General features: G+C 45.9%; 2 protein-coding genes across 8 annotated transcripts; both read left to right on the top strand.

Moving 5' to 3' along the window:
• Positions 1-24,845: 24,845 nt before the first annotated feature.
• NMUR1 (neuromedin U receptor 1) lies at positions 24,846-33,934 on the top strand. The gene is given in 6 exon segments (XM_061191338.1): positions 24,846-24,912; positions 27,545-27,614; positions 27,616-27,702; positions 27,870-27,996; positions 29,963-30,848; positions 33,494-33,934. Coding segments are annotated over 6 exon segments (1,620 nt in total). The 3' UTR covers positions 33,877-33,934.
• Positions 33,935-42,107: 8,173 nt separating this feature from the next.
• LOC133101143 (nucleolin-like) lies at positions 42,108-69,446 on the top strand. Of its 7 annotated transcripts, XM_061205829.1 has the most exons (8): positions 42,108-42,679; positions 42,902-43,010; positions 45,835-46,042; positions 47,435-47,521; positions 51,618-51,741; positions 59,655-59,812; positions 61,557-61,744; positions 69,318-69,446. In XM_061205829.1, exons 1-8 carry the CDS (start codon positions 42,609-42,611, stop codon positions 69,375-69,377), a joined length of 1,005 nt encoding a protein of 334 aa, XP_061061812.1. In that variant the 5' UTR covers positions 42,108-42,608; the 3' UTR covers positions 69,378-69,446. The 7 variants fall into 7 exon arrangements, 5 of the variants coding, with proteins under 5 accessions (XP_061061812.1, XP_061061803.1, XP_061061783.1 ...); XM_061205820.1 differs by lacking the exon at positions 69,318-69,446 and having other exon boundaries at positions 42,108-42,476; positions 42,905-43,010; positions 61,557-62,733; XM_061205800.1 differs by lacking the exon at positions 69,318-69,446 and having other exon boundaries at positions 42,108-42,476; positions 61,557-62,733.
• Positions 69,447-71,580: the final 2,134 nt, after the last annotated feature.

The following is a 71,580-nucleotide window of genomic DNA, read 5'->3' as shown; positions in this document are numbered from 1 at the left end:
GAGAGAGTGATGTACCTAGCGTATCCCCTGGAGGGGAGGGACTGCCAGCTTGCAGGTACCTAGACGGGTCCCACTCGCCCCGACTCCATGTCCACACTCAGCCAGCTACCTTGGGTGTCCCTTAGCTTCTGTAGTGGATTGAACTGTGGCCCCCAAAAGACATGTCCACTTGCAACCTCAGAATGTTACCTTATTTAGAATTTGCAGATATAATTAAGTTAAGGATCTCTTGATGAGATCCTCCTGGATTTAGGGTGGGCCCTAAATCCAAAGACTGGGTCCTTATAAGAGCAAGTGGAAGATGTTAAGAACAAGACACAGAGGGGGAGGCCATGTGAAGATGGAGCGGAGATGGGAGACAAAGAACACTAAGGGTCCCCGGCAGCGAGCAGAGGCTAGGAGAGAGGCATGGAACAGATTCTCCCTCAGGGCCTCTAGAAGGAACCCATTCCTGCTGACATCTTGATTTCTAACTTTAGGTTTCTAGAACTGTGAGAGAATAAGTTCATCAAGTTTGTGGTAGTTTGTTATGACAATCCTAGAAATAAATGCAGCTTCCCATGGTGATCATAGGTGTTGGGAAAAGATCTCATGTTTAAATAAATTTGGGAAACACTGTGTTAAACTAGAAGTTTCTTTGCTGAGGAACTTCTCAGAGCCTTTAATAGGCTACAGAGCCCTCTGAATTTTCAAGGAGGGGCATCAGTATTGAACACACATTTCCCAAACGTATTTAACCAAGGAACACTTGTGTATTAGTCAGCTTGGGCTGTCATAACAGAATACCACAGACTGAGTGGCTTAAACGACAGACATTTGTTTTCTACAGTCTGGAGGCTCCAAGTCCAAGATCAAGGTGTCAGCAAGGTTGGCTCTGGTGAGGTCTCTTTTCCTGGCTTGCAGATGGCTGCCTTCTCACTGTGTCCTCACATGGCCTCCTCTCTGTGCATACACGCAGAGAGAGAGAGAGAGAGAGAGGGAGAGAGTGCTGTAGTGTCTCTTCCTTTTCTTGTAAGGACATGAGTCCTAATGGACTAGGATCCTGTGCTTTTGACCTCATTTAACCTTGATTACCTCTTTAAAGGTGTCTCTAAGTACAGTCACATTAGAGCTTCAATATATGAATTTCCGAGAGTGGAGGGGACACAATTTAGTCCAAACATCTTACCTCGTGAGACTGGTTTTCCCCCAGATCTGGGGAGATGCGGATTTAATTGCCTTGAACTTGATCCCAGGGATATAGGGTGGCAGGGGGCACTGTTACTTGGCAGGTGGCTGTCATTCATCCCTGCCTGTATAAGGATGTCCTTAGTATGACAGGAGAGGAGAAAGAAGATGTGGTAGATATTTTCTGAAGGTCACAACATTTTGCAGCTCCTCCTGTCAAAAGAAGGAGTCTATTTTCTCTAGCCCCTTAATCAGGGCTTGGCCATGTGACTTGCATTAGTCAAGGGGACAGTAGGAAACATGACACAAGCAGAAGCTTTAACAGTGCTTGTGCATTGGGGCTTGGCTTCTCTTACTCCTTTTGGAGCCCAGCTGCCAAGCGAAGAAGTCTGGCCGGCTCGATAATGAGATTCATGTGGCCCAGTTGCCTTCATCACCCCAGCCAAATGCCAGACATGTGAGTGGGGCTGTCTGGGATCTGGACCCTTCAGCTCCCAGCCCACCTGCCTACTGACTGCAGCCACGTAGTGTACCCAGGTGAGACCAGCAGAAGAACTACCCAGGGGACTTCCCTGGTGGCACAGTGGTTAAGAATCCGCCTGCCAATGCAGGGGACACGGGTTCGAGCCCTGGTCCGGGAAGATCCCACATGCCGCGGAGCAACTAAGCCCGTGCACCACAACTACTGAGCCCACGTGTGACAACTACTAAAGGCCGTGCGCCTAGAGCCCGTGCTCCGCAACAAGAGAAGCCACCGCAATGAGAAGCCCACGCACCGCAACGAAGAGTAGCCCCTGCTCACCGCAACTAGAGAAAGCCCACGCGCAGCAACGAAGACCCAACACAGCCAAAGACATATAAATAAATAAATAAACCAAAACCCCCCCCCAAAGAACTACCCAGCTGAGCCCAGCCCAAATAATAATAATAATAAATAACAACAACAACAACAACAATAACATTTTCTTTAAACTTCTTGGTTTTGAGGTGTTTTCTTTCATAGCAGTAAAGCCACCTTAGAAAAAACATATGACTGTCACTGCTTTATATGGAAGTCTTCTCAGGGTACTGCTCTCTGTAGAGAGATGGAAACATCTCTCCAAAGATGGAAACATCTTTGCCACCAGTCTTGCTATTAAAGTTTTCTAGTCTTTTAAAGATCAGCATGATGAATATCAGGTGAAAAATCTTAAACTGATACACCACAAAAACAGGATGCGAGTTTCATTAGTTCAGTCCCTGAAATTAGCCATAGACTGGCTACAAAGAAATCGGAAACATGTTTCAAATGATGGAATGCATCAAACACGTAGAAACTGACCTATCTTGAATATTCTTGAATATCCCACTGGAAGGAGCTGGTGAAAAGCATAGGTTTGCTTGCAAAGCAATTTCCTCTTGAGAAATGGCACCATCTTCTGAAAATCAAGCTGAAACGACTGTCTTGGTGTCTTGGGAGAGTCAGGGGCAGGGGAATGGGGGGGAGAAAGCAGTGGATGTGGGCCCCCCCCCGCCCCCCGTGCCATCTCTTCTTGACCTGGCTCTCTGCTGCCACCCAGTGCTGGTTCTCTGGCATTGCAGGAGGCTGCCCATCCCTTATTCAGGACCCTGGCTCTGCAGGTGACACCCCACCCAGCCATGTGACAGCATGAGGAAGAGGTTTGTGGTCCACACCTCACTCCTACCCCCACTCTAAAAGCTACACATTCACTGTTACTCCACAAGGTGTCCAGTGACAGGAGAATATGGATCATTACCAACCACTGCCTCTTCTGGGGCAATTTTATTTTGGGGTCCCACTCACGTTATATTAGATACACTGAAGGCCATCCAAATTCCACATCAAATGTGAGTTCCATATAATCACAGAAGACTTGACTTTCATTGAAGTTGAGGGTTTCTTTCCCCCCAGTGGTCAAATACACATAACATAAAATTTACCATTTTAACCATTTGAAAGTGTACAATTTAGTGGCATTAAGTACATTCACAACATAATATGACTATCACCACAATCCAGTTCCAGAACTTTTTCATCACCTCAAATGGCAACTTGTACCCATTAAGCAGTCACTGCATTGAACTTTTTGATGTGTGGTTACAATTTTTAGACATTTAAACATTTATTAACTTTTATTATTAACATCTACTAACCCAGAAATCACACTTTTATTTTTATATTTGGAGCCAATTTATCTTTTTTTAAAAAGTTGCACATATTCTCATAGGACATTAAAAGTTGCTAGGTTTAAGCCTGTGCATGGGGTGCCTGGGTATAAGGAGACCATGAGAAGTCTCCCTCCACTCCCACCTCTGTGCCCCTCCAGGACCTACTGGGACCCTGGGCCCTGCTGCCTTCCCAGGGCTCCCTGCCCTCCATACTGCCGTTGGCTATGGATTCTTTTAAACATACCTGTACTATTTATCTAAATTATAAAAGCGTGATACGTCATTATGGATGAGTTGGAAAATGCAGATGAGCATAAAGGAGAATACCCACCCTTTCTAATTCTACCACCTTGAGATAACCACTGTTAACATTTAGGTGTCTTTTTCTGTCCCAATCCTTTTGTTTCTAAGCAAAATTACCACCCAACTTACCTCAAGCAATATATACAACATATACTTTTATTTACAAAATTGGGATCCTGTACTTTCAGTTTGAAACTTTGCCTTTGTTCCCTTATTAAAAATGATATTTTGAGGGCTTCCCTGGTGGTGCAGTGGTTGAGAGTCCGCCTGCCAATGCAGGGGGCACGGGTTCGAGCCCTGGTCTGGGAAGATCCCACATGCCGTGGAGCAACTGGGCCCGTGAGCCACAACTACTGAGCCTGCGCGTCTGGAGCCTGTGCTCCGCAACAAGAGAGGCCGCGATAGTGAGAGGCCCGCGCACCGCGATGAAGAGTGGCCCCCGCTTGCCGCAACTAGAGAAAACCCTCGCACAGAAACGAAGACCCAACACAGCCAGGAATAAATAAATAAATAAATAAATTTAAAGCACTGTAATTATTAAAAAAAAAAAAAAGATACTTTGAGAAATTTCCTATATTCTTAAATTTAATATTAATAGCTGAATATATTTAAATATAAATTTTAATTGAAAATATGACTACATTTAATAGCTGCATTCCCATCATTTAGACACACCATACTTTATTTAGCCAGGCACCTCTTTTTTTTTTTTTTTAATTTATTTTTATTTATTTATTTTTGGCTGCGTTGGGTCTTCATTGCTGCGCGCAGGCTTTCTCTAGTTGTGGCAAGTGGGGACTACTCTTTATTGCGGTGCGCGGGCCTCTCACTTGTGGTGGCTTCTCTTGTTGTGGAGCACAGGCTCTAGGGTGCAGGCTTCAGTAGTTGTGGCTCGCGGGCTCTAGAGCGCACGCTCAGTAGTTGTGGCGCACAGGTTTAGTTGCTCCGTGGCATGTGGGATCTTCCTGGAGCAGGGATCGAACCCGTGTCCCCTGCATTGGCAGGCTGATTCTTAACCACTGTGCCACCAGGGAAGTCCCTAGCCAGGCACCCCTTGTAGGATGGTTTTAGTCAGTTTTCAATAGGTATAGCTGCAGTAACAACGTATCCCCACATCTCAGTAGCTCATGGCCATCAAGGCTCATTTCTTGACCCTCTTACATATCCTTCACAGCTTGGCTGTGGCTTGGCACCTTTTGGCTGTGGGTCAGCTGTGGCTGTAATTCTCCTTTGTTCAAGCCGAAGGAACAGCTCCCAGGGGGGACATGTCAACCTTGTGGCAGAGGACAAGAGCAAGCGAGCGGGTGGAAAAAAGCAACGGCTCTTAAAGTCTCTGCTCTGATGTGCCACAGGTCCTGTCTACACACAGGCCGTTTGCAAACGCAGTCATGGGGTCAAGGCCAAAGTCAGTGGGGCTGGGCGAATAGTTCTTCTCCAGGAGGCACCACAGGTCACACGGCAGTGGGTGGGGTTGTATAATACTCTTTCAAGAAGGAAGAGTGAATAATTGGAAATAATAATACAATTGTCTACAGATGTTTCCATTTTTAAACTATTAAAGTGTTTTGGGCTCTCTTTTTTAATGATATTAAAAAAGATATGCAATTTTAAAAATTAAATTATCATTTTAACCAAGGTTGCACAGGTACATGTTTTTAAAAGTCAAATAATTCTTTAAGGCTTACAAAAAAACAACCCCCCCAAAATAGCAGCTTCCTTCCAGCCAAATTCCCACACCTCAACAAATTGAAAGAGAACTTTTCCCTAGTCTTATTATGTGCCAGGAATTGTGCTAAATAATAATTTACCCAGGTTATCTCAACTTGATCCATACAACCACCTCAGGAGGTAAATATTATATTTATTTATCTCTCTAGTAGAGAAGAAATTTAGGCTGAAGAAGCAATTTCTTTGGCCTAAGGGGCCGCTTGCCAGCAGGGGGCAGATCTGCGATTGGAACCCAGGTTGCCCGAGAAGCCAGAACCCGGGGAGCCAGACTTCCGCATTAGCGGTTCTCAACGCGCGGTCCTCACCCGCAGCATCCGCCTCTCCTGGGACTTTGTTAGAAATGCACATTTCTTGGGCCCCACCGCACTCCTGCTGGCTCAGAAACTCTGGGGTTACAATCAACAGTTCGGTGACCCTGATGGACACAGAAGACTGCCAGCTGGGCTCCACCCGGATCCTCCCCACGCCGGCTTCAGTCATTTGGGGCTATTAAAAACGTTACTTTGCAGGCAGACTTAGGAGCCCCTGGCCGTCCGTGGTCCTCCCCACTGCAACCCCTTCCCCTACCCCCCACCCACACCTCCACCTCCAGCCAGACGCAGAGCCGAGTGACGAGGCTGCTCCGCTTTCCCCTTTGAGGGGCGAAGGTGTGCATGTGTGGCTTGGGGGCCCGGCTGGTTGCTTGGGGAGGTCTCTGCAGCCCTAACCCGGACTCAGAGCTGCCTGATGTGTGGTCTGGAACCGGACAGAGGCGTCTTTGCACTTTTCACCTAGGAAATAAGTGGAAAAAAACCCCAAAAAACCAAGCCTACAAATGTCAGAAATCTCCAAAACAAGTTCGTCGCTGAGCTTTAGAGCATATAAAGCTCAGTCGGCTTGCTTAGTTTCAGCCCCCAGCCCCCATGATGATGGGTTTCACCTCAGCCCTTTGCAGGGGCACCCTCTCCCACTCCATGCCTCCACACACCATTCCACAGAGCTGAGGCCAGGGTGGGAGAGCAGAGGGTCAAGAACCCATCCTGTGACTGCAAGACTCCTTTTGCCTCTCTGTCGAACCCTGGAGGGTGGCTGCTCCCCACAGCTTGGGGCTGCCCTTGGGCTTGGCCTCTTACCTGATGCTGCCCTGGGGCCCTCATCCTGGGGGCACCTGGCTAGTGGCATCCCTCTCTCGGTCCTGCCGCTCCCCAGGGGCTCTGCCAGGACACAGGAGATGGGGGCCCCTCTGCCCTCAGACCCACTGACCTCCTCTCTCCCCTCCCCTCTCTGCCCATCTCTCTCTCCTGTTCTCTAATCGGGGGAGGGGGAAACCTTGCCCTCCTTCTAGCTGTTACTCTGCCCTTCTTCCCTTTTACTTCCTCAGCAAACCCTCCAAGTTCTCCTAAGAAGGACCTTCAGGGAGAAGGGGCCCTGCCCGAGTGGGTCCCCAGGGGTGGAGTGGAAGGGCAGACATGGGAGATAGTTTGAAGGCTGAATCAACAGGATCTGGCTGGTGAGGACAGGGAGAAGTCAAAGCCCAGCCACGCTGGGAGAACAAGCCTAGTCCCCAGAGATGGAGATGTGACAAATTTGTTCATGTTAAAGATGATGGGGGGACCAGACAGTGGACAGGTCCAGAAGGCCATTTGGAAGGGCTGAGCCTGGATGCTGTTCATGGAGGGTATGGGAGACCTTGGTGAGGACCACTGCTAGGGAGTGAGGTGGTGATCATGCAGAGGGAGGGCAGAGGATCAGGCCGCAAGGTGGAGATGGCTTTATTTAGGGGACTGAGGCAGAGGAGAAGCAGGCAAGGAGGATGGAATGTTTACAAACAGCTAATGGGGACCAGCTGGCCCACAGCCCCACCACAGGCCAAGCAGTCAGCAGGAAAGGGAAGCAGGCAGGCCTGAGAATCAGGCATCAGTGTATCCAATGAGGCTGCTGCATAGTAGGTGCTCAATATGTGTGTTTCTGACTGTAAGGAACAAATGCAGGACTGGAGTGTATTAGTTTCCTGCAGCTGCCATAACAAAGTACCACAGGCTGGGTGGCTTAAACAACAGATATTAAATTTCTCACAGTTCTGAGGTCTGGAAGCACAAGATCAAAGTGTCATCAGGGTTGGTTTCTTCTGAGGCCTCTCCGCTTGGCTTGTAGAGGGCCATCTTCTCACTGTGTCTTTTGCACGGTCTTCCCTCTGTGTCCTAATCTCATCTTCTTATAAGGACACCAGTCATATTGGATTAGGGCCCACCCCAATGATCTCATTTAACCTTAATTATGTCTTTAAGGAGCCTATCTCCATATATAGTCATGCTAACTGGAGGTTAGGATTTCAACATATGAATTTTGTGGGGACACCGTTCAGTCTGTAACAGGGAGCAACTACATATAGTTGGGGAGACAAAATATACACCCTGAAGTAATGGACAAAATGGTGCACAATTAATTGTTAAATTGTGTGCTAGAAAGGAACAAGAAAATAAGGCTATATATAAGAAATGACTAAAAGTTCTAGAGAACCGACTCCCTCTTGCAAGAGCACCAGAATCGCAACTAACTGCTGAACAATCATCAACAGGAAGACACTGGAACTCACCAAAAAAGATACCCCACATCCAAAGACAAAGGAGAAGCCACAATGAGATGGTAGGAGGGGCGCAATCACAATAAAATCAAATCCCGTAACTGCTGGGTGGGTGATTCACAAACTGGAGAACACTTATACCACAGAAGTCCACCCCCTGGAGTGAAGGTTCTGAGCCCCATGTCAGGCTTCCCAACCTGGGAGTCCGGCAATGGGAGGAGGAATTCCTAGAGAATCAGACTTTGAAGTCTAGCAGGATTTGATTGCAGGACTTTGACAGGACTAGGGGAAACAGAGACTCCACTCTTGAAGGGCATACACAAAGTAGTGTGCACATTGGGACCCAGGGGAAGAAGCAGTGACCCTATAGGAGACTGAACCAGACCTACCTGCTAGTGTTGGAGGGTCTCCTGCAGAGGCGGGGGGTGGCTGTGTCTCACCGTGAGGACAAGGACACTGGCAGCAGAAGTTCTGGGAAGTACTCCTTGGTGTGAGCCCTCCCAGAGTCCGCCGTTAGCCCCACCAAATAGCCGGGGTAGGCTCCAGTGTTGGGTCGCCTCAGGCCAAACAACCAACAGGGAGGGAACCCAGCCCCCCCATCCCCCACCCCCGCCCATCAGCAGACAAGCGGATTAAAGTTTTACTGAGCTCTGCCCACCAGAGCAACAGCCAGCTCTACCCACCACCAGTCCCTCCTATCAGGAAACTTGCACAAGCCTCTTAGACAGCCTCATCCACCAGAGGGCAGACAGCAGAAGCAAAAAGAACAACCCTGCAGCCTGTGGAACAACAACCACATTCACAGAAAGATAGACAAGATGAAAAGGCAGAGGGCTACGTACCAGATGAAGGAACAAGATAAAACCCCAGAAAAACAACTAAATGAAGTGGAGATAGGCAACCTTCCAGAAAAAGAATTCAGAGTAATGATAGTGAAGATGATCCAGGACATAGGAAAAAGAATGGAGGCAAAGATCGAGAAGATGCAAGAAATGTTTAACAAAGACCTGGAAGAATTAAAGAACAAACAAACAGAGATGAACAATACAATAACTGAAATGAAAACTACACTAGAAGGAATCAGTAGCAGAATAACTGAGGCAGAAGAACGGATAAGTGACCTGGAAGACAGAATGGTGGAATTCACTGCTGTGGAACAGAATAAAGAAAAAAGAATGAAAAGAAATGAAGACAGCCTAAGAGAGCTCTGGGACTACATTAAATGCAACAACATTCGCATTATAGGGGTCCCAAAAGGCGAAGAGAGAGAGAAAGGACCCGAGAAAATATTTGAAGAGATTATAGTCGAAAACTTCCCTAATACGGGAAAGGAAATAACCACCCAAGTCCAGGAAACGCAGAGAGTCCCATACAGGATAAATAAACCCAAGGAGAAACATGCCGAGACACATAGTAATCAAACTGGCAAAAATTAAAGGCAAAGAAAAATTATTAAAAGCAAGGGAAAAGACAAATAACGTACAAGGGAATCCCCATAAGGTTAACAGCTGATTTCTCAGCAGAAACTCTACAAGCCAGAAGGGAGTGGCATGACATATTTAAAGTGATGAAAGGGAAGAACCTACAACCAAGATTACTCTACCCGGCAAGGATCTCATTCAGATTCGATGGAGAAATCAACAGTTTAAAGACAAGCAAAAGCTAAAAGAATACAGCACCACCAAACCAGCTCTACAACAAATGCTAAAGGACCTTCTCTAAGTGGGAAATACAAGAGAAGAAAAGGACCTACAAAAATAAACCCCAAACAATTAAGAAAATGGTAATAGGAACATACATATCGATAAGTACCTTAAACGTGAATAGATTAAATGCTCCAACCAAAAGACACAGGCTCGCTGAATGGATACAAAAACAAGACCCATCTATATGCTGTCTACAAGAGACCCACTTCAGACCTAAGGACACATACAGACTGAAAGTGAGGGGATGGAAAAAGATATTCCATGCAAATGGAAATCAAAAGAAAGTTGGAGTAGCAATACTCATATCAGATAAAATAGACTTTAAAACAAAGACTATTACAAGAGACAAAGAAGGACACTACATAATGATCAAGGGATCAATCCAAGAAGAAGATAAAACAATTATAAATATATATGCACCCAACATAGGAGCACCTCAATACATAAGGCAACAGCTAACAGCTATAAAAGAGGAAATTGACAGTAACACAATAATAGTGGGGGACTTTAATACCTCACTTACACCAATGGACAGATCATCCAAAATGAAAATAAGTAAGGAAACAGAAGCTTTAAATGACACAATAGACCAGATAGATTTAATTGATATTTATAGGACATTCCATCCAAAAACAGCAGATTACACTTTCTTCTCAAGTGTGCACAGAACATTCTCAAGGATAGATCACATCTTGGGTCACAAATCAAGCCTCAGTAAATTTAAGAAAATTGAAATCATATCAAGCATCTTTTCTGACCACAACGCTATGAGATTAGAAATGAATTACAGGGAAAAAAACGTAAAAAACACAAACACATGGAGGCTAAACAATACGTTACTAAAAAACCAAGAGATCACTGAAGAAATCAAAGAGGAAATCAAAAAATACCTAGAGGCAAATGACAATGAAAACACGACGATCCAAAACCTATGGGATGCAGCAAAAGCAGTTCTAAGAGGGAAGTTTATAGCAATACAATCCTATCTCAAGAAACAACAAACATCTCAAATAAACAACCTAATCTTACACCTAAAGGAACTAGAGAAAGAAGAACAAACAAAACCCAGAGTTAGTAGAAGGAAAGAAATCATAAAGATCAGAGCAGAAATAAATGAAATAGAAACAAAGAAGACAATAGCAAAGATCAATAAAACTAAAAGCTGGTTCTTTGAGAAGATAAACAAAATTGATAAGCCATTAGCCAGACTCATCAAGAAAAAGAGGGAGAGGACTCAAATCAATAAAATTAGAAATGAAAAAGGGGAAGTTACAACAGACACCGCAGAAATACAAAGCATCCTAAGAGACTACTACAAGCAACTCTATACCAATAAAATGGACAACCTGGAAGAAATGGACAAATTCTTAGAAAGGTAAACCCTTCCAAGACAACCAGGAAGAAATAGAAAATATGAACAGACCAATCACAAGTAATGAAATTGAAACTGTGATTAAAAATCTTCCAACAAACAAAAGTCTAGGACCAGATGGCTTCACAGGTGAATTCTATCAAACATTTAGAGAAGAGCTAACACCCATCCTTCTCAAACTCTTCCAAGAAATTGCAGAGGAAGGAACACTCCCAAAATCATTCTATGAGGCCAAAATCACCCTGATACCAAAACCAGACAAAGATACTACAGAAAAAGAAAATTACAGACCAATATCCCTGAAGAATATAGATGCAAAAATCCTCAACAAAATACTAGCAAACAGAATCCAACAGCACATTAAAAGGACCATACACCATGATCAAGTGGGATTTATCCCAGGGATGCAAGGATTCTTTAATATACGCAAATCAATCAATGTGATACACAGTATTAACAAATTGAAGAAGAAAAACCATATGATCATCTCAATAGATGCAGAAAAAGCTTTTGACAAAATTCAACACCCATTTATGATAAAAATTCTCCAGAAAGTGGGCATAGAGGGAAACGACCTCAACATAATAAAGGCCATATATGACAAACCCACAGCAAACATCATTCTCAATGGGGAAAAACTGAAAGTATTTCCTCTAAGATCAGGAACAAGACAAGGATGTCCATGCTAGCCACTATTATTCAACATAGTTTTGGATGTTTTAGCCACAGCAATTAGAGAAGAAAAAGAAATAAAAGGAATCCAAATCGGAAAAGAAGAGGTAAAACTGTCACTGTTTGCAGATGACATGATACTATACATAGAGAATCCTAAAGATTCTACCAGAAAACTACTAGAGCTAATCAGTGAATCTGGTAAAGTTGCACGATACAAAATTAATGCACAGAAATCTCTTGCATTCCTATACACTAATGATTAAAAGTCTGAAAGTGAAATTAAGGAAACACTCCCATTTACCATTGCAATAAAAAGAATAAAATTCCTAGGAATAAACCTATCTAAGGAGACAAAAGACCTGTATGCAGAAAACTGTAAGACACTGATGAAAGAAATTAAAGATGATACAAACAGATGGAGAGATATACCCTGTTCTTGGATTGGAAGAATCAACATTGTGAAAATGACTTTGCTACCCAAAGCAATCTACAGATTCAGTGCAATCCCTATCAAACTACCAATGGCATTTTCCACAGAACTAGAACAAAAAACCTTATAATTTGTATGGAGACATAAAAGACCCCGAATAACCAAAACAATCTTTTTTAAAATTAATTATTTTATTTATTTATTTTTGGCTGTGTTGGGTCTTTGTTGCTGCACGCAGGCTTTCTCTAGTTGCAGCGAGCAGGGGCTACTCTTTGTTGCGGTGCACGGGCTTCTCATTATGGTGGCTTCTCTTGTTGCAGAGCACAGACTCTAGGCACGTGGGCTTCAGTGGCACACAGGCTCAGTAGTTGCGGCTCAGCACAGGCTCAGTAGTTTTGGCACACAGGCTTAGTCACTCCACAGTATGTGGGATCTTCCCAGACCAGGGCTCAAACCCGTGTCCCCTGCATTGGCAGGTGGATTCTTAACCACTGTGCCACCGCTGAGGTCCAAGTCAAAGCAATCTTGAGGGAAAAAAACAGAGCTGGAGGAATCAGACTCCCTGACTTCAGACTATGCTACAAAGCTACAGTAATCAAGACAATATGGTACTGGCACAAAAACAGAAATATAGATCAATGGAACAGGATTGAAAGCCCAGAGATAAACCCACGCACCTATGGTCAGCTAATCTATGACAAAGGAGGCAAGGATATACAATGGAGAAAAGACAGTTTCTTCAATAAGTGGTGCTGGGAAAACTGGACAGCTACATGTAAAAGAATGAAATTAGAACACTCCCTAACACCATACACAAAAATAAACTCAAAATGGATTAGAGACCTAAATGTAAGACTGGACACTATAAAACTCTTAGAGGAAAACATAGGAAGATCACTCTTTGACATAAATCACAGCAAGATCTTTTTTGACCCACTTCCTAGAGTAATGGAAATAAAAACAGAAATAAACAAATGGGACCTAATGAAACTTAAAATCTTTTGCAAAGCAAAGGAAACTACAAACAAGACGAAAAGACAATCCTCAGAATGGGAGAAAATATTTGCAAACGAATCAACGGACAAAGGATTAATCTCCAAAATATATAAACAGCTCATGCAGCTCAATATTAAAAAGACAAACAACCTAATCAAAAAATGGGCAGAAGACCTAAATAGACATTTCTCCAAAGAAGACATACAGATGGCCAAGAAGCACATGAAAAGCTGCTCAACATCACTAATTATTAGAGAAATGCAAATCAAAACTACAATGAGGTATCACCTCACACCAGTCAGAATGACCATCATCAAAAAATCTACAAGCAACAAATGCTGGAGAGGGTGTGGAGAAAAGGGAACCCTCTTGCACTGTTGATGGGAATGTAAATTGATACAGCCACTATGGAGAACAGTATGGAGGTTCCTTAAAAAACTAAAATAGAATTACCATATGACCCAGCAATCCCACTCCTGGGCATTTACCCAGAGAAAACCATAATTCAAAAAGACACACGCACCCCAATGTTCATTACAGCACTATTTACAATAGCCAGGTCATGGAAGCAACCTAAATGCCCATCAACAGATGAATGGATAAAGAAGATGTGGTACATATATACAATGGAATATTACTCAGCCATAAAAAGGAATGAAATTGGGTCATTTGTAGAGATGTGGATGGATCTAGAGACTGTCATACAGAGTGAAGTAAGTCAGAAAGAGAAAAACAAATATCGTATATTAACACATATATGTGGAACCTAGAAAAATGGTACAGATGAACCAGTTTGCAGGGCAGAAATAGAGACACAGATGTAAAGAACAAACATATGGACACCAAGGGGGGAAAGTTGTGGTGGGGGGGTGGTGGTGGGATGAATTGGGAGATTGTGACTGACATATATACACTAATATGTATAAAATGGATAACTAATAAGAACCTGCTGTATAAATAAATAAATTAAATAAAATACAAAAAAAAAAAGATGCTGCATGGCATGGCCAAAAAAAAAAAAAAAAAGAATTTTCTCATAAGTCCCACTCAACAATTTCTACTGAACAGTATCTCCTGTTTGGGAAATGCAATTATTTAGCTGGATACATGCTGTATAAATGGTCACTTGGAAAAGCAAAGAAACTAGGATCTGGGAGTGAGGAAAGAGCGAGAAAGGAGAATGGATATTAGGTGGGCAGCTTGCGTCTCTGTTGCAGGTCCCAACCCAAATCCCCTCTATCTCTTACAGTCCGGCCTCCACCTAGCAGTCAGAGCGATTGTTTGTTTGCTTAAATTTTAAGGCAGTACCTTTACAGAGTGGAAAAAAAGAAATGTAGCAGTGTAGCTGATACTATAGTAAAAAATGTCCCTCTCTCACCCCTACTCCCCACTCCCTCAGTCCAGAAACAATCTTGAATTTTCAACATGTGAACCAGACCATAGCATTTTCCTACTGAAGACCCTTCCCTGGATCCCAGAGTCTGCTCTCAGGCCCTGCCCTCCTTTCTGCCCTCAGCTCACGCGGCTCTCCTCCTGGCTCATAGGGGGAGGTCCTCTGGCTTCCAGTCAGTTACTGAGGGCACTGCCCCACAGCCCTTCCCCTGCTGTTCTCTCTGCCTGGAACACTCTTCAGGGCTCATTTCAGTTCCATCTTGTTCGGCAGCAAGTTTTTCTCTGTAGGTCCAACCCTGTTCAAGGTATCCAAGTCCTGTACCCTCCAGTGAGGGGCCCAAACCCCTGCACAGCTGAATTCCATGCTGTACTGTCAACAACCAAGGGACATGATGGGGCTGGTCCAGGGCACTGTGGGAAGCGGGGAAGGGCTCCTGACCAAACATGGATGAGCTTAGGAGCTGAGGGATCATTCATTTATTGAATATGTATCAGGGGAATTCCCTGGTGGTCCAGTTGTTAGGACCCAGTGCTTCCACTGCAAGGGGCATGGGTTCGATCTCTGGTCAGGGAACTAAGATCCTATAAGCTGTGTGGCATGGCCAAAAAAAAAAAAATTAAAAAAAAAAAAAAGAATACGTATCAGGTACTGTCTCCTATGACCTGGTATCGGGAAGATATAAGAGAATGAGATGGGCATGTTCTCCTGGAACCTCCAGACCAGATCGAGGAGATGCAATAAACAAGAAAATGAACAAATAAGATCGTTCCAGGCTGCAATAAGTTCCATGAAGGGCATAAACAGGGGATGTAGCAGAAGGTTTGGGAGTGGAGGAGGGCATGCCAGAATGTGTGGTCAGGCAAGCCAACTCAGAGCCCTGAGGATAAGAAGATGCCAGGGAAAGAGCCAGGGAAAGGGAGTCCTAGCAGCGCAAGCAGCATGTGCAAAGGCCCTGAGGTGGCAGAGAGTGGTCTGGCCAAGCACAGGGAAGCAGAAGGTGAACAGAGTTGGGCAAGGCTGAGCTGCAGGCTGACTTAAGCTGGGGTTTATTCTAGGAGGCTTGGGAGGATTTTCAGGACGACAGTGGCATGATCTGGTTTAATTTATGAGGAAGCTGGCTATGGGACCTGAACTTCATGAGTCCTTTGAGTGGTTTCTGTAATTTTCCATTTGCAGCGCTGTCTTGGGATAGCATTATGGGGGTTATTTTTGGTTTTCTGGCCATCTTGGTTAAACCAACAGCAGGATGCATTTTATGAGTGCAGAGCAGCAGGGCGAGTCTCAACAAATCTCCTACCTGCTTTTCTATGACCTTGGCGGTTGTCTCCCCAGGAGTGACACTCATGCCCCCTGAATGGGGCACCCTTATCCTTGACATCCTGCCACTCAGCACCTCTCCGGCTTGCCTTCCACTGAGAGTAGATGCATCAATCAGGGCTCTCTAGAAAAACAGAACCAATAGGAGATAGGTGATTGATAAATAGATAGGTAGGTAAGTAGATAGATGGATGGATGGATGGATAGATAGATGGATAATGAAACCTTTGAGCCAACCTGGGCTCTTTGGCTCTGTTGCTCTGGGCAACTCTGTGTACGTTGGGAGTATTAACATCCACCAACTATCTTTTGCTTTAAGATGAAGGCATTTGACTGAGGCAGAGCAGGTCTGAATTTGGGAAGGAATAAAGTTCCGGGCACCTGGTTCCCAATCTGGGCCTGGAGGCTGGTGTGAGAAGCCTGGTTGAGCCCAAACCTCTCCCCGCTGCTGTTTGACTCTCAGCCTTTGCTCAGTGACTGTTGGTGAGGGTCACTGCCAAAGTGACCTGGGACTCGCTGGGCAGGAGATGCCTCACCACACTGGTCCCTTTGCCTGGGGGACCTCAAGAGGTGTTCCTGTCTCCCTAATTGCAAGTCTTGACTGTGCAATCTTTGCTTTTTCTTAATCAGATACCTCAAGATCACACTCGAAGGGTCTGACCCTTCCCACAGAGTCTGCTGAACTCTGACCCCACAGCCCTTCATAACCTCCTGCTTCTCTGTCTTGGTGGTTTGTGTGGTCAGATGACGCCCAGCCACAGAGACAGGAAAAATAAGCCCAAGGGGAAATGAACACGTCCTACATATCCCATCTCGGGTAAAGGGCAGAGGCAGGCCCTGGTTGTTTAATGGTCCCACCACTGTTCCCAGGCCTGAAAGTGTGTGTGTGTGTGTGTGTGTGTGTGTCTGTATGTTTGCATGTGTGTAAATCACACCAGGCTCATGCCACGCATGCTGGGGGGATGAAGGCCAGCTCTGTGACTATTTTGGACTTTGGTTCAAGCCTTTGCCCTGGACAATCAGCCAGTGGGCAGTCCCCCCTGCTGAGATCCATATGGATGGGGCTCAGAATCAGCCCCACACCGGGGGACCTTAACCCTCAACCCGAAGAACATGATCGCTTTCATTTGGGTTCCCTCAAAAGCGAACCTTGAGACAAGAATTGGGTGAAGTAGTTTATTTGAGATGTGATCCCAAAAAGCGTGGGGTGGAGGAGTGAGACAATGACGAGAGGAAAGAAAATCAAGTGTTTATTAACAGACTAGCTCTGGCTTTGGGCAACTAGTGTTCAGTCCTACTGGGGACCCTCTGAGAGACTCTGTGGAACATGCCTCAGAGTTGTTCCACCAGGGGGAAAGGAAGCTGTGGTGTATTCGTTATCTGTTTTTTTAAAAAATAAGTTTTATTAAGATATAACTGCCAGGACTTCCCTGGTGGCGCAGTGGTTAAGAATCCGCCTGCCAATGCAGGGGACACGGGTTCAAGTCCTGGGTTGGGAAGATCCCACATGCCGTGGAGCAACAAAGCCCGTGCACCACAACTACTGAGCCTGCGCTCTAGAGCCCTTGAGGCACAACTACTGAGCCTGTGTGCTACAACTACTGAAGCCCACGCGCCTAGAGCCCGTGCTCCGCAACAAGAGCAGCCATCGCAATGAGAAGTCCGCGCACCACAACAAAGAGTAACCCCTGCTCGCCACAGCTAGAGAAAGCCTGCACGCAGCAATGAAGACCCAACGCAGCCAAAAATATAAATACATAAATAAATAAATTTTAAAAAAGATATAACTGCCATACCATACAATTCACTCATTAAAAGTATACAATTCAATGGGTTTTTTGTATATTTACAGACATGTGCAACCATCACCAACCATAGTCAATTTTAGAAGATTTTCATAGCCTCAAAAAGAAATTCCACACGTTTAACTGTCACCCCTATCCACCACCACCCCACCTCAACCTAAGCAGCCACTAATCTACTTTCTGTATCTATAGATTTGCCTATTCTGGCCATTTCATATGAATAGAATCATATAGTACATGGATTTTTGTGACCGGCTTCTTTCACTTTTCAAGTTTCAGTCAAGCTATAGCATGTATCTGTACTTCTTTCCTTTTTATGGCTGAATAATATTCCATTGTATGAATATACCACATTTTGTTTCTCCATTTGTCCATTGATGGACATCTGGGTTGTTTCCACCTTTTGACTGTCATGAATAATGCTGCTATAAACATTTGTGTACAAGTTTTTGTGTAAACAAATGTTTTCATTTCTCTTGGGTATATACCTAGGAGTGGAATTGCTGAATCATATGTAACTCTATATTCAATCATTTGAGGAACCACCAAACTGTTTTCCAAAGTGGCTGTTCTGTTTTACATTCCTACCAGGAGTGTATGAGACTATTAGTTAGCTACTGCTGCATAACAAATTACTCCAGAACTTAGCAGCTTAAAAAAACAAACATTTACATAACACACTTTTTTCAAGGGTCAGGAATCCAGGAGCAGCTGAACTGGAGGTTCTGGCTCAGGGTGCTAGCTACTGTCTCTCATGAGACTGGAATTATCTGAAGGTTTGACTGGGACTGGAGGATCCCCTTCCAAGGGGGCTCGCTCGCTTGCCTGACAAGTTAGTGCTGGTTGTTGGCAGGAGTCCTTAGTTCCTCACCACATACACCTTCCCCTGGGCTGCTTCAGCATCCGCATAACATGGCAGGTGGCTTCCGCCAAGAGCAAGTGATCCAAAAGAGAGAAGGGCAGAAGCCTCAATGCTTTTATGATCTAGCCTTGGATGTCACACACCGTCATTTCTGCAATTGCATAGTTCAACCCTATTCAGTGTGGGAGGGAACTACACGGGGTGTGAATACCAGGAAGCAAGGCTCATTGGGGGCCATCTTGGAAGCTGCCTACCATGTGGGGCATTTATCCATCCATTCCCATCCCTCCATAGGAGGGTTGTTCTGGGGAGTTAAGTCCCTGGCACTTTTGGCCTAAACCAGAACACCCTGAAGACACTATCATGCTAAAGAACGCCCTCAGGCAGAGAGAGAGATTCAGGAAATTGTCACTGTGTATGAGCTGTATTTGCAGATGTTTACAGGAGATAAGGGCAGGGTGCTGACTTCACCTGTTATAGTGATCAGACCCGTCCCACGTCAGGTCTCTTGTGTCCTCCTTCCTTGCCGAAAGGCCCACCACCACCCAACACTTGCCCTCATGCTGACATCCCCCCCCTCCCCTGCCTGTGTGTTCTTATCTGTTCCTCCCTTACTTGGTCAACAGCTGTTTCAGCAGATTCCACAGACTTCTTTGACTATTTACTTGATTTTTGTTTGTTTGTTTTATGATTATACAAGCAATACACACTGCTGAAAATACAAACAACACAAAAATATATTACTTAGGAAGTAGAAGTCCCTTATAATCCCACTCTCTAGAAACGATCACTGTTGCCTGATTGATGTATGTTCTTCAACAATTTCCTGGGCATAAAAACCTACCCTAGTTTTTTTTTTTAAAAACAACAACCTAGTAATATACATGCCTGGGATCCAACCCTTCCTGCTGCTATGTTTCTTACAGGCTCCTCTTGGCAACATATCTTGCCTGGGTGCCTTTCTAGGGCAACATGTGTAGATCAGCTTGCATCTTTCACATGCATGCACAGTGCCAATTAATATGCGTGTTCCACCATTTATTGTGCCCATTCCCTATTGACAGAGATAGCAGATGTCTTTGGGGTCTCCTGTCTCCTCCCCTTGGCCTGACTCTGATTTCAGCCTCAGCTGGGGAGGGAGGGTCCCTGCTCAGGCACATGCTTTGCATCTTCCTCTTTCTGCTCCAAGACCTTCTCTGGCACACAGGAGCCCTCTGGACTCTTGTACAAACACAGTCAGGAAGTACAGGGGGAGCTAAGAGCTCTGGAGGAAGTCAATTAGAAACCAGTTGTCTGGTCCTTCAGGCAGATGACTCTGGGAGGCATGCAGGGCACTCTGCTTTCAGGAGCTAAGATAAAGAAAATTTAGGTTGTCTCCAATTTTTCATTATTACAGACAAAGTTATAACTTGTACCCTCTTACACTTATCTCAGTATTTTAGCTACTATTCTTTCCCATAAATTTTTGGAGGTAAAGTTACAGGGCCAAAGGGATAAATCTCAATATTTTGGTAGCTATTGCCAATTTGTCCTCCAGAAATGTTGCAATACTCATCCATGGTGAGGGAGCCTGTTTCCGTCTATCTGGGAGGCTGAGTGCAGTGAGGAGGGTATCCTGCACGCCTCTCAGCTAGAGGAGGGGAGAGGGCAGGGACAGCTCAGAGCTAGACTTGAGTGGGTGAGGAGGCGTCGGCAAGATTGGTTACATACTGAGGGGGGTCCACCTAGTAAGTAAATATGCTGAAAATAACAGAAGGCACATTTCTCACTGTCAGGGAGGGATAGTAAAGGATGAATGCTGTGGCGTTGGATTGGAATTAGGGGTACTGATGTCAGTTCATGTTTTTCAATGTTTATGGCTAGATATACAAATAAATATTGATGTGTGCATATATGTGTGTTATGTTTACCTACATGTATATTTATGTTTATACATGTATTCCCTAGTTGGGCTTACTGAGACGGCCTGGGGGCGGCAACACCCTAGTAGTAACGAGCACACATGGCACCCAGATCTTGGTTTCTAACCTCCAGTCTCTGCTAAAAAGAACCAGAGCTCCTTGGAAAATGGCTGATTCCAGATTGGTGCAGGGAAATACATGATGAGCCTGGAGTATCTGATTGTGCCAGAAAACACGGAAACATTTATGATGAAGACGTGTGAAAAGGATATAGCAGGCAACTTGAAGAGGTTCCCACTGGCCAAATCTGGGACAATTTAAACATGATAAATAATGATAATGGATTATTATTCATTGAAGACAATAAGAAATCTTGAGTCCACAAGGGTATAAATAGTGAGAGGAAAATTTTTTATCTTACAGTACAATGCCAACTAATCAATGAAGGAATGATAGAATTAGAAATACCATTTGGTAACCAATAATTAATTCATCTAAGAATCATAAATAAATGCTAAAATTAGTGGGTAAGAGTTTGATGAGAAATGGGATATTTACACAATCTCAAAGTACCCTCCACAAAATACAAACTAATTCCAAAAGGAAACGTACTAGCTTTCCAGAGGAGAAACCTGGCAGGTACCACCTTAATCAAGGGAATAAAATTACCATTTTCAGTGACAGGGCCAATCAAAACTGGGTGCTACCTCATAGGATGCGATGAAAAAGGCAGATCTCCCTTTCTATGATATTCCTGCCCAAAATGTATAACCTGAATGTATCGTAAGGAGACATCAGCAAGCCCTCATTGAGAGAAGTCCTACTAAATAACTGGCTTGTAATCTTAAAAAATGTCAAGGTCACGAAGTCAAGGGATGATTGAGGAACTGTTCCAGACTGGGACACCTGGCAGAACTTGAAAGGGTTTGTGGATTATCCGGCAGTAATGCCTCAATGCAGTTCCTGAGGTTGATGGCTGTGTTGCGGTGATGCAGGAGAGGGTGCCCGTTTGCAGGAAATATGTACTAAAGTATTTAGGGAGACTGAGCTTCAGGCCAACAACCTACTCTCAAAAGGTTGAGGACACAAAGTTCTTTGTACTATTTTTTTTTTTTTTTTTTTTACCCCGGCTGCACCGTGCAGCTTGCAGGATCCTAGTTCCCCGACCAGGGATCGAACCCACAACCTCAGCAGTGAAAGCGTGGAGCCCTAACCACTGGACAGCCAGGGAATTCCCTTTTTGTACTATTCTTGCAAAATTTTTCTGGAATGTATTTTGGCATTAAAAATGCCACATGTACCCCGGAGTCTGTAAGAATTATTTCATCCTCACAGCAGCTGGGGAAAGATGGTTAATGAGGCCCTGCAGCTCACACAGGCAGTCGGGGCAGCAGGGGTTTCAGCCAGGCCTGTGCTGTCCTTTTAGGTCATTCAATGAGGGATGTGGTTGGTCAAGATCAGGGCTTTGCATGGGGAGTGAGAAGTAGGGAGAAATAGAGAGGATGGCGCCCTCCCCACGGAAACAATACTAAAGCCTGTAAGTGCCCACAGGCCCATGCTGTTAGGCATGATGGGTCCCACCCCGACACAGGGACCACATAGGGGATGGGATCTGGGTCCAGGCTCCTGGCCAGAAGCTCCTGTGTGCCCCTGGTGGCCAGGAAGTGCCCATGCTGGGCCTGGGCAGAGGTTGCCCTTCCATCCCGGCCCCTGCACCAGGACCAGGAGTGGGGGACCATAGGGCAGAAGGCCCTGTACCTGGGGGCGAGGAGAGGGGAGCAGAGCAGGCTGGTGTTGTGGCTTCTGGCTCCTCACACAGGGCCTGGGGATCCTGGGTGCATGGTAGGGCTGACACAGTGGAGGGGGTGACAGTTGGGGGTGACAAAATGGCAGCGATACGGAGGGGGCCTTGGGGGCACCAGGGCATGTGACCAGCTGGAGTGCATCTCTGTGTCCAAGTTTTCCCCACCTGCCCTTGGAAGGCTTCTGACCAGGCTAGGCCTGACCCCAATGAAGGGCTTGGCCAGAGACAAGCTACCAGGATTAAGCAAGGAACTGCCTTTTAAAATAAAAAAATATATATGTATCTACATATATAATTATTATAAGAAAAACAAATGTTGACTGTTGAAAAAAATCTGTTTAACGGAAAACAAAAAGAATTACCTCCCCTCCTCTTACCCTAATCCACTCCCCAGAGATAACCACTGTCAACTTCAGAATTGAGGGCTGCTGGGTTATAATATCCGTCTCAAGGCAGCTGGGAGGAGAACTGACATTGTCTACTTGAGGACAGGCTGTTTATAAGTCCGCCATTTTTTAGTCCAAATGGACCAAAAAGGGTTTAAACTTTCAGTTCCTGGATGTGGTTCCCTCAAATAGGAGTGTGAACTGGTCCTTCCAACTTTGCATAACTGGAATCTCTTATCTTCTTTGCAGACACATGTTCTCCTGGGCATAGTTTTCCAAAAAAGTTTTGTTGACACTTGTGAGCCTGTTGGGACAAGCCACCTCACCCCCAATGCCAGGCTCCGCTGTGCCCATGTGAGCGCCAGCCCCTCTCTCTGATGCTGGTGCATTTGAAGAGGCCTTGAACCCCTGGGTGGCAGAGACTTGTGTGCTTTGTTTTGGCTGCTTGGCAGCTGCCCTGTCTGCCAGGGGCTGTGGATGCCCCTCTGGGCAGGGCATCTGCCTTCTTCCACTCCAGAAGGCCTGAAGGCTCACCTGTCCCAAACAGTGAGAGTGCTGGGGTAGGATCCAACTTCACAGCATCCGGAGCGTCACCCCGGGGCAGGGGTCCATCAAGTGTCTCAAAGAAGTAGGGACATGGTCCTGGACTGGGGTTCATGTCCGGGGGACACAGGGCCACACCACCAGCCCTTTCAGCTGCAAGGGGTCTTCAGCTACCTGATGGTCTTCAGGAAACCGTGCCTAAATTAGCCAGAGCCAGTTTTGATATTTGCAAACCAAGATCCTCATCTGGCACAGGAGCCCACCATCACCTGCGACAAGAATTTCAGCAGCAGTATTTCTGGCACGCTGCCTTCAAGCCCTCAGACTCCTGGCCTTCTTTAACTTTGGGCCAACTGTACCCACACTGATGCCTAACCCCCAGCACACACTCTCCGTGTCCCTGTGTTTTGTGCCCTTCGCCATGTCTAACGATTGCTGGTGGATACAGCCAGCACTTTTCACTTACCTTGCGATAACCCTAGAAAGACTCACGCACATGCACAAAGAGCTGTCACTTTTTCACTGCGTTTAGGTTCTTTAATTTATTTCCTGCAATTTAATGTTATTTCCTTTGTAATCCTGAGCCTCTTTTTGCTAGCACTTTGAATACTGCTTTTGTATCTATTGGCTTGAAAGCAGTCTGCCTTGGGAATGGCAATAATTGGGAAGAAAGGTAAAGTGGTAATCAGACCAGCTGGAAGTGGTCTGCTCTCTATAATCACAAAGTGCTGAGTGGAAAGATATTATTCCTGACAGGCTGACTGTTCCTTCTACCCTCACCCCTTGGTACGCCACTGCCTGTGGGAAGGTAGAATTAATAATATTCATGGAACACTTTGAAACTAAACCAGAACTGAAGTATTAAGTGGTAAAGGGGCATTATGTTTGCAACTGACTCTCATACAGTCCAGAAGAATTGCATACACACGTATACATACACACAGAAAAGGATTCAAGAAATGTAAAATTTTAACACTTGATGAATCAGTGTCAAGGGTGTATAGGAATTCTTGGTTGTATTCTTTCAACTTTTCTGAAAGTGTGAAATTGTGCCAATATAAAAAGCTGAGAGACTGGGGTAGCTCAGAACCAGCTCATGGCCCTTTGGCAGCAAGGGGCCGGATGGTCCCAAGTGGGCCTCTTCATGGGCAGGAGAGGCGGAGGTATCCGAGGTCCAGCTGCAGGGCCTGGCCTGCCCATGCTCCCCACAGCTTCGTGATCTCCCTCCCTCCCACTGGGGACAGCTCTCCCGCCCCAGCTTGCTGGGGACCTTCCCCTCCAACCTGCTGAGTGAAGCTCTCCTGTCTTCCGGCTTCCACACCAGCCCTGACTCCTGGCAGTTTTCTGGTATCTCCCAGAGAATTCTGAGCAGAGTTATGACCACCATTTCTTGAGAGTGTCAGCCCTAAGTGTTTTAACCCACGTTATCTCTCTGAATCCTCACAGCACCCTGACAGACAGGTGCTGTTCTTGCTGGTTTACAGACCAGGAAGCTGGGGTCTGGCACGCACAGTCTCTGGCAGAGTGGGGATTCTCATCCAGGCCCCGCTGTCCCCTGCCTTCCTTTACTGTCTCTCTTCTTGGCAGTAGGCCAGTTTCTGTGAGCAGAACCAGGTATGGGGGCTCGGCAGTACGGATGACCACACAAGCGGCACAGCTTACTGAGGTGCATTCCAGCCCCCCACCACCTTGTGGGACCCAGAACTTTCCTCCTCTCTCCTGGCCATGGCCTGGCTCAGAGCCAGCCGAGCAGAGCCAGGTCGAAAGGGCTCTGACCTGGGAAAGTGCCCAGGTAAGCACGGCGACTCTCCTACTCGGACGTTTGCTGTTCCCAGCTCTCCGTGTTTGCTGAGCCCGATTACTGGTGGGTCCCGGGCTGTCCCCCTGGCCCAGGCTGCAGAACTGCCCCTCCGTCCCATCCAGCGCCTCAGTGTCCCCAAGCTCACCTCACCCTCCTTGTCTCATCCCCGAGGGCAGTAAAGCAGGGTGGGGTGGGGTTTCTGGACCTCCCAGGAGTCAGCAGGGTGGGGAGGGCTATGGGACTCATCACGTGCCTCAGGCCCAGTGAGCCCTGTACACGCTCCAGGACCTGGGAGGTGAGCCCACCGGCTCCTGGAGGTCCCAGTGGCACACGCTTGGCAGATTTGCTGTCGCGTGGAGTTGGGCCCCTAGCACCCAAGTCTGGGTAGATGTCCACCAGCTAAGCTCAGGAGACCGAGGTATATACCCAGAAAACCTGGCACCCATCTAGTCCAGGCCTCAGCCTTGTGGGAGTCCCCGGATGGACATGGCCCTGGGGAAGCCACCTCAGGATGGAGAGGGAGGCAGTAGATGTCATGGGGTTCTGATGGACTTGCTGCCGTGGTGCTCTCAAGCTCCAGCCCAGGGGCTGGGACACCCAGGGCCCTCTGGACGGCGCTACAGCCATTATGGCCACGGGCCTCTCCTCTTGGGAGGCTACCCTTGTAGCCTGACATGGCCTTTGATGGCTGCTAATGCTGTGAATGACGCAGCCAGCTGTAGGAATTCCTAGCAGGCGGGAGCCATTCTCCCTCTGTAAGACAGAGATAAGGTCCTTCCCCATCCTTTCCTGGGCTCTGAGCGCCTCCAAAGGGTCCACAGTGGGTTTCAGGCCGCTCAGAGTCTGTACGAAGTGGTCACAGTGGTGTGCGTGAATGTGTTCCAGTGAGGGGGGTAGGGGTCGACAAGGCTCATCACGTGCCAAGTGCGGTCTGTGACCCCATGGTGGGCTGTCTTCCCCTCACTGCTCATCTGACGTGATGGCAGCCCCGATCTTGAAGTTTCCATCCAGCCAGGCTCACGCATCTGAGGTTGAGTCGTTAAGTCTCAGGGACACCCCAGAATCCTTTCCCCTAGGGACATGGGCACCGTGTGTCCCTGCGCTGCCTGCAACCTCTCTGTGCCTGGGGCTGTGTTTACATGTGGAGTTCCTGGGAAGGCAGCGAGGCGGACAGGGTCTAACTTCCAGTCTCCAAGGCCAGGCAGTGACTCATGGGGAGAGGGTGGGGCAGAGAGAGTCTGAGGGAAGAAGGTTTTGCCTCCAATTGTCATTAAATAGAGATAATCCCACCTGAATCCCACCCGATGTTCTTGAGTGCTGGCCCTGTGCCAGCCCTGGGCTGAATCTTTGCAGCCCGCGTCTCACAGCGTGCACGCCATGGTAAGGATGGTTACACGTTCTACAAGGCACAGAGGGGCTGAGTCTCTTCCCTCTACACAGCTCACAGCAGCCTTCCTGGGGCCTGGGGCTTTATACTTAACCCTTCCTGGTGCTTGTCACAGTGTGATTCTGGGGCCTGGGGCTCTCTGGAGGGTGTGTGTGTCAAAAATGAGGATTTCTGGATCTCGCCCAGACTAAGCAAATCAAACTTTGGGAAGAGGCCCAGGAGCCAGCATTTCAGCCTGTGAGATCCACGCTTCTAAGCTCCCTAGCAAGTTCCTGATGAAATAACTTCAGCTAAGGAGCCGGTTGGAGGAGGCGGGCCAAGCAGGGAAGGTGCTCCCTGCTGGGGTGAACAAGTGCACAGTTTGGGGGAGCAGGAGGAGGCCTCTTCCCTCTCTACAGTTTCCTCCCTCCTGTGGACACCCTGTGGTAGGGAGAGAGGAGCAGGGGGACCATTTGAATGGCTGTGAGGTATTGGGGGTATTTGGGGTGGGAGAACATAGTGACGGGGGACCAGGAAGGCAAGTGGGGTGGGGAGGTCCGAAACCAGGCTAGACTTTGGTGTTCTTTTTCAGAAGGGAGTGGGGGGTCCTACAGAAGGTTTTCAAGAAGAGGAGTGCCATCGTTGGGGGTTCAGGAAGATGACTGGGCTGTGGGAGCCCAGACCAGAGGGAGAATGGAGGTTCCAGCAGCAGTCCTGTGGGGGGATGAGGACTGGACTCGGGCTGGAGGACCTGAAGTGAGAGAGCGTTAAGGGAGAGGGAGTGGAGACTGCTGTCCTGGGACTGAGATAGAGGGGGAGGAATCCCATGTGAAGCCTAGGAGGGGGGATGAGACCTTTTGGGGCTTGTTGACTTGGAGGGGCTGGTGGGACGTCCTTGGAGGTGCATTTGAAACGTGGGGCAGGAGGAGGTGGGATCTGGAGAGACACCGTAATAAGAGATTAAGCTAAGAGTAAGCACCCTGGAGCGCAGGGACAGGGTGTGAGACCCAGATCATTCGAACTTCATCTCCCTGAGGTTCAGTTTTCTCATCTGTAAAATGGGTTGTAGTGAGGGCTCCATGAGGTAAGGGTGTTCCTGGAAGCGCCCCATCAGACACTTGGAAACACAATCACTACGGTTTGGGTGGCTGTGGGGGCCCCAGACGAGCCTGTCTGGGTTCAGCGGCCGGGTGGGATGCAGGGGCACCACTGCCCCCTGTTGGCGGTCTTGGCCAGAGCGTCCCCGGCCTCTGACAGGCGGGGCGACCCGGCGGGCTGCTAGTGCGCCGGCCGCCCTCAGTCTGCCCGTCGGCTTGCTCTCGCGCCGCGTCTGTCCGTCGATCGATCCGCGGACGCCCGCCCCACGCTCGGCGGGTGGGCTCCCGGCCCCTGGATCTCGCGGGGCGCAGACTGCATGGTAGGTGAACGGGATGCCGGCGTGGGCACGGGCGCGGCGGGAAGAGCGCTCGGGCAGGGTCTCCCCAGGGCTGTAGGGATCGGAGGGGCCCGTCGGGACGCCCCCCTCCCCGGGGACTCGCAGCCTCCTGGGGTATTTCTGTCTTTCTGTCGGCCACGCACGCCGCGGGGCTGGGGGCTCCGGTGCAGCGACCTTTCTCGGGGGCGTAGGGAACCTCTCTCGAACCTGGGTTGGCGCTTGCGCATTCCCAGCTCATCTCCTCGGTCCCCGCTCGGCTCCCGCAACAGCCGGGGTAGGGAGTGAGGGTGCGGCGGGCGCGGGCGGAACGTTTGAGTGGATGAAGATGCCCCTCGATTCCAAAATGCGGGGATTAGGTGTAAGAGAGGCAGGGAGGCTGGGGTAGGCTTCTGGGTGGAGGCTTCGGTGAGGAGAAAGATACTCGGGATTAAGAATACTTGGGATCTAGGAGAGAGACCGACCTGAAAAAGAAAGTCGAGTGGTAGGTGCGGAGGTACGTGGGCCACGGGAGCCCCAAACCCCCATCTGAGGACAGGAAATGGAGCTGAAAAGAGAATCCAGGGAGAGGATCCAGGAACCGAGCCTGAAAATCCGCGGTTGCTCAGAAGGGAGGGGAGGTGGTGGTGGTGAGCTTGGGGAATAGGCTCAGAAGGGCAGCTCCCGATCTTTCGCGCCAAGACACATGCCCAGTGGAATCCCGTTCAACCCCTGCCCCATGTCCCTTAGACTGTCCTTCCCTTGCCAGGTGGGAAGTAAGGATCATGTCACTATGCATTGAAGTTGAGCACCTGAAATGTGTCAGGCACACTCCTGAGAACTTTATTCTTTCATTTAATCTTCCCAGAAACTATGAGGTAGGCTCTACTTACCCATTTTACAGGTGAGGAGACTGAGGCACAGTGAGGGCATGTCACAGAAGAGGATAGCAGAGCTAGCATTTGACCCCAGGCCAGTCTGTTTAGTTCCATGGCCTGCGTCCTTAACTACTATATCTGGTGGACTGGCAAAGAGATGGGAGCTGGAGAAAGGAGAGGGAACCCCAGAGCTGGCAGTGTCAAGGGTGTCAAATAGTCCTACTTCAAACAATTCAGGTGATAGAAAACAGAAACAAGAACAAACTTTTGGATCAGCATTATAGTTTTTGGCCCTTTCACTGCCTTGCTTGATCCCCACAGTGACTCAGTCCTCACAGTGAGGTGATGTAATCAGGCCCTTCTGTGTGTCAGGCAGGCCCTGTGTTAATACCTTTCATGTCTTAAATTCCTGGATCCTTGTAATATGGGAACAGCCACAGAGAGGTTACCATGCAAATAGTCCCACAGCTCGAAATTGGGGAGGCTGGATTTGAATCCAGGCAGCTGTTTCCAGAGACCTTGCTCTTAAAGACCATGTGATACTGTGCATTGTGCTCATTTTACAGATGCCCAAACTGAGTGTCTCTCCCAAAGTCCATGACTTGAAAGGGGAGAGACCCAAAGGGTGACTGCTGATGGCATAGCCCATGCTTGAGAGTCTCCATCTCCGTTCAAAGGTTTCAGTAGATCGTTAAATTTAAAATCGAAGTCCCACTTTTTATCATTTTAAAGATATACTTGTTTTTGGGGCTTCCCTGGTGGTGCAGTGGTTGGGAATCTGCCTGCCAATGCAGGGGACACGGGTTCGAGCCCTGGTCTGGGAAGATCCCACATGCCGCGGAGCAACTAAGCCCGTGAGCCACAACTACTGAGCCTGCGCATCTGGAGCCTGTGCTCCGCAACGGGAGAGGCCGCGACAGTGAGAGGCCCGCACACTGGGATGAAGAGTGGCCCCCACTCGCCGCAACTGGAGAAAGCCCTCGCACAGAAACGAAGACCCAACACAGCCAAAAATAAATAAATAAATAAATAAATAAATAAATAAATTTATTTAAAAAAAAAAGATATACTTGTTTTTGTTTTTTTTGGCCACACCACGCGGCATGCGGGATCTTATTTCCCCAACCAGGGATTGAACCCGTGCCCCCTGCAGTGGAAGCACACGGTCTTAACCACTGCACTGCCAGGGAAGTCCCTAAGATGTACATTTTTAAGATGAAATTGTGATGCATCTATCTTACAATGGATGGCGGAGTTTTTCCTGCTCAGCGGCACATGATATATCGGCCTTCTTGGTGTCGATGGCATCTTTGGTTTGACGAATAACAACAGAACCAGATTCCCTGAGTGACTTTTCTGGGTGTCTCTCTCTCTTCTGTTCCACAGGCTCCTCTCTGCCTCAATTGCTCCACCCTCCCTGGAGACAGGTCCCTGGGTGCAAGGAGCCCGGTGCCCTGCAATGGCAGCAGGGCCCTGGGGCCCTTTGACCCACAGGACTTGAACCTGACTGATGAGGAGCTCAGGCTCAAGTACCTGGGGCCCCAGCAGACGGAGCTGTTCGTGCCCATCTGTGTCACGTACCTGTTGATCTTCGTGGTGGGCGCCGTGGGCAACGCGCTGACCTGCGCGGTCATCCTGCGCCACAGGGCCATGCGCACGCCCACCAACTACTACCTCTTCAGCCTGGCCGTGTCGGACCTGCTGGTGCTGCTCCTGGGTCTGCCCCTGGAGCTCTACGAGATGTGGCGCAACTACCCTTTCCTGCTGGGCGCCGGTGGCTGCTACTTCCGCACGCTGCTCTTCGAGACTGTCTGCCTGGCCTCGGTGCTCAACGTCACCGCCCTGAGCATAGAGCGCTACGTGGCCGTGGTGCACCCGCTGCAGGCCAGGTCCGTAGTGACGCATGCCCACGTGCGCCGCGTGCTTGGGGCCATCTGGGGCCTCGCCCTGCTCTGCTCTTTGCCCAACACCAGCCTGCACGGCATTCGGCAGCTGGACGTGCCCTGCCGGGGCACGGTGCCCAACTCGGCCGTGTGCACCCTGGTCCGCCGGAGAGCCCTCTACAACCTGGTCGTGCAGGCCACCGCGCTGCTCTTCTTCTGCCTGCCCATGGCCACCATCAGCGTGCTCTACCTGCTCATCGGGCTGCGGCTGCGGCGTGACAGGCTGCTGATTCTCAGGCAGGAGGCCAAGGGCAGGGCCAGGACTAGCGACGGCCGCAGGCTCCAGCCGCTGCAGGATAGGAGTCGGACACAGGTGACCAAGATGTTGTGTAAGTGTTGCTGCTGGGAAGAGGGGCGGAGCCAGGCACTGGGTATGGGGCTGGGGCTTCCAGGGGCCTGGGGGAAGGGGCCGGGTGTTTCGGTTTAGGATGGAGGCTGAGTGTGAGGTGTGGAGTAACCCCCCCACCCCTCACTCCCCCGTGTGTGTGCGCATGCACTGCATGTGTGTATACTCTTCTAGATTACCCTTGAGAAAGTGACACCAAAGGTAAATGCTAATGGTTCATGGCAGGATCAGCTACATAATTTGTGGGGCCCAATGCAAAATGAAAATTCAGGGTCCCCTGTTAAAAAAATCATTAAGAATGTCAAGACAGCAATAGTAGAGCAGCTGTTTTTTTTTAAAATAATTAATTAATTAATTATATTTATTTTTGGCTGCGTTGGGTCTTCGTTGCTGCACGCGGGCTTTCTCTAGTTGCGGCGAGCGGGGGCTACTCCTCGTTGTGGTGCGCGGGCTTCTCATTGCGGTGGCTTCTCTTGTTGCGGAGCATGGCCTCTAGGCGCATGGGCTTCAGTAAGCTGCAGCACACGGGCTCAGTAGTTGTGGTTCTCGGGCTCTAGAGTGCAGGCTCAGAAGTTGTGGCGCACGGGCTTAGGTGCTCCACGGCATGTGGGATCTTCCCAGACCAGGGCTTGAACCCATGTCCCCTGCATTGGCAGGCTGATTCTTAACCACTGTGCCACCAGGGAAATCCCAGAGCTGCTGTCTTGAAGGTTCGAAGGTCAGGGCTCTGTGCAAATGCACAGGTGGCACCCATGAAGCCAGCCCTTGCTCATGGAGCCAACCACAGACAGGGCAGAGGCCTGCGGCTGGGCTCCAGGATGACAGAGCTGTTCATGGGCTCTGGACCCTCCAGGTCTCTCATCTTTGCTCCTAAATATGTTGGTTCTGTCCTTCCCTAAGTAGCGTGGGAGGCAGGACCATGGGCACAGAGTTCCCCTTTCCTGAGGAACTAACTGTCCTCTTCCCTTAGTGGCTATGGAAAATCCCAGGGAAGGATTCTGATTGGTGGGCTTGGGTCATGGCCTGCCACCGGGCCAGAGTGGCAGGATGCTGAGGTGAGCAGCCCCCACAGACCCACATGGTGGGATCCGGGGGGAGCAAAGCTCCCAAAAGAAGGGGAGCAGGGTGCTGGAAAGGCAAGATGGTGAATTTCCTGCACACCATGTCTGCAGTTCCCTGGGGACCAGAGGAGGGATCATGATCTAAAAGAGGTCGTTGGAGGCATGTTTGTGAAGGTCTGTGTGCAGAGCACAGGAGAATCAGGGCAGAAGTGTGGATTGGGGCCGGCCAGGGCACGCCCAGCTGGCTTGAGGCTCTGGATCTTACTGTGGCCTAGGCCTGGTGCTTTTTCAAAAACAGTGGCCCTGGGGAAACCAGGCAAACTGACGCTAAGCCAGTCATTGATTCCCTCCCCATCCTGCCCGGTCCCACAGAGCCTGAATCAGGTAGATGGGGTGAGCCAGGGCAGGACAGGGCTGGTGAGACCCTGGTCAAAGCCATGGGATTATGGCCAGCTAACTGGGGACTGCCCCATTCCCAGAGAGAGACTCACTCCTCTCACCCCCCAGAACAGTGTCCCAGAGCCCATGGTCACTTGTACAGCCCCCTAAGATGGGACTGACCTGGAGCCTTGTGCTTGCCTCCTGCACTACAGACCACCTGCCCCTGTCTGCCTCTGCTGCCTCCTACTGCCCTGCCTAGCCGGGCCGAGTCTGCTCATCTGGGATGGCTCTCGCCCTGGGAAAGTGGGGTGTTTCCTTAAGGCTGCCTCGCTGGCTGGCCCGGGGCTCTGGCTTTCTTCTCTCCCTCCTTCTCCTGTCTTCTCTTTCTGAGGGCCTACTGTGCACCAGGCTGTGTGCTGGGGATGTAAGCAACGTTCTGATTGAAATCCGGGATTATGAGGAAAACCACGCTGGAATGTAAGGGGGAAGACACTGCAGGGGAAGGATTGTGAGCTGGAGACGCAAACATGAGAAACAAGAAACAAAAATCAATGCAGACCTGATAGCAAAGACCCAGGAAGGGTAGGGTGAAAACCAGGGCTGGAGGGAAGCTCCGGAGAAAGAGTGAAGGATTGGCTGGCCTGTCCTGCCTTTTACTGGGGCTTGGGGTGGGGCTGTCGAGGAAAGGGGAGGTAATGCAGGGCAGGATATTCAGGGGCGCCCAGGAGAGCTGGGGGCTGGGGGCTGGGAAGGCTTCTAGGGCCAAGACAGCCAAGTGCGTGGGGGTTGTGTTTGTCTCGCTCTCCCTGTTACTCCCTGGCTACTGCTGTCTGACCACAGGCCGCATCCTCCTGCTTCTCTCTGCTTATGCATAAGCAGGCATGGCCCCCGAGTGGCACCCAGAGTGGGCCTTAGCCGCACTGGGTCACGCTGGGGCTCAGCATCCACAGCTGTCACTTAGTTCCAGTTCCACGGTGAGAGAATCGGACCAGGCCAGCTTGGCCCGGGTGTTCACACCTGGTCCAGGGCGCACGCCCACTGCCCAGTCGGTGACAGGGGCGAGAGCAGCCTCTCCTATAGGGGTGCGGCCAGGGCAGGCAAACTTCCAGAAACCTCCAGATGGACAGTGGGTGTGGGTGGCCGGTGGGAGACGAGAGGAGAGAACAGGCTCCCTTTCTGCCCACAGTTGTCCTGGTCGTGGTGTTTGGGATCTGCTGGGCCCCGTTCCACATCGACCGCCTCATGTGGAGCCTCGTGTCCCGCTGGACCGAGGGCCTGCACCTGGCCTTCCAGTACGTGCACGTCGTCTCCGGCGTCTTCTTCTACTTTAGCTCGGCCGCCAACCCTATGCTCTACAGCCTCATGTCCAGCCGCTTCCGGGACACCTTCCGGGAGGCCCTGTGCCTGGGGACCCGGTGTCGCCGCCACGGACCCCGCCGCAGCTCCCACAGCCTCAGCAGGGTGACCACGGGCAGCACCCTGTGTGACATGGGCTCCCCCGGCAGCAGGGCCCAGCCCCTGGCTGAGAACGGTGGCCCAGAGGGGCGGCAAGAGACGGACCTCTCCTGAGAGGAGCCTCAGGCAGCTTCACCCTGAGGGCCCAGAGGGCCACGCCAGCTTTGGGGGCCACACCTGCCTCCTCTGCAGCGTGTCTTCGCGGCCTGTCCCCCTTCGTGCCCCGTCCCCACTTCAGCCTAGAAACCCTGACCAGCACCTCAGTGATTCCTGCCCCACCCATGGATCTGAAGGACTGTAAGGTTGCTGTCTGTCCTCCAGACTCTCAGGTCCCCAGTTACAGCCCTTCCCCTGGAAGGGGAACATCGTGGTCGGATAACCGCGCACGGCAAGACTCCATCTGGGGACCCCCCACCCCCAGCCCGTTTCTGAAGTGTTTCCGTGGCGCCCTACCTTTCCTTCCCATTTCTTGAAGAGCTTCTGCAAGTCCTGGCCCATTCTGTCCCTCTCTAGCTCTTGGCCTGCACCTGGGATTCTGACCCGACCCCCCTCCCTGGCCCCCCCCCGTCGGCTTGTTTTGCTCTGGGAGCTCCACCTGGTGGAGCCACTAGGCGGCAGGTGTGTCAGGGATCCAGGAGACCTGGCTCCGGTCTCAGCTGAGCCACCACCACCTTGTCCCTGCATCAGGCAAACTGCCTCGCCTTACAAGCCTCAGGCCCTGTTTGCAAAATGAAAGGGGCCGTGACATTCTGGAGTGTCGCGCTTTGGCACTTCAGCTGTGGTTTTCTGTGTGCGTGCCTAAGTCCCTGCTTTCAACAAAACAGATACCTCAGATTAGCAAGGCGGAAATTACTCTTTACATCCTCACTAACCCCAACCCTTACTCCCTCCCTGACCTCTACGAGCCCCCCACCCCACCCCCTCGAGAGCCACTCAGGGAACATTCTTTGCTTGTCCTAGAGCAAGTGAGGCTTGGCACCGACCGAGGGTCTGTGTGTGAGCAGAGGCCCCTGCCTGCCTCTGTCTTCACCTCCTCCCAGGCTGGCTTGGGGGCCTGAGATGAGCAGCGCATTGGGCCTGACTGGCCAGAGAATCTCTGGGGGCAAGAGACATGGGCCAACCAAGGGCAACGAGTGACTCCGTGAGAACTGCTTGGGGCTCAGTGAGGTGAGAAGAGAGACACGTGAGTCCTGAAACGAAGCTCCATCCCGAATCCCTGTGGGTAACTGGGTGCTCAGTCAGGACCCAGTTAATGGCCAGAACTTGTCCTGCTGCAGTCCCTGACCTGTCCTCCTCCTAAGAGGGGACTGCAGCAGAAGGAGCCCTGGCCTCCCTTGCGGGGAGCTGCAGGGCGCCCAGGGAGCTACAGGTTCTCCCTGCAGACTCTCCACAGCTCAGGCCCCAGGTCCCCTGACTGCAAAGTGGAGAAGATTGTACAAAAATGTCCTGGAGTTTTTGAAATTCAGTTGTAAAAATAATAAATACTCATTTTAGAAAAATTGGAAAGTACAAATGAGCAAAAATGAAAACAATTTAAAATGATTAAAAACCACCCTTGCTAGGGGATGGGGGGAGGGGGAAATAGAAAGTTGTTTAATGGGTACAGAGTTTCAGTTTTTAAGATGAAAAAGTTCTGGAGATTGGTGGCAAAACAATGTGAATATGCTTGAACAATATCGAATTGTACACTTAAATGGTTAAGATTTAAATTTTATATGTATTTTACTACAGTTTTTTTTAAAGAAAGGATTAAGTCTAAAGGAAAAGAAAAAATTAAAAAGCCACCCATAGCTTTACTTTCCAGGGGTAACCACCACATATAAGACAGGATGGGGGGATTTGAGAAAGGAGCTTGTGAAAAGAGGCTGTGCAGAGCTATGAGTGCCCAATGTCACCTCTGAAATGAGCTCCCAGGTGGCCTTGGGGTGTCGTCGGGGGAAGCAGCTGAGGCCAGACTTCAGGCTGGAACCTGCCGTTGTTCCCAAACTGGACTCCCTGGGGCCTCTCTTAAGTGACAGAGGTGACATGCTCCTGAGGCTCTGGTCAGTATTTATGAAGGGACTACTATGGGCAGAGAGGCACTGGGCAGGTTGGGGAAGGCGGGGCATGTGAGTTATCGGAAGGCCTGGGCTCTGTAAATTTGATGTCTCTCAGGTGTCTCCACGGCATGTCAGTGGCTAGGTCCCACTTGTCAGGAGTCACTGGTTACCATGGAAAGTGGAAGCAGCAGCTCTGGGCTCAGCCCTGGAGAAAAAAGGGTGGAGGTGGAAAGGCCAGCCAGCAAGATCCCACTCTCTCCTGGAAGCAGCATCCCCTGCCGCTTGCTCTTCTGCACTGGTCAGGGGGACAGCAGCATTCCCGAGTGCCCCGTGCTACTCCCAGGACAGGAGTCCTGGCTCATCTGGGGCTCGAGTCACCTCCCGTCCTGGCTCTGGCTGCAGTCACACAGATCCCTCCTCCTCCCATGTTCGAGAATTTGGGCCCGCTCTACTTCCCGTCTGCTCCACTCCTGCCATTATCCTGGGTGATGCTGAAGTCCCCGTGGATGGCCCACTGCTGCCCTGGTATCAGCTCCTGATCTTTCCTGCAGTTCTGGAGACTCTCCTCCACCCTGGCCTTTTGGCCCCTTGGTAACATCCTGACTCCCAGGACCTCGGGCGTTTTTCCATTTCTGGAAGTGTGAGCTCTTGACCATGATTGCCTCTTTCCTGCTCTGCTGCTCTATAAATGATACATTTATTCTTTAACCTCATCTAACCTTCCCAGTTCTCGACCACTCTGCTTTCTCCCCATCCATCAGCTTCCTCTCATGTACACTTCCTTTCTGATGGGTCCTAGATCCCATGGTCTATCACACACAACCCTCTCTGCCAGTATTTCTGAGGGCCAAGGTGAACATACTGGGATCACCCTTTCCTTCTCAGAAAAAAGGTTTTCTTTGGGAACTCGCCAAGACGAGTCTCATCAACAAAGCTGCGTTTGCCCACCCTTCCTTCTGTGAAGTACCTGCTCAGGAAATATAAAGTGTGCAACACTTCACATCTATTCTTACATAGTCAGATGGCGTCTCCAAATCAATCCCGACACCTGGGAGCCCATCTCATTTTGTACACTTCTTGGTGTCTCCCTCTTCCCCATCCTTGTCTTCTAGTGGATCCACCAAGTCTTCTTTGTTCCATGTCTTCCCTGTAGAGAGGAGTTGCCTTTTTGGAGGGCTTCCTAGTATTTGCACTCCCTTCCCATTGAGGGGAATCCCTGTGTGTGTGACTCTTGTTGTGAGACCAAGCCCAGGCTCCTACTACAGAAGCTGAAAGGGTTCTGGACCCTGCATCACTGACATCACTGTGTGACCCAGGACTGGCACTCAGGCAGCTGGATGATCTGACCTGGGACTTCCACTGGGAGTGATACTAAGACCCATGACAACAGGGGCCGACACGTCCAGGGCAGCAGTGCTAACGGCAGCATCCCACCCAGGCTGCTCCCGGGGCTCCTGCTGCCCAGCCTGCCTTGGCTTCTGCCCATTTTCTCTGCCGGTTTTTCAACCTTCTTGTTGTTCTGAGCTACTAAGAGCCTTTCAATAAATTCCTTTTTTGCTTAAGTTGGCCAGAGTTGTTTGCTGCTGTTTGCAACCAAGAACCTTAACAGATCCATCTACCACTGCTGTGAAGGTTACACATTCTGTCTGTTCTACTAGTGGTTGTCTTTACATATTTCTAAGATGAGCAGATATTATCACTGTTTTGAAACCCCAAACTACAGTCTGTAATACTTAATCATTCTCCTCTCTCACTCTGTTTTTAAAACTTTTTTTAAGAGGCAAGAACGATGAGGACAGACTTAAGGAATTTGATCCTAGAAACACATTTACATTTTTCTAACAGTCTAATCCTCTTCAGCACAAGAACTTTAGTATGTTTCTTCTGACAAAGCAGTAGGGTATAAAGGTGGTGAGCAGGGACTCTAGTCAGGCTGCCTGGGTTCAAATCCTGACTCAAAAGTCAGACTGGCCTTAGGCCAAAGTCAGACTGGACTGAAAGGTACTGACATTTCTAAACAAAGGATGAGCAACCTGCCTGCGCACAAATAAGAGACTCAGAGGCCAACACTGACCGCTGCATCCTTTCAAACAGTGTCCAGGTTCCTACGAGGTTTAGTTTGAGGATGGTAGTTACTAAGGTAAATGTCCCTTTGTGTGGCCTCTTTAAAGGCAACACCCCAACTTCACCTTCTTTCAAGCTTCTGCACAAGGCAGGGCAGGACAACTGGGGGGCTGTTTAGGAATAGAGGCCACGGCCCAGGTGAGGGACAGTGGGGATTCAGGGAAGGCCGTACCTGGCTGGGTAAGAGTGCCCTGGCTCAGGAGAGGTGGCCACAGGCTAGGGCTAGGCTGGAGGGCCTGGAAGCTGCTGCCACATTCTCTGGAACATCTACAAGAGTACCTGGGGTCTTTTAATCTAATATTCAAGTACCTTCATCAGCTCTAAGCAGTGTGGGCATCATTCATTCAGCTAACACGTATTGAGTACCACGTGCCAGGGACTGTACAAGGCTGGGAGCGGGGGCATACAAGTGTTCTGACAGCTGGAAGTCTGGGGGCACAGAAGAGAGGCAGCTGCCCCAGTGGAGGGAAGGTTTCCAGGAGGAGGCGATGCTGCTCAGAGTCCTGGGAGAAGGGGTTGGACTGGCCCCTGAGCTTTGGCCAGGGAAGGGTTGAGCAGCTATAATGACAGTTCCACCAAAACTGAATCCAGGGGAGGAGGGGGAGACCCTAAAGGAAACAGGGGCCGTCAGGAGGAGGAATGGACACTGGACAGGCAAAAACAATAGCAAAGCAGACTGCGGTCCAAGTTCTTTGCTCTCATTCTCTGGACTTCCCTGGTTGCTCTTCCTGGAATTTGGACTTGGAACCTTCCCTCCAGTCTTTTTCCTTGTCTGTCTGGCCTTCATGCATAGGCAGGATTTCTTTCCATTTTAGTAAATTTGAAAAAAAAAAATGAAGTACACAAATAATTACTTTTATTCCCAACACCTAAATTAACCACTATTAACATTCTGGCAATTTGATCCCTGTTATTTCCCACACATATACCCTCCCCTCATTAATGAATAATAGATTGTTTTCAATCATTTGCTTTATGAGAGAACCGCCTTGAACCGTCCGGTACAATGTCCATGGTTACGATGGATGGATGAAGCTGACAATACCCAAACTGAGAGATCAATTTTACCATCACTAAAAGTGGTGACTTAACCAGACATTAAGTGCCTTCTAGAAGGATGTAACAAGTACACAAAACCAACCATAAGTCCTGCAAAAAAAAAAAATTGAAGCTGAATGTAAGGAAGCCTCCAGATCTAAGTGGCAGTTTACAAGATCACTGCGGATGGAGCATGTTCAAGACACCTCAACGGGGAAAGCCAAATCTAGTATAAGGACAAATTCTGTAAGACAACGGCTTGGTTTCTTCAACAGATAAATGGTATTTAAAAGGGGGTTTCTATTACAGAGTAAAAAAGATTTAAAAGATGTATCAACCAAATGTAATGCATGGAAATGTCTGAATCCTAATTCAAACATGCCAACAGCAAAAAGGCATTTTTGAGACAGAAGACTCAACACAGACTAGATATTAGATGATATTAATCCTGATAGCCTGTATCAGTACTTAATAAAGTGTTTACTGGCGAAATAATAGGATGCCTGGGAGTCACATTAAAATACTCAAGCCAAAAAAAAAACAGGGAGAGAGGGAGAGGAAAAAAAAGTGGGGCAAGGAATAGCTGAAAAAAGAACTGCAAAAATATTGAAGTGATTGAGGTGGTAGGTAAAAAGGGATTCATTATATTCTAATTCATAACGTATGTTTGAAAATGTCCATAATAAATTTTAAGTTTGCAATAAAGATTCACATATTTGTATCTTCATCAGCGTGATCCCTTATCTCTAGGTGAGAAAAGTGGAATTCCTAAATTTAAGGAAGGAGAATTTTTACCTCAACAGGAAGTCGCCAAATTTCTCTCCAGGTGTTTGTAATGAGGGGGTTCAGGATATGCTACCCCAAAATACAGCACCTTGGCATACTGAATATTTTAAGCCAAATGCATTGGTAATACAGCATGTGCAGAGAGGACTCTCTGACCTTCCCCTGAAGCAGGTCATAAGACCCTCACGTGAGAGGTGCTCTCCCTCTACCCAGAGGAAAGCATTCTTTTCTCCAAGACTGAGGACACCAAGACCACACTTACCTCATACTCCTTTCCAGCCTATCACATTTTGTGACACCCTCTACTCTTCATCAAATCTAGCAAAACACTCAGGTTTAACCCATTCTTCAGGTCTTCATTTCCTTATGAAGGCTCCTGTGTCACATCAAACAGTATGCTTTTCGCTTGTTAATCTGCCTTTTGTTACAGGGCCCCAGCTAACAATTTAGACAGGTAGAGGAAAAAGATATTTTTCCACCTCTACGGTAACAATTTGCCTTCTCACCAGTTTCCCCACGATCCCCAAACACTTGTTTGATGTTTTAATTTCTGTTAATCTGATGATACAAAATAGTATTGTATTATTGTTTTAAATGATATTTTCCCTGGTGGTTGTATAGCTGAGCATCTCTTATCTTTTCGTGCCACCTAAATTTCTTCTGAAAACTACTTTTCATATCCTTTGCCCATATTTGTTTGCCTTTTTTTTTTTTAACTTTTGGCCACACCCCATGGCATGTGGGATCTTACTTCCCCAACCAGGGATGGAATCAGCACCGCCCCCCCCCCCCCCCCCAGCACTGGAAGCACAGCATCTTAACCACTGGACCACCAGGTAAGTCCCTGTTTGCCTTTTTCTTATTGTAGTTTTTCATATTCTGATACTAACTTTTTATTATATATGTTACAAATATTTCTTCCCAATTTGTTCCTTATATTTTAAATTTGTTTATAAAGACTCTTGCATCCAAAGGTTTTAAATTGTAACATGGCCAAATCTGTCATAATTTTTTTGCTCTGTCATAATCCTGCTCTGTGTCTTAAGAGTGACATTCATATCCCAAGTTCTTATTACAGATTTTAATAAGAATGCTTCTTAATTTTTGCCATCAAATGTTTATTCTACATTTTCAGATAAGGTTTATCTAAAAGATAGGTATTTTTCTTCCTTTAGTCTCTTAGTTTGACATTATTAACTTACCTTGCGACATCTTGCATTCCAGAGATAAATCCTATTGGTCAATATTCTTTTACTATATTCAGTCAAGTACCAAATCTAAAATATGTAGGCAAATCGTTCTTCTTACTCTTCTTCCTTCCCAATTTGGGACTTTCTGAAGCTAGGACAAAAGCAGGGCCCCTTACTCAGGGCCACCCTTCCCCACCCCCCCAAAAACACACACATGACCCAAAGTGCTCATTTTCAAATCCCAAGGTGGGTATTATTCCTAGAATTTTGATCCTACTACTGGGCCTAATGGTGCTAATGGTCGTTGAGAGAGCACATATTAAAGATGGCTTAATTCAAAGAAACTAAGAGACCATATTAAGTCATTGAGGATGCAAATCAATGGCCTCGGACGAGTACCTTAACCTCACTCTGTGAGCCTGTGAAACCAGTAACCGATTCTAAGTCACAGATTTGTTTTGAAAAGTCCATGATAAAATGTATGAAAAGCAACCAGTATAAGACCTGGCACAAAACAGATATTAATGTTTTAGCTGTGACCATTACTACTATCACTAACTGCTTTGAAGGCAGCTTCAGAGGCGGGTTGGCAGCGAGGGAAGGTTCCCCGGGGTCAAGAGGCCGACTGCCGGGTTCTGGTCTCCGCTCCACCTCGCGCTGTAAGGTCTGTGCCTCCTTCTAGGCTGAAAATGTCGAGAGTACTATCACACACCCCAATGAAGGGGTGGCTGCCTAACCGGATTAATGGATGTGAAAGCCTGGAACCGACCCTGGTTTACCAGCCCGCAATGAGTGGCTGTTTTTATGACCCCTGTTTACTTCCTACAAGTCCACTAGTAGGTAAGCGCCGAGGTGTGTGACCACCCGCCAGGTCCCCGCATGTAGCGGAACCCGTGCCTCTTTCCACGGAAACGGTGCGCTCACGCCCGGCGCCCACCTGACCCACTCAGGGGCCTCCCGGGCCCGCCCAAACCAAAATGTCCGCCCTGCGCGCAGGCGCAACACGGGCTGCCCCGGCTCGAGACCCCGCCCCCAGGCTCGCGCACTGCCCACCCCACCCAGGATTGCGGCTCGGGATTGGCCTAAAGGCAGCGCGGGCTCTGATTGGGCGAGGCGGAGTCACGAGGGCGCCATTCTCTTCCGCGCTGTATTCTGCCTGGGCCTAGAGTTCTGGGAGGCTGGCTGGGAGGTTGGCTGGGAGGGCCGTCCCAGCTTGTCGGCGCCTGCGGGCTGCTGCAGGCTCTTCCCGGGCGTGTAGTCCAGGTGGCCGGGCGTGTAGTCCAGGTGGCCGCGCGTGTAGTCCAGGTGGCCGCGCGTGATGGCCCGCGGGGCTTTGAGCGGGCGGGGCCCTACACCAGCGATAGCTTTAAGGGGAGGAGTACTCGTCAGGGACAACACTGTGCGGGTTAATTTGGGAAGTGTTGGTTAAAGGTCCTGGCTTGAGACTCATTTGTGTTGTTAATTTGGATGGGGGTAGAGATGGAAGCTGCTCCAGTTAACACTGAGTTCTGTCTGGAGAGGTAAAGACACTTGAATTGTAGGTACTGATTTTGTTCCTCTGTGGGGACTTTATTTTGGTCCCGTGTGCTTCCGTTTGAGCAGTCGGTGGTGGAATTACTAATTTTTAAGAGCATCAGAGTTATTTGAAAACGGTGGTGAAGGGAGCAGAATGAGAGGAAAAGGGAGGAATTCCTTTTTTACCTCGAGGAGTTTCATTTCTAGATCGTGGCAAAAGAGAAGGTATGGGAGACCTAACCTACAACTATATACCAAAAATTATCTGTGTAATATATTTTGATATTAGCTGGTGAGAGTAAAAGATTCCCAATGAAAATAACTAGGATGAGGCCTAACACGGACTTATTGCAAATGGAAACTTAACACGAATACTAGAGGCAAAAGGTGCATAGCCTGGAATGTTGAAGTCCCTGTGATGTGCCTAATAATCTTGTCCATTTGAAGCAGGAAAACAAATCAAGGTGAACTGAAGAAAATGAGTCTTTCCTCAGAGGAGATAGAAGATGGGGAAGGTGAGACTTCAGAAGATAAGGACAATGGCAGTAGAGATGAGGTAACTATATGTACAGTGGGCAGAAGAGTAACTTACTAATGTCAACAATCAAAATCCAGAGGAAAGCAGTTAAACTGCATTATTTGATCTGAAAAGTGGTTTTGTGAACATTTTCCGACTAGTTTCACAAGCTCACCCTAAATTCAATACCAAAATCTGACAAGGTCATTTTTAGAAAAGAACATTACAGACCACTCTCATGAGCATAGATGTAAAAATTCCAAAAAAAATATTAGCAAACTGAATATTAGTGTTATGCAAAAAGAAAAATACATTGTGACTAAGTGCAGTTTATTTGGGGAATACAAAAGTGTTCTTTGTTTGAAAAGTGATTTTGATTGCCTGGAAATACCAGTTTGAAAGAAAATCTCTTGATTCTTAAAATTGCTTCCTTAAATTCCATTAATTTGTGTGTCCACCAAACATATGTTTCCATATTTATCCTTTCGGCAAATACTTAGGTTCCTAGTATGTTCTGTTTCTGGCTGGGAGCCTCTGCATTAGTATTCCAATATAGATAGGTTTAAGTTGGGCCCTAAAAGAATTGAGGTGGGTGAGTGGGTACACAGTTAATGAATATTGAATGCTTCATCTGTGCAGCCACTGTGCTAGGACTTGATGCACTATCTCATTTCATCCTCACAGTGACCATGTTAGGTAGGGATCCTTAGCTCCATTTCATAGACAGGAAAAGAGATTTAGTCATTGACTAACTTGCTCATGGTTTCATGAGATAATAAGTGACAAATAGTAAGTGACAGAACCAGCGTTATGCATTTAGTTCTGCCGAATCCAAAGCCCCTACTCTTTCCTGGTTCATTTCTCAGTCTTCGCCCAAGCAGCTCTTTTGGAGAGACAGATAGGTATTCAATTGCCAATCTTTTGATATGGGGCTAAGGCTTTGTCTTTGACTTTGAGTTCACTGTTGCAGTAGCTTATCTTCTCTGTATAAAGTATACCTATTGTGTATCTTTTGCAATTTAAAATTTGTTTCTTTAAAACAAAGCAAAACTTAAACCCTAGGAAAGCAATTCAAATACAGACGCCTACATTTTTACATTTTTTTCCCCATTCTTTTATGGTTCCTCACCCACGCCTAATTTGACTGCACTTTTTGAGCTTTATTGAGTACGTCCAAAGCGTTCAACTTTGTTTTACTAGATTCAATAACTTCTTGCATTAATCTGATTGGTTTATATGACATTTATTATGTAATTGAAACTGCAACTACAACGGTCATATATAGGTTTGTGAACAAAAGACTGAGGCTTACTAAGGATACAGTTCAGCTTATAGGATCAGAAATTTCCAGGTGTACTGAGTACCACTTAGTAGCCCATTAGGTGCATGTGCTTTTCACATGCATTTCATAGGCATCAAGTTAGTAAATCCTGTTTGGAATTGAGATGGCCATTTAATCCAGCCACAGACTAGCTTAATGTGACATAGTTAAGTGGACATAGTGAGTAGACATAGTTAGGAGAGCACCTACTGTACTGTGATGTCCACAACACAGTGCGTTAACTATACCAATCAGAGCCAAAAAATTCTTGGTGAATGCAACTTTTGTTTCGGAACCCAGACTGTGTTAGCTCAGAGGAAAATAGGAGTAGTTACATTATATTTTCCTTAAACTGAGATGCATGTGGTATGGTTCTAGACTGTTCACACTGGCAGCCCTTGGTCATTCCTCTTTAAAATGTGATGCCTGTGACCGTTTACTCTGATTGGTGCAGCATATAGTGGTAGTATCACAGTTAGATTAACTTCTAGGCTTAACCATACCCTACTGTGGGCTCGTTGAAATTATTTAATTCAAACTCTAGTCTCTTTCACGTGCCTTCCCTGATCCCATGTCATTCCTATGCCAGATGAACTGGTCCCTCATCTGTTTGCCTGTAAATATTGTTCATAACCAGTAATGCTAATCACATTATATTATAGTGACTCATCTCTTCCTGTGATGTGGGTTGAGGTCTGTATGTGTGTATGTATATATACACACATACATATACATACACACACACCCCAGTTGTGTTTTTGCTGGGGCTGCCATAATAAAATATCACAGATGTATGGGTGGCTGAAACAACAGAAATTTACTTTCTCTCAGTTCAGGAGGCCGGATTAAGTTGTTGGCAATTTGGTTACTTCTGAGGCCTCTCTCCTTGGCATGTAGATGTCTGCCTTCTTGCTGTGTTTTCACATGGTCATCCACCGCCCATAGTTCTTCATTTTCTCCTTTTGTATGTGGCGAGACTTCATTCAGTGTTCTGCTAAAATTTTCATCTTTAGTCATTTAGTTTTATAATACTGTGCCCAATTTTTAGTAACTCTGGGATGGGAATCAATGGTGTAATTAGGAAGCATGAGGTCCAATTTTGGGGGCCTGGCTCTAATTCCTGTGTATGTTTCAGGTGCCTGCGTGGGGGTCCTCTCCTTTGGTGTTTTACTTGAATGCAGAGAGTTGGGACTCTACAGACACATTGAGCCACCTAAACAGTAGTTGACTTGGTATGTTTTCCTAGGGCAGTAGCTTGCATACTTTTAGAAACCTAGATCCTTCCCTATAGAGATTCTGATTTCAAAGCTCCAAGTGAAATCCAAGAATTTTCTTTTTCTCTTTTTTTCTTAGGCAAGTGTGCCAGGTGAGTCTGTTGCTGGGAGCTCTTTTACTGCACACTGAGAAATTGGACCTGGAGAAATCAGCACAGATGTTGACACGTGGGCCTGAGCAGATCTTGCACTTGCTGACTGTGCAGTGTGACTGTCACCTCCTGGCCACAGATGAGACATCTCTTCATTGTTGTTCTTCCTCCTCTAGGTTGATGTCCCTCAGAAAAATGGTAGGAAGATTACTACTGCTCCAGGAAATAAAATCGAGAAAAAAAAGTTTCTGGCTCCCATGTTTGCTGAGAAATTAATATCACCATGCAGGAAGGGAGCCACAGGGGCCAAGTTGCCGAAAGACAGGAGGAGTGCCGTGCTCGAGAACCATGAGAAGAGACATGAGAACCCTGAGGAGGATGAAGGTAAGAACTGTGAGTTGTGTCAGGATGAGGGACGTAAAGAGTCCCCTCTGGGGACATCCCTGCTGGTGGCTGTCAGGGGTCAGCCCTACATGCCATTGCACATGGCTCTCGGAAGGGTTCTGTGGAAATACCACCCTTGGCATCCCTGGCCGATTCTCCAGGCTTGGCTTGAGGTGTCCCAGTGGACATTTGACTTCTGCTGTCCACATGACCAGAATCAGAGTTTTCTTTATCTTTGAATATTGTACACTCTTTCTCTCTTTGTGCTTATGAGCCGGCAGGTTCATTGTCCCCCAGATTTGACTCTCAGTGATTTTTTTGTCCTGATGGCATCTGCGTAACCTTTTAAATGGTGTTTCTTCCGAAGCAGTAATTCTTAGCATTGTTATGAAAATACAGTAATACATTTTAAATTATTTCAAATAAAAGGTTAAAATGACAGTGAAGTTTTTTCTTAGATTTGTGTAGACAGTCAGACTTATGAGCAGTTTCTCTGAAAGAACAACTTGTCATTTTCATTTTTAACAAGTCTGTGTGGCAGTAATTGATTAGGTGGGTTTTCATTTAGATTCTGAAAAAGAAGCCCTGTATCCTACATGGGCTAGGGGGAGAAAAGCCTTTCCCCTGGGGGCAGAGGAAGATGGCAGGATCATAAGGGTGATGACAAAGGCTGTGAGGAAGAGGAAGGTCAGAATGACCTAAACCAGTTCTGTTAAGTGGTGGCCAGTATCAAGGAATTAGAGTTATAAGCGAAGCCCTTGGGCAGGGCTGTTGAAGTTCTTTTATGAACTTGAAGAACTTTTCCTAATTAATTTATAAATGCTTTTAAAAGTATTCTGACCAGACCTAACCCAGGCATCTTGTGGAGAATAGGCACAGTGTAGGTATGGTATTTGTGGACAGTGTAAAAGCTTACACTTTACTCATTAGTGGCACAGACAGATCATTAAAAATACTATATTCTGGGGACTTCCCTGGTGGCACAGTGGTTAAGAATCCGCCTGCCAACACAGGGGACACGGGTTCGAGCCCTGGTCCGGGAAGATCCCACATGCCGCGGAGCAGCTAAGCCCGTGCACCACGACTACTGAGCCTGCTCTCTAGAGCCTGTGAGCCACAACTACTGAGCTCATGTGCCACAACTACTGAAGCCCGCGTGCCTCGAGCCCGTGCTCCACAACAAGAGAAGCCACTGCAATGAGAAGCCCGCGCACCACAACAAAGAGTAGCCCCCGCACGCAGCAACTAGAGAAAGCCCGCGCACAGCAACGAAGACCCAACGCAGCCAAAAATAAATAAATAAATAAATAAATTTATTAAAAAAAAAACAAACAAAAAACTATATTCTGGAAAAAAAAAAAAAAACAACTATATTCTGGCTTTTGCCCACAGAGCCTATGAAGAAAGCACCTGATAAACAGAAGGAGGAAATGACCAAACAGAAGGCGTCCCCTGAAACCAAAGATCAGAAATTAGAAGGTAACTTCTTTGCTGCATTTTAGAGCACGAGAGACACGTGGAGAATTTCATATTGGCGAAAACCAAATCTCTGTTAGCCCAAATGATGGACAAAGGGATTTTAATTGCAGCCTGGTGTTACAATATGCCAGATTCTTCAATGGAAATTTTTTTTAGCGTCATTCTTTCTGAACTGTTTCTTTGAGTTCTTTCTCTCTCTCTCTCTCTCTCTCTCTCTCTCTTTTTTTTTTTGCCTTTTTGTATGGCAGCTAAACCTCCTGTAAGTTTCAAACTATTTGTTGGAAACCTGAATTTCAACAAAACTGTTGCTGAACTAAAAACTGGTCTTAGTGAATTTTTTGCTAAAAATGACGTCGCAGTCGTTGGTGTCAGAGTTGGCTTGTCCAGGTAAATACTGGTAAATTAAGGGTGTTGTTAAGAGTTTATCAGCCCAACAATTATTATTCTTGTCAGATCCTTTTGTTACTTGTTCTTCGCCCTTTATAAGATATTACCTCAGCCTCTTGCAGTTCAGAATGAGTATTTAAAGTCCTTCAGTGGCTCGTTTAATAAATCCATTATATTAAATTTTGCTATCCCATTTTTCCGACCAAAATACTAAACTAATCACAAGATCTTCCAAGTCTTTTCAGAAACATATTTTCATGATTTTCCAACTGTGAGCAGTGTTATTTGCCTAGAATTATTTTAAACGAACACAGATTTAATCACAAAACCCCTAGCTTTGGTGGCAAATGTAGGTTCTGTATCAGTTCTGCTTTTTTGCTGAGTTGAATTTCATCCTTTCTTACTTCTTTCTCATCAGAAGCATATGTCTTGGGTGTGAGCATGCTTATTTTATGGTACTCAGAATTTCTTAGGCAGAAATGAAAAGATAATAATAATAGTAAACATTCATTGAGTACTCACTGTACCAGGCATTGTTCCTTGTTTATTTAACTCATTGAATCCATAAGACAATCCTCAGCAGTAATTATTGTCATTATCCCCATTTTACAAAGGAGGAAATTGAGGCACAGAGAAGTTAAGTGATGTACCCAATATCACACAGTTAGAAAGTGGCAGGGTCAGGATTTGAGCCCAGCATTCTGGCTCCAGAGGTAATGCCACAACTTTTGACACATTGCTCTGCTTACACTTTTTATTAACTATATCGTGAAATATTGTTGTGTTTGTAGTAAGTAAAGATTCCTTTTGCATTAAAAAAAAATTCTTGGGACTTCCCTGGTGGCGCAGTGGTTAAGAATCCACCCGCCAATGCAGGGGACACGGGTTCGAGCCCTGGTCCTGGAGGATCCCACATGCTGCGGAGCAACTAAGCTGTGCGCCACAACTACTGAGCCTGCACTTTAGAGCCCGCAAGCCACAACTACTGAGCCCGTGTGCCACAGCTACTGAAGCCTGTGCACCTAGAGCCCGTGCTCCTCAACAAGAGAAGCCACCACGATGAAAAGTCTGCGCACTGCAACGAAGAGTAGTCCCTGCTCACTGCAACTAGAAGAATGCCCGCAGGCAGCAATGAAGACCCAGCACAGCCAAAAAAAAAAAAAACAAACAAAAAAATCTTACTCTAATAGCCTTTGAGTTTGCCAACACGTTCTATTTTAAGAATGATATTTTTGGGAATTCCCTGGTGCTCCAGTGGTTAGGACTCCGTGCTTTCACTGCCGTGGGCACGGGTTCAATCCCTGGTCAGGGAACTAAGATCCCACAAGCCGGGGCTTCCCTGGTGGCGCAGTGGTTAAGAATCCGCCTGCCAATGCAGGGGACACAGGTTCAAGGCCTGGTCTGGGAAGATCCCACATGCCGTGGAGCAACTAAGGCAGTGTTTCACAGCTACTGACCCTGCGCAAGCCCGTGAGCCATAACTACTGAGCCCGTGTGCCACAACTCCTGAAGACTGCGTGCCTAGAGTCCGTGCTCCACAGCAAGAGAAGCCACCGCAATGAGAAGCCTGTGCACTGCAACGAAGAGTAGCCCCCGCTCGCCGCAACTAGAGAAAGCCCGCGCACAGCAACGAAGACCCAACGCAGCCAAAAATAAATAAATAAATAAAATTATTAAATAAAAAATCCCACAAGCCGCATGGCATGGCCAAAAGAAAAAGATATTTTTGTTTCAATTCACAAGTGCAATGGCTGTTTCTTAAAACAAATTCAAAAACGTGTCATTTCAAGTTTCATTTTTTACAGCTTTTGGTTAAATCTGGCCAGTAGTTAGAAAACTAATAATGATTTCAGTGAGTGAGTTTGCCCTGACTCTCAGTCCTTGCCCCAGAGGAGGGCTTCTCAACTCTTGCACTATTAAAATTTGGGGCCAGCTAATTCCTTGTTGTGGGGGGGTGCTGTCCAACAGCATCCCTGGATTCTACCCACTAGATGCTAGAGGTAGTCCCCCAGTTGTGACGGCCAAAGATGTCTTCAGATATTGTCAGACTGACCCCAGGTGAGAACTGCTGCTCTCCAGTTACTTCATGGCACCGATATTGCCAGTTGGCAGAGCCTTGGTTATTTTATTTTTTAAATTTAAAAAAATTATTTATTTATTTATTTATTTATTTATTTATTTATTTATTTATTTATTGGCTGTGTTGGGTCTTCGTTTCTGTGCGAGGGCTTTCTCTAGTTGCGGCAAGCGGGGGCCACTCTTCATTACGATGCACGGGCCTCTCACTATCGCAGCCTCTCTTGTTGCGGAGCACAGGCTCCAGACGCGCAGGCTCAGTAGTTGTGGCTCACGGGCCCAGTTACTCCACGGCATGTGGGATCCTCCCAGACCAGGGCTCGAACCCGTGTCCCCTGCATTGGCAGGCAGATTTCCAACCACTGCGCCACCAGGGAAACCCTGGAGCCTTGGTTTTAAATTGTAAAATTTGACAGCTGCGTTTGACTCAATGCTAATTTCCACTCTCACAACCAGTGTGAGTAGCCAGCTGGAAGGCATATGCCTTTTGACTCTACTTGTGTTCTTTTTTTCCTTTTCGGCTGCATCTCTGTAGGAGATTTGGTTATGTGAATTTTAAATCTGCTGATGACCAGGAAAAAGCCCTGGAACTTAGTGAGACAAACGTCCTTGGATGTGAAATTAAATGGAAGAAACCGAAAAGGGAAAGGAAACAAAGAAAGGTGTGCAAGCAGGGTAACTTGTTCAGAGATACCTGTGTACCTAGAAGACTCTGCATCAGGCAGGAATATCGTATTCTTTCTTACTCTGTGCAAGCACGCCTCAGTGTCCAGCAAGTTGCCTACTTCCACAGCACAGACTCTCTCTGCCGTGCTCTCACTCCTTCTGCTCTAGCCGCATGGCTCACCGTCTCTGTCCTAATGTTCATGACTCATCCCCTGGCTACTGACAACCCATCCAAGAGTCTCAGCTTAAAGGTCACCTCTGCAGATCAGAAAAATTTTCCCTTACCCCCAGACTAGGTTAAGTCTTCTCTACTTGATGTTCTCATTTCCCTTTTTACTTTTCCTTCCTGGCACTTACCACAGTTTGTGATTATGTGACTATTTGTTTACTAGCCTTTTCCCCAACAAGACTACATTCTCAAGAGTGGAGGCCAAGTCCGTATTTTCACAGCCCGCACGTAGCACAGGCCGTCATCACCCAGATGCTGTGTGCAAATGTTTGGTTTTTTTAAAATATTTTATTTATTTATCTTCCTTATTTATTATTATTATTTTTTTGGCTGCGTCGGGTCTTAGTTATGGCACATGGGATCTTTGTTGAGGCATGCGAGATCTTTTTGTCATGGCGCGCACGGGCTTCTCTCTAGTTGTGGCGTGCCGGTTTTCTCTCTCTGCTTGCAGCGTGCAGGCTCCAGGGCGTGTGGGCTCTGTAGTTTGCAGCGCGTGGGCTTAGTTGCCCTGCAGCATGTGGGATATTAGTTCCCCCTACCAGGGATTGAACCTGCGTCCCCTGCATTGGAAGGCGGATTCTTTACCACTGGACCACCAGGGAAGTCCCCAGATATTGTTAAATGAAGGAACATGTACTACTCTCCAACTCTTTGAGGAGTATTTTTTCTCTTTTAGAGAACTCTTGATGCTTATGAGATCTAAACTCAGACTAAAAATACTCTTTTGTGTTTATGAAGATGGAAATGCCAAAACACTTTTGATCAAGAACTTGCCTGACAGAGTCACTCAGCATGAATTAATAGAAGTGTTTGAGGATACTTTTCAAATCAGATTGGTGAGCAAGGATGGGATGAGTGAAAGGTATGTCTTTGTACCTTGTACTGAAAAAGAATATATGTCTACTGGATTCAAACATAACAGAATTTCATTGTATTCTCCCAAATCACTCATGCTGGATTTTAGAGAAGGAAAAAGTAGTTATCCAGCCTTTCTACCAGCAGGCATAAAAAGCAGCATAAATGGATAGCCAAAGGCTTCTAGAAGACTGTAGGGCTGTCAGAGAGAAATGAAGACTTTATTCTATCAAGTACAAGATTGAAGATTGGAAGAATCCACTCATAGGTTATCTTCATCCTATCTCTCCAGGGCTGACTACAGGAAAATAACACCCTTGGTGACTTGTCTGGACAGGTAACAAAAGAGAACATTAACTTGGTCTGTTAGAATTATGTTGTAGCCAATTAATGAAACACTGTCACTATGTATCTGGGCTTTGGTAGCCTAAGAGGGTGAATATGGTGAAATTAGAAAGGGTGGAAGAGAATGTATTTTGAAGGGATTCTCAATGTGGTAAAAATTGGGTATCAGGATTACAGATACATTTGAGCGAAATTTGTTGGTGTAGGTGAACTCTAAAATAATCTATCCCAGTGTATTCTGATGAACATAATCTCTGGAAAAGAATCCCACAGATTTAGAAAACAAGTCTGAAAAGATAAATCCCAAATTTTTAGCAGTGTTTACTGTGAGGAGGTTTGGGGGCACTCTGCTGGGCTTGCATACCGTACCCAAAAATTAACTCAAAATAGATCAAAGACCTAAATGTAAGAGCTAAAATAGAAAACTATGAAGAAAACACAGGAGTAAATCTTTGTGACCTTGGATTAGAGTCTTGCACAAGCAATAAAGAGAAGATTGAGAAGTTGGGCTTTATCAAAATTAAAAACATTTGTACTTCAAAGGACACTATCTAAAAAGTCAAAAGAAACTCTACATCCTGAGAGAAAATATTGCAAATCCTATATATGAAAGAGACCTGTATATATAAAAGATATATAAAGAACTCTTACAGCTCAATAATTAAAAGACAACCCAATTAAAAAATGGGGAAAGGACTTGAATGACCGTTTCTCCAAACAAGGTGTACAAGTGGCCAATAAACATGTAGAAAGATGCTCAACATTAGTCACTGAGGAAGTGCAAATCAAAACCATGATGTGAAGGAGGGCTGAGTCAAGATGGTGGACTAAGAGGACGTGGAATTCGCATCTCTGCACAGCTAGGGAACCTACCAGGCACCGTTGGGGGATCATGGACACCTAAGGGGATGGGAGGAACCACTAGCAGCCGGCTTGTGGGATCTTGGTTCCCAGGCTGGAGGTTGGGCCTGAGCTCCTGTAGTGGGAGCTCTGAGTCCAAACTGCTGGACTAACAGAGAACCTCAGACCCCAGGGGGTATTAATTGGAGTGAGGCCTCCCATAGGTCCTAATCTCAGCACCAAGACCCGGCTCTATTCAACTGCTTGCAAACTCCAGTGCTGGACGCCTCAGGCCAAACAACCAGCAAGACAGGAATACAGCCCCACCCATCAAAAAAAAAAAAAAAAAAAAGACAGAAAAATATGTTACAGACGAAGGAGCAAGACAAAAACCTACAAAACCAAATGAAGATGAAATAGGCAACCTACCTGAAAAAGAATTCAGAGTACTGATAGTAAAGATGATCCAAAATTTCAGAAACAGAATGGAGAAAATAAACAGTTAACAAGGATCTAGAAGAACTAAAGAGCAAACAAACAGTGATGAACAACACAATAACTGAAATTAAAAATACTCTGGAAGGAATCAATAGCAGAATAACTGAGGCAGAAGAATGGATAAGTGACCTGGAAGATAAAATGGTGGAAATAACTGCCAGGGAGCAGAATAAAGAAAAAAAAAATGACAAGAATTGAGGACAGTCTCAGAGACCTCTGGGACCACGCTAAACGCACCAACATTCGAATTATAGGGGTCCCAGAAGAAGAAGAAAGAAAGAAAGGGTATGAGAAAATATTTGAAGAGGTTATAGTCGAAAACTTCCCTAACATGGGAAAGGAAATAGTCAAGTCCAGGAAGCACAGAGAGTCCCATACAGGATAAACCCAAAGAGAAACACGCTGAGACACATATTAATCAAACTATCAAAAATTAAATACAAAGAAAAAATATTAAAAGCAACAAATAACATATAAGGGAATCCCCATAAGGTTAACAGCTGATCTTTGAGCAGAAACTCTGCAAGTCAGAAGGGAGTGGCAGGACATATTTAAAGTGATGAAAGGGAAAAACCTAAAACCAAGATTACTCTACCCAGCAAGGATCTCATTCAGATTGAACGGAGAAATTAAAACCTTTACAGACAAGCATAGTTAAGAGAATTCAGCACCACCAAACCAGCTTTACAACAAATGCTAAAGGAACTTCTCTAGGCAGGGAACACAAGAGAAGGAAAAGACCTACAAAACAAACCCAAAACAATTAAGAAAATGGTAATAGGAACATACATATCGATAGTTACCTTAAATGTAAATGGATTAAATGCTCCAACCAAAAGACACAGGCTCGCTGAATGGATACAAAAACAAGACCCATACATATGCTGTCTACAAGAGACCCACTTCAGACCTAGGGACGTATACAGACTGAAAAAGATATTCCATGCAAATGGAAATCAAAATAAAGCTGGAGTTGCAATTCTCATATCAGATAAAATAGACTTTAAAATAAAGACTATTACAGGAGACAAAGAAGGACACTACATAATGATCAAGGGATCAATCCAGAAGATACAACAATTGTAAATGTTTATGCACCCAACACAGGAGCACCTCAATACATAAGGAAAATGCTAACAGCCATAAAATGGGAAATCGACAGTAACACAATAATAGCAGGGGACTTTAACACCAATGGACAGATCATCCAAAATGAAAATAAATAAGGAAACACAAGCTTTAAATGACACATTAAACAAGGTGGACTTAATTGATATTTATAGGGCATTCCATCCAAAAACAACAGAATACACTTTCTTCTCAAGTGCTCATGGAACATTCTCCAGGATAGACCATATCTTGGGTCACAAATCAAGGCTTGGTAAATTTAAGAAAATTGAAGTCATATCAAGTATCTTTTCTGATCACAGTGCTATGAGACTAGATATCAATTACGGGAAAAAAACTGTAAAAAAATACAAACACATGGAGGCTAAACAATATGCTACTAAATAACGAAGAGGTCACTGAAGAAATCAAAGAGGAAATCAAAAAATACCTAGAAACAAGTGACAAAACACGACGACCCAAAACACGACGATCCTATGGGATGCAGCAAAAGCAGTTGTAAGAGGGAAGTTTATAGCAATACAATCCTACCTCAAGAAACAAGAAAATCTCAAATAAACAACCTAACCTTACACCTAAAGCAACTAGAGAAAGAACAAAAAAAACCCCAAAGTTAGCAGAAGGAAAGAAATCATAAAGATCAGATCAGAAATAAATGAAAAAGAAATGAAGGAAACAATAGCAAAGATCAATAAAACTAAAAGCTGGTTCTTTGAGAAGGTAAACAAAATTGATAAACCATTAGCCAGACTCATCAAGAAAAAAAGGGAGAAGACTCAAATCAACAGAATTAGAAATGAAAAAGGAGAAGTAACAACTGACACTGCAGAAATACAAAGGATCATGAGAGATTACTACAAGCAACTATATGCCAATAAAATGGACAACTTGGAAGAAATGGACAAATTCTTAGAAAAGCACAGCCTTCTGAGACAGAACCAGGAAGAAATAGAGAATACAAACAGACCAATCACAAACAGTGAAATTGAAACTGTGATTAAAAATCTTCCAACAAACAAAAGCCCAGGACCAGATGGCTTCACAGGCGAATTCTCTCAAACATTTAGAAAAGAGCTAACACCTATCCTTCTCAAACTCTTCCAAAGCATAGCAGAGGGAGGAACACTCCCAAACTCATTCTATGAGGCCACCATCATCCTGATACCAAAACCAGACAAAGATGTCACAAAAAAAGAAAACTATAGGCCAATATCACTGATGAACATAGATGTAAAAATCCTCAACAAAATACTAGCAAACAGAATCCAACAGCACATTAAAAGGATCATACACCATGATCAAGTGGGGTTTATCCCAGGAATGCAAGGATTCTTCAATATACGCAAATCAATCAATGTGATACACCATATTAAGAAACTGAAGGATAAAAAATATATGATAACCTCAGTAGATACAGAAAAAGCTTTTGACAAAATTCAATACCCATTTATGATAAAAACTCTCCAGAAAGTAGGCATAGAGGGAACCTACCTCAACCTAATTAAGGCCATATATGACAAACCCACAGCCAACATCGTTCTCAGTGATGAAAAACAAACCATTTCCTCTAAGATCAGGAACAAGACAAGGGTGCCCACTCTAGCCACTATTATTCAACATAGTTTTGGATGTTTTAGCCACAGCAATTAGAGAAGAAAAAGAAATAAAAGGAATCCAAATCGGAAAAGAAGAGGTAAAACTGTCACTGTTTGCAGATGACATGATACTATACATAGAGAATCCTAAAGATGCTAACAGCAAACTACTAGAGCTAATCAATGAACTTGGTAGAGTAGCAGGCTATAAAATTAATGTACAGAAATCTCTTGCATTCCTATACACTAATGATTAAAAGTCTGAAAGTGAAATTAAGGAAACACTCCCATTTACCATTGCAATAAAAAGAATAAAATTCCTAGGAATAAACCTACCTAAGGAGACAAAAGACCTGTATGCAGAAAACTGTAAGACACTGATGAAAGAAATTAAAGATGATACAAATAGATGGAGAGATATACCATGTTCTTGGATTGGAAGAATCAACATTGTGAAAATGTGCTACCCAAAGCAATCTACAGATTCAGTGCAATCCCTATCAAACTACCAATGGCATTTTTCACAGAACTAGAACAAAAAACTGCACAATTTGTATGGAAACACAAAAGACCCTGAATAGCCAAAGCAACCTTGAGAAAGAAAACCGGAACTGGAGGAATCAGGCTTCCTGACTTTGTAGTATGGAAGTATGTACTCCCATACTACAAAGCTACAGTAATCAAGACAGTATGGTACTGGCACAAAAACAGAAATATAGATCAATGGAACAGGATAGAAAGCCCAGAGATAAACCCATGCACATATGGTCACCTTATCTTTGATAAACGAGGCAAGAATATGCAGTGGAGAAAAGACAGCCTCTTCAATAAGTGGTGCTGGAAAAACTGGACAGCTACGTGTAAAAGAATGAAATTAGAACACTTCCTAACACCATTCACAAAAATAAAGTCAAAATGCATTAAAGACCTAAAAGTAAGGCCAGACACTATAAAACTCTTAGAGGAAAACATAGGCAGAGCACTCTATGACATAAATCACAGCAAGATCCTTTTTGACCCATCTCCTAGAGAAATGGAAATGAAAACAAAAATAAACAAGTGGGACCTAATGAAACTTAAAAGCTTTTGCACAGCAAAGGAAACCATAAACAAGACGAAAAGACAACTCTCAGAATGGGAGAAAATATTTGCAAACGAAGCAACTGATGAAGGATTAATCTCCAAAATATACAAGCAGCTTATGCAGCTCAATATCAAAAAAACAAACAATCTAATGCAATAATGGGGAGAAGACCTAAATAGACATTTCTCCAAAGAAGATATACAGATTGCCAACAAACACATGAAAGGATGCTCAACATCACTAATCATTAGAGAAATGTAAATCAAAACTACAACGAGGGGGCTTCCCTGGTTGCACAGTGGTTAAGAATCTGCCTGCCAATGCAGGAGACACAGGTTCGAGCCCTGGTCTGGGAAGATCCCACATGCCGCGGAGCAACTAAGCCCGTGCGTCACAACTATTGAGCCTGCGTTCTAGAGCCTGCGAGCCACAACTACTGAAGCCCACGCGCCTAGAGCCAGTGCTCCCAACAAGAGAAGCCACCACAATGAGAAGCCTGCGCACTGCAACGAAGAGTAGCCCCCCGCTCGCCACAACCAGAGAAATGCCCACGTGCAGCAACGAAGACCCAACGCAACTAAAAATGAAATACATTAAATAAATAAATTTATTAAAAAAAAAAACTACAATGAAGTATCACCTCATACCAGTCAGAATGGCCATCATTAAAAAATCTACAAATAATAAATGCTGGAGAGGGTGTGGAGAAAAGAGAACCCTCTTGCACTGTTGGTGGGAATGTAAATTGATACAGCCACTATGGAGAACAGTATGGAGGTTCCTTAACTAAAAATAGAACTACCATATGACCCAGCAATCCCACTACTGGGCATATACTGTGAGAAAACCATAATTCAGAAAGAGTCATGTACCACAATGTTCATTGCGGCCCTATTTACAATAGCCAGGACATGGAAGCAACCTAAATGTCCATCGACAGATGAATGGATAAAGAAGATGTGGCACATATATACAATGGAATATTATTCAGCCATAAAAAGAAACGAAATTGAGTTATTTGTAGTGAGGTGAATGGACCTAGAGTCTGTCATGCAGAGTGAAGTAAGTCAGAAAGAGATAAACAAATACCATATGCTAACACATATATATGGAATCTAAAAAAAAAATGGTTCTGATGAACCTAGGGACAGAACAGGAATAAAGACGCAGACGTAGAGGATGGACTTGAGGACGTGGGGAGGGGGAAGGGTAAGCTGGGATGAAGTGAGAGAGTAGCATTGACATATACACACTACCAATGTAACATAGATAGCTAGTGGGAAGCAGCTGCATAGCACAGGGAGATCAGCTCGGTGCTTTGTGACCATCTAGAGGGGTGGGATAGGGAGGGTGGGAGGGAGACGCAAGAGGGAGCGTATATAGGGATATATGTATGCATATAGCTGATTCACTTTGTTATACAGCAGAAACTAACACAACATTGTAAAGCAATTGTACTCCAATAAAGATATTAAAAAAAACCAAAATGAGACAAAACCATGATGTGATAACCACTGCACACTTGTTAGATTGGCTGTAATAAAAAAGACAACAATTGTTGACAAGGATGTGGAGAAATCAGAACCGTGATTCATTGCTGGTGGGAATGTAAAATAGCACAGTTGCTTTGGAAGACGGTTTGGTAGTTTCTCAAAATGTTAAACATAGAGTTGCCGTACGGTCCAGCAATTCTACTATTAGGTATGTATCCAAAAGAAGTGAAAACGTATATCCACACATGTGTACAAATGTTTGTATCAGCTTTATTCATAATAGCCCAAACCGGAAACAACCCAAAATGTCTTAACAGCTGATGAATGGATAAACAAAATGTAGTATTTTCATGCAATGTAATGTTACTCAGCCATGAAAAGGAATGAAGTACTGATACATGCTACAACACAGATGAATCTCAAAAATATTAGGCTAAGTGAAAGAAGCCAGACACAAAAGATGGCATATTTGTATAATCCCAGTTATGTGAAATGTCCAGAATAGACAGATCTACAGAGACAGAAAGTAGCATAGTGATTGCCTGCAGCTGGGGGATGGGAGTGAGTTGGGGGGGATGAGGAGTGACTGCGGCTGGGTGCTTAATTGTCCTAAAATTAGATTATGGTGATGGTTGTAGAATTCTGTAAATATACCCTTGTACACTTTAAATGGGTGAATTTTATGATTTGGAAATTATATCTCAGTAGAGCTTTTTCAAAAAAAACCAGTGTGTGTATGTGTGTACATTAGCTTTTATTTATACAGCATGTTGCCTCTAAGGATAGAAACTGGGCAGAAGGAAGACTTCACTATATCCTTTCTACCTTTTGCATTTCGAATCTTGTATGTGCATTACTAATTCGAAAGACAATACAGAAGAGTACTAAATGTTGACTCTTCTTTCTTCTCTCCCCTACCCTATCCCCACAATTGCAGGATTGCCTCTATTGACTTCAAGTCACAGGCCGATGCAGAGAGAGCCTTGGAAGAGAAGCAAGGAACAGAGATTGGTGGGCTTGCTGTAGTTCTGAACCTTGTCGGAGCAAAAATCCAAGGCCAAGATGAGAGAGACAGAAAAAAGTGCAACTGGAGAAGTAAGGGTGTGACAGCTCTGTAGCTGGAGACCCAGGTTTCCCAGGGAGGGGCTAGTATGAGGTTAGGGGCACTTGGCACTGTTTTGTTTTTTTGTTTTTTTTGGCTGCGTTGGGTCTTCGTTGCTGCACGCGGGCTTTCTCTAGTTGTGGTGGACGGGGGCTACTCTTTGTTGCGGTGTGCGGGCTTCTCATTGTGGTGTCTTCTCTTGCTGCAGAGCATGGGCTCTAGGTGCACGGGCTTCAGTAGTTGCAGCACATGGGCCCTAGAATGTGCGGGCTTCAGTAGTTGCAGCGTGTGGGCTCAGTAGTTGTGGCTAGTGGGCTGTAGAGCGCAGGCTCAGTAGTTGTGGCGCGCGAGCTTACGTGCTCTGCGGCATGTGGGATCTTCCTGGACCAGGGTTCAAACCCGTGTCCCCTGCATTGGCAGGTGGATTCTTAACCACTGCACCACCAGGGAAGTCCCACTTGGCACTTTTAAATACAGTTTCTCACTCTATCAAAAATGTGTAAGTCATCCTCATAATTCTGTCAAGCTAATAAGTATTGTCCTAGTTAACTGTAACCTTGATGCCTGCAGAAGGCATGGCACTTTGAGAGACATCAGTTTAGTTCCTCCTTTTGGGGTATCTTCTAGGATTCTGTTTCAACGAGCTCTTAAACCTGTGGTTTCAGAGTTAGATATTTAATTCTCTTCAAGTTGTGTTTTTTGTTTTTTGGTTTTTTAGAAAATTTTGGCTCTGTTGCGTGGCTTGTGGGCCACAGCAGTGAAAGTGCCGAATCCTAACCACTAGACCACCAGGGAACTTCCTCAGGTTTAAAGACCCCAAACCTAATCTGCCTAATCTGATTGCTAGATGTGGTGGCTTATACAGAAAAAAAAAAAAAAAAATAGAATTTACCATGAATATTTTTAAAAATCAAGAGATTTCACATAAAAAACTGGATTTCCAGCTTCTTTTGCTACATCAGAAGGTCTGGTGGCCCTGGGGCTGTGTCCCTACACGTCCACAGGCGTCTGGAGAGAGGCAGCTGCTTCCTCTCAGCTGTGGCATTTGCTCTGCTGGCTGGAAGTTCTTACCAACCCTGAAGGAGTGAACATCATGCTGACACTTTGAAAAAATAGTTAATACTTTTTTTTTTTAATCACAAAGCCATACTTTTTTCTTCTTGGTAAAGATATTTTTATATGTCTTATGCATTTGTCTCTTTCAAAAGTGGGAAAACGAAAGTTAGAACAAGAAAACCATGCACTTCAAGAAAAATGGGAGAGAGCTTATTTCTTTGTGGAGGTAAAAGAACGTTACTGCATGTTTAATATGCAAACAAAGTCTGTCTGTGTCAAGAAAATGTGACCTAAGACACCATTATGAAAGCAACCATTGTAGGAACCATGATGGATTTACAGAAAAGATGTGTGATAGAAAATTCAACGAACTGAAAAAAAGACTGAAATTTCAACATGATTTGCTTTTGAATATGAATAAAATAAGTGATGCTGCTATGAAATGTAGTTACGTAGTAAGTGAGAAAATTGCCCAGGCAGCCAAACCTTTTGCAGGTGGTGAGTTTATCAAGGACTGTCTGTTGAGTGCGGCAGAAATCATGTGCCCTGAACAGAGACAAGCGTTTGCCAACATAAGACTAACTGGTAGTGTTGTTGCCCAGCATGTTGACAACATGACTGAGAACTTGCAGGACAAGTTGCAAGAAAAAGCCGAATCATTTGTGGCTCTTTCCATTGCAGCTCAGGAAGGAGTGGATGGAAATAACGACCCCCACGTAGGTGTATTTATTCGTGGTGGCAATGAAACTTTTGATGTGACCGAAGATCTTCTGGACATCGTCCCCATAACAGGCACAACATCAGGAAATGAATTAGTTTTACATGTTGAGAAAAGTCTTAAAACATTTAACGTGGACTGGTCAAAATTGGTGAGTATTAGCACAGATGGTGACTCTGCGATGGTTGGTGTTAAAGAACTAGTTGCAAAACTGAAATCTAAAGTGTCAGGGCTGGGCTTCCCTGGTGGCGCAGTGGTTAAGAATCTGCCTGCCAATGCAGGGGACACGGGTTCGAGCCCTGGTCCAGGAAGATCCCATGTGCCGTGGAGCAGCTAAGCCCGTGCGCCACAACTACTGAGCCTGCGCTCTAGAGCCCACGTGCCACAACTACTGAAGCGCGCACGCTTAGAGCCCATGCTTCACAACAAGAGAAGCCAGTGCAATGAGAAGCCTGCACACCGCAATGAAGAGTAGCCCCCGCTCACTGCAACTAGAGAAAGCCTGCGTGCAGCAACGAAGACCCAATGCAGCCAAAAATAAATAAAATAAATAAATTTATTAAAAAAATAAAAAATAAAAAAATAAAGTGTCAGAGCTTTGCCAAGACACAGGACTTAAGTCTGTGCACGGCCTCATTCTCCAGGAATCACTTTGTGCTAAAAGGTTAAAAATGGTAGTTAAAAAACTACTGTGTCATGGACATAGTAGTTTATACCATAATCTGGATATGCTCCCATGGCTCGGACCGCAGAAAGTTCGGTGCTTTGTTTAATGAGTTAGATGCACCATATGGAAGCATGTTCTGCTCCATGGAACTTAAGTGGCTGAGTCGTGGTGTGGTCCTAAGGCAGTTTTTTGAACTGTTGGAGGAAATTGACTTTTTTCTGTCTTCTAGAGGAAAATTTGTGCCTCAGCTTACAAGCAAAGATTAGGTCAGAGACTTAGCCTTTTTGGTTGACATTATGACATATCTAAACATGTTGGATATTTCTCTGCAAAGGCGTTCTCAAGTGGTGACACAAACGTATGATTCAGTTGGCTCATTCCTAGCGAAATTGTGTCTTTGGGAGACTCATTTGGCAAGGAACAATCTCGCCCACTTTCCTACACTGAAATTAGTTTCTGAAAATGAAAATGATGGCCTGAACTACATTCATCAAATTAAAGAGTTGAACGCTGAATTCCAAAAAAGGTTCTCTGATTAAAACTTTATGAGAATGAACTAATATTGTTCAGTTCCCCTTTCTCAATTAGTATTAATAGTGTGAATGAAGAGCTACAAATGGAAGTTATTGAATTGCAGTGCAATGCTATACTGAAAGCCAAATATGGTGATGTTGGGATCCCAGAATTCTACAGATATCTTGGGAATGGTTACCCTAAATATAAAAACCGTTGTGCAAAGATTCTGTCCATGTTTGGAAGTATTTATGTTTGTGAGCAGCTATTTTCTGCTATGAAACTAAAGAAAACTAAATGTTGCTCCCAGTTAAAGGATTCAAAGATGAATGTTGCAACACAGGATTCACAGCCTGACGTTGATTGACATCTTGGGGCATAAGAAAGGAGTGTCAGATTTTGAATTTCAAATCTGAGGAGTAATAAATTATGGAACTTTGAATAATTATTTCTATTTCCAAATTATGTTTTTTTCAATGTCAGATTTAAAGTATAATCTCTGGCATCATATGTTTGTACCTTATAACATATAAAATAACGTTTGATTATATCCTGGCAGCTTATTTTTCCTATACTTTGCTTTTCTGGCGCTTAGGTTATTCAAGTTTATAAACCTGTGCCCTAAAAGCAGCACATTTTCCCAAAAGGCACTTGTGAGCCAGCGATGTGAACCAGGGAGTCAGCTGGATGAACGGAATGTTTAGATGCCTCATGCAACCCTGTCCCCTAGGATGACAGATGTGCCACAGTGATCATGGGGCTCAGGCCAGAGTAACCCTCTTCCTTAGACAGAGCTGGGGCAGCATAGCCAATTCTGGCCTCTGGGCTTCTTTTTTGGTGCTTCCATTTTGCATTTAAACACATTTCTTTTGAAATTTCAATATTGTTGGTCAGCTCACAGTCAGCTGTGTCTGGACCTGGGAGCCATTCTACCTCTTACAGACAGGGATGGGCATTCCTTTGGCATCCTGGTCACCCCAAGGGGATGCAGAATGGGGTGTCAACACGTCTAAGAGCTTATGAGCATTATTCCAGGGAGAAGGCCCATAGCTGCCTTCAGAGTCTTAAAGAGGTCTGTGATCCAAAAGGTGTTTTTCTACTGTGAAATTGGGACAGGACGGCTCAGTGTTGCAGAAACTATATCTTGAAAAATTAGTCACATTATAGAAATGATATGTACTTACTGTAGAACATTTGGAAACTCTAAAGAAATAAAGGGAGGGCTTCCCTGGTGGCGCAGTGGTTAAGAATCCGCCTGCCAGTGCAGGGGACACAGGTTCGAGCCCTGGTCCGGGAAGATCCCACATGCCGCAGAGCAACTAAGCCTGTGCGCCACGACTACTGAGCCTGCACTCTATAGCCTGCGAGCCACAACTACTGAGCCCGCATGCCACAACTGCTGAAGCCCGCGTGCCTAGTGCCCGTGCTCCGCAACAAGAGAAGCCACCGCACCGCAACAAAGAGTAGCCCCCGCTCGCTCTAACTAGAGAAAGCCCACGTGCAGCAACGAAGACCCAACGTGGCCAAAAATAATAAAGAAATAAAAAGAAAAGAAATAAAGGGAAAAACCTATAATCTCAACAACCAGAGGTAACCCCTATAAATATTTAGGTATGTTTTCTCTGTCAACTTTCTGTGCATTATTTTATATGGTTGAGTACATCATGTATTCTGCTGCCTTCCCCCTCACTCCCTCACTTAGTAAATTCTAAACATACGTCAGTTCTTCCAAGCTCGCGGTTGAGTTTATTTGATTGTGTCAGGTGTGCACTGATGGGCCTTCGCCAGCCAGAGTGAGTTCTCTGGGCATCACGTGAGCCACAAGGTTGATTTCCAGGGGTGGGATTCCTCTTCCATTCTGCCAGGCTCTGCGAAGGCCAGAGAACTACCCTGTTGTCTAGGGAAGCAGAGGCAGATGCCACCTGCTGACCCTGAAGACAGTCTTCCAGCGGAGGTCCTGGGACGACTACTGAGGAGAAGCTTAGCTGAACAGCCACAGCAGAGCAAAGAGGGAGATGGGGGCTTTAGGATGGGGTCTCACCCATGGCTCCAGTCTTGGCTGAGCCATCAGTGCCCCCCGAAAGTCTTCCATTTCCCTTGTCCCATTGTCCATATGACCCCCTCTTCTTCCTACAAGTCAAACCAAATTTACCACTCTTCTCTCCTTCTCATTCGGTAACTTCACCTCCTAAATAAAAGCCATTTGAGAAGGACCCCCTCCTCTCCTGTTCACCTTTACACACTTGCCAGGATCTGCAGCCTCCTCCCTTCCTAAGGTGCCTTCTCCCTGCCCATGGCCAGTCCCTCCCCCTCTGCTCCCGTCTCCATCCCCTGCCTCTGTAGGGCTTTCCTCCATCCTCTACCTTTCTGTACTTCTGGGATTTTTGTTTGTACTGGCTCCTTTCACCAATTTTTTTTTAGTTTTCTGAATTTTTTAAACATTGAATACTTTTTGAATATTCACATAGTTTAAAATAATACATAACAGTATATGGTGAAAATTATTGCTTCCTTTCCAGCCCACACTCATGTTTACCCTTCACCTCTCCTCCATCTTACTAGTTTCTTGTTATCTTTTTTTTTTTTTAACATCTTTATCGGAGTATAATTGCTTTACAATGGTGTGTTAGTTTCTGCTTTATAACAAAGTGAATCAGCTGTACATATACATATAGCCCCATATCTCTTCCCTCTTGCTTCTCCCTCCCTCCCACCCTCCCTATCCCACCCCTCTAGGTGGTCACAAAGCACCGAGCTGATCTCCCTGTTTCCACCAATATTTAAACATGCCCATGTCTCTGGCACACTCTTTTTAATCTTCTAATTAAAATGTTAAAATTAGGACACACATTTACTAGTTCAAAATTTAACAGGTGTAAATTGAAAGGCCTCCTCCCCCATCCCCTAGCCACCTAGCTCCTTTGTATGGAAGTAACCAGCATTATTGGTTTCTTGTGTCCTTCCACTGTTGTGCATGGTCAAGGAATCATGTTTACGTTATTTTTCCCACCTATTTTTTTTTTTTACACAAAAAACTAATAGGTTATACAGGTGTATAATAGGTTATACAAGTGTAACCTATTAGTACCTTGCTTTTGTTTTTTCATTTAAAGTATCTTGGAGATCATATCAATAACAAAGAGGTGCTTTGTTTGTTTTTACAGTTTTGGTGTTGTATGGATGTACAAGGATTTATTTGCCAGTGTATTAGGTTAACTCCAGCTCCACTCCCGTAACAGATGGACTCCAAATTCTTAGTAACTCAACAGAGTAATCGTTTATTTCTCACTCATGACACAGTAGGGAGTGAGTATTCTTGGTCACATGGCCTTCCATGTGATCATATAAGGATCTAGGCTTCCTCCACTTTGTGCCTCTGTCCTGTTCTGGGCTGTTGGAAATCTCTTCATTCAGCAAGTGGATAGGAAAGAACAAGGAGGGTCCAGTGTGGGGACTTTTTATGGCGGGCCTAGGTGTGTGTTCACCACTACTTTTGGCTAGAGCTTGGTCAAATGACCGTACCTCTAGTCCCAAAGGAGGTAGGGAAAGCTGGACCACAGCTACGCATCCAGGAAGAAGGAATGGGTTGGACGAGCAGCTCACCAGTCTGCTGCCACTGGTCTTCTGCTGATGCTGCCTTTGTTTCCACAGAATCCAAGACAAAGCCTTTCCCTCATCCCACATCTGCCTTCGAAGTCCTGCTCTCCTTCCTTTTACAGCTAAATGTATCTTGAAAGTGTCTCCCAATTTGCTGCCTGCAGTTCTTCTCTGATTCCTCCGTGCACCTGTGATGGTGCTGAGACTCTTCCCAAGGACACCAAGGACCTCTGCGGCAAAGGCTCCTAGATGCTTTTTAGTTCATATCTTAATCCCTGCAACGTTTGACACCACTGACCATCCCTTCCTCCCCCTTTGAAATCTCATTCTTTTCATTTTTCTCCTCCTCTCTGAATGCTTCTTCTCAGGCTGTCCCCTTCCTCTGTCCCTTAAATGTTGATGTTCCTCAGATGACTTTTCCCTCTCACAACGTATCAGTGGCTTTTAACCTTCTGGGGGAAGGGGAAAGGGGAGGGCAGTCAGGGATCTCTTGGAGCATCAGTTAAAAGATGTCAACCCTCTTCCAAGAATTATGCACATGTGCACCTACATGTGTATTTTTGTTACACTTTCAGGAGGTCCCCAGATCCCAGAAGCCTACCTTGATATCCAGGTTAAGAACCTCTATTCTGTGTGTCCCCTGGGTGATTCTATCTACTCCCACAGCTTCCGTTGTGTGCAGAGGCTTCCAGAGTAGAATCTCCAGCCAAGCACTTCCTTCTAAATGCCAGCCTGTAAGTGCTGGACCTCTCCATTAGGAGATCCTCCAGGCCCTGCCACTGTATGGTGTTGATAATTCAATTCGTCATTTCTCTCCCCAGCTTCTAAACCAATTCTCCCCTGGCTTGCTTTATTTTAGTGAATGGTACCACCATCCATCCAGTTTCTGGCTCAAGTCAGAATCTTGGGGAGTTGTCTTGTACTTCCTTCTACTTACTCATTTCCCATTTCTATCTAGTTGCTAAATCCTGTTGACTGTACTACTTAACTAAGCTTTTGAATCTTTCACTTCTCTACAGTCTCATCGGTAGTGAACAGTTCCACTCTTGTTGGGACCATCGTTATCTCTTGCTTGAACTTCTCTGCAAAAGCCCCCTAACTGGTCTCCCTGCCTCTCCATCTCTAATCTTTCTGCCTTCAAAACGTTCTCCACCCAACAGAGTGATCAAAAAATAAACCCAGATTAGGTCACATTACCCCCCTGCTTAACATTCTCCAGTGATTCCTTAAATCATTTATAATAAAACCCAAACTCTTCTTAACAGCAACAACAACAACAAAACAATTAAAAATGGACAAAGGACCTGAATGGACATTTCTCCAAAGAAGATGTACCAAATGGCCAATAAACATGAAAAGATGCTCAACATCACTCATCATTAGGGAAATGCAAATCGAAACTACAACGAGATACCACCCCACACTCATTAGGATGGCTACTATAACAACAACAACAACAAACAAAATAACAAGTGTTGATGAGGATGTGGAGAAACTGGAACCTTTTTTTTTAAGGGAACGCTATTTATTTATTTATTTATTTTGGCTGTGTTGGGTCTTTGTTTCTGTGCGAGGGCTTTCTCTAGTTGTGGCAAGCAGGGGCCACTCTTCATCGCGGTGCGTGGGCCTCTCACTGTCGCGGCCTCTCTTATTGCGGAGCACAAGCTCCAGACACGCAGGCTCAGTAGTTGTGGCTCATGGGCCTAGTTGCTCCGCGGCATGTGGGATCTTCCCAGACCAGGGCTTGAACCCGTGTCCCCTGCATTAGCAGGCAGATTCTCAACCACTGCGCCACCAGGGAAGCCTGAAACTGGAACCTTTGTGCACTGTTGGTGGGAATGTAAAATAGTACAGCCACTGTGGAAAACAGTATGGTGATTAATCAAAGAGTAAAAAATAATCACGTGATCCAGTAATTCCACTTCTGGGGATATATCCAAAATAACTGAAAGCATGGGCTCTAAGAGATACTTGTACACCCATGTTCACAATAACTAAAACCCAAGTGTCTCTCAGTGGATTAATGGGTAAGCAAAATGTGGTATAAATATACAATGGAGTATTAGTCCTCCTTAAACAGGAAGAAAATTCTGACACGTGCTACAACATTGATGAACCTTGAGAACATTATGCTAAGTGAAAAAACCAGTCTCAAAAAAACAAATACAGTATGATTCTACTTACTTGAGGTGCTTAGAGTAGTGGAAAATCATAGAAACAGAAAGTTGAACAGTGGTTGCCAGGCCTGTGGAGAGGGGGACTGGGGAGTTGTTGTTTCATGGATATGGAGTATCAGCTTTATGAGATGAAAAGAGTTCTGGAGATGGATGCTGGTGATAATTGCACAACATTATGAATGTATTTCATACCATTGAACTGTACACTGAAAAAAATTAAGATGGTAAATTTTGTTATGTGTATTTTACCACAGTAAAAAAATTTAGGGAAAAAACCCCCCAAACTTCTCACCTACCATGTGACCACAGAGCCCCATGTAATAGGCGTTTCCCTGTCTTCCTGATCTCTTCTCCACTTCGCTCCTCAATGCACGCCGGATACTTGCCCTCTTTCTGTGCCGTGCGTGAGTCCTTTTACATAGCTGTTCCTGCTACCAGGAGCACTCCTCTCCAGATCTTCTGACCACTCAGGTCAGAGCTTAAATGTTGCCACTTCAGAGAAGCCTCTCCTGACCCATCTTAGAATGACCACCTCTGCCCCGTCACTCCTTGTTTTGTTTTCACTTAGGTGATGTTCTTACTCCCCAAATGTCATATCCTTCTCAGTGCATCATATCAGGAGGCACGTGTTGTCCGTCTGCCCCTTTCTGGGCGATGTTCACTTTGGTCATTTGGTTAAGATGATTTCTGTCAGGTTTCTTCATTGTAAAATTACTCGTTTTGGGACTTCCCTGGTGGTCCAGTGGTTAAGAATCTGCCTTCCAATGCAGGGGCTGTGGGTTCGATCCCTGGTCAGGGAACTAACATCCCGTGTGCCGCGGAGCAACTAAGCCCACGCGCCGTGACTACTGAGCTTGCGCACCTCAACGAGAGAGCCCGCGTGCTGCAAACTACAAAGCCCATGTGCCCTGGACCCTGTGGGCCACAACTAGAGAGAAGCCTGCCCCCTGCAACGAAGAGCCTGCACACTGCAACTAGGACCCGATGGAGCCAAAAGTAAATATTTTTTAAAAATTAAAAAAAATAAAATTACTTGTTTATAAGTATCTTATGTAGAGAGACTTTGCAACTCTCTAAATATTCCTATTTCTTATCCTACTTATCCCCACTCATTTTAGCATCTACTGGTAATTCTTGCCTGACACAGTTATTACTGCGGTATTTGCCAAGTGGTGGTTTTCAATTTTCCTTATTTTACATTTATGGGTTAGAATTCTACTATGAGGAAGGCTTTTCCCTTCACCTTTCTCTGTCCCTCCCTCCCTCCCTTCCTTCCTTTCTTCATTCATTTACTTATTTTTTTTTTTTAAAGGAATTCCTTTATTTTTATTTTATTTATTTATTTATTTATTTTTGGCTGTGTTGGGTCTTCGTTTCTGTGCGAGGGCTTTCTCTAGTTGCGGCAAGCGGGGGCCACTCTTCATCGCGGTGCGCGGGCCTCTCACTATCGCGGCCTCTCTTGTTGTGGAGCACAGGCTCCAGACGCGCAGGCTCAGTAGTCGTGGCTCACGGGCCTAGTTGCTCCGCGGCATGTGGGATCTTCCCAGACCAGGGCTCGAACCCGTGTCCCCTGCATTGGCAGGCAGATTCTCAACCACTGCGCCACCAGGGAAGCCCCTACTTATTTATTTATTTATTTATTTGGCTGCACTGTGTGGCTTGTGGGAATCTTAGTTCCCCAACCAGGGATTGAAACTGGGCCCTCGCAGTGAAAGCACGGAGTCCTAACCATTGGACTACCAGTGAATTCCTCCTCCTTTATTTCTTCATTCATTCAAGTATTTATATTGATACGGACTCACAGATTCTTATTTTATTCTATAGGTTCTTATTCTGTGAACTATCATCCATTACTGTCATTACTTATTTTGTCTGTCAGATTGTCCCTGATTTGGCATGGGGACATCCAGATTGCCTCCTGTATCTATTGACATGTCCCAATATGTCCCCATTACTGTTTGAGCTCTTCCTTCCCTTTTGGCACCATAAAATGTTGGAGGCTCCCCTCATACTTTCCTTGCTGCAGCCCTGGAAATAGCCATTTCTCCAAGGAGTCTTGGTGCCCTTTATTGGAGAATGGGTTTGGATACCAAGATCCAGGAGCTGGGTGAGTTCACTGGTGTTGGGCGTTACAACTTTCAGGCCCTCTCAGTGGACAGTTAGGAAGCGTATGTGCACACACATGCACATCCAAAGCTATTTCTATATCTATTGATACGTATTTTGAAAACCGTGAGTTCACACTGATGCCCCTAGTTCCAGTTCAACACCACAGTGTTTATTTTGGCCTACCCCCTTCCTTCTTTCTTTTTTTTTTTTTTTTAATTTATTTATTTTGGCTGTGTTGGGTCTTTGTTGCTGCACGCAGGCTTTCTCTAGTTGCGGTGAGCGGGGACTACTCTTTGTTGCGGTGCACGGGCTTCTTATTGCGGTGGCTTCTCTTGTGGAGCACGGGCTCTAGGCGTGCAGGCTTCAGTAGTTGTGGCACATGGGCTCAGTAGCTGTGGCGCACAGGCTTAGTTGCTCCATGGCATGTGGGATCTTCCCGGACCAGGGCTCGAACCTGTGTCCCCTGCATTGGCAGGCGGATTCTTTTTTTTTTTTTTTTAACATCTTTATTGGAGTATAATTGCTTTACAGTGGTGTGTTAGTTTCTGCTTTATAACAAAGTGAATCAGCTATACATATACATATATCCACATAGCTCCTCCCTCTTGTGTCTCCCTCCCATCCTCCCTATCCCACCCCAGCAGGCGGATTCTTAGCCACTGCGCCACCAGGGAAGCCCCCCTTCCTTATTTCTAATTCATTTTTCTGACAGTGAGAAAGCTGGCTCTCATTAGTCACCATATATTTATTTGCTTAGTGCTAGAATACACATAAGCAGTTTCTGAATTTCTAACTCACAGCTCTGAAAAACAGACCTACTACTTAGAGTACAATACTGTGCAGTTTTTTCCCTTTAGTCTTTTTTAAAAAAAATTTTCATTTATTTACTTATTTATTTATGGCTGTGTTGGGTCTTCGTTTCTG

The sequence above is a fragment of the Eubalaena glacialis genome, chromosome 1, assembly GCF_028564815.1.
Source record: "Eubalaena glacialis isolate mEubGla1 chromosome 1, mEubGla1.1.hap2.+ XY, whole genome shotgun sequence".
NCBI classification, from domain to species: Eukaryota; Metazoa; Chordata; class Mammalia; order Artiodactyla; family Balaenidae; genus Eubalaena; species Eubalaena glacialis.
Note: the sequence above shows the minus strand (reverse complement) of the source record. Positions and strands in the feature narration are given on the sequence as shown.

Excerpts from the sequence above, each read along its gene's own strand:
- LOC133101143 (XM_061205795.1), top strand. The coding sequence starts at position 42,609 with ATGAGAGGAAAAGGGAGGAATTCCTTTTTTACCTCGAGGAGTTTCATT. Across the intron at positions 47,522-51,617 it reads CAAAGATCAGAAATTAGAAG|ATGGAAATGCCAAAACACTT; the intron begins GTAACTTCTTTG and ends GTGTTTATGAAG. Across the intron at positions 51,742-59,654 it reads AAGGATGGGATGAGTGAAAG|GATTGCCTCTATTGACTTCA; the intron begins GTATGTCTTTGT and ends CCACAATTGCAG.